This window comes from Schistocerca gregaria, chromosome 3, assembly GCF_023897955.1.
Source record: "Schistocerca gregaria isolate iqSchGreg1 chromosome 3, iqSchGreg1.2, whole genome shotgun sequence".
NCBI classification, from domain to species: Eukaryota; Metazoa; Arthropoda; class Insecta; order Orthoptera; family Acrididae; genus Schistocerca; species Schistocerca gregaria.
Window position 1 is genome coordinate 111,340,338 of NC_064922.1, and position 70,638 is coordinate 111,410,975.

A 70,638-nucleotide genomic window follows, 5' to 3' on the forward strand; every position below is an offset into this window, starting at 1 on the left:
TGCTGTTTTCCTTTCCTTGATTTCAGGCGACAGAATTCACTTGGGGTTTAGTCCCTCTACTCCACAAATCAACCACACAACCAACCAATCAAAAGATGCTATTCATGAACAGAGTCTTCAAATATTAATTTATTCTACATTACATATAATATCAAATAGTAATAATGATACATAACTTTGTAGTAGTCGTAGCAGCGTCAATTTCTAACAGTAGCTATGTATTTTGAAACATGTAAACATATCGCAGATTTACAAGTCAGTGAGCTTCAGTACAATAACTGCTCTGTCGATCATGAGCCCTGGCCACTATGAAAGTCTGTAAAAGTTATGAAGCTGGCAAACACACAAAACGAACTTTGTGTGTGAATGTTCGAACTTCAGTACACCAGTGGCTGGAGCATGGGAGACGGGATGCTTGCATGTCACTGGCAGCGGCATAATGGTCGGTGGTAGAGCCGTCGTGCCACGGTGGCGGCTGTAGGAAACACAGCGGCGGAACAGGCGGCGCGCCGATATGATAGTGCGGCCGTCCGGATAGCGGTCAGTGCCACAACGGGGAACGGATTATTAGCTGTGGGAGTACGGGCGCGAACATCTCTAGCCCATCTTTCACTCACGCCACAGTATCGACGTGCAAGGCTCCACTGTTGGCCTCAGAGGATGGAATAGCGATGAAAGCAGATCCTGTCTGTACGAAATTGATGGTCGTTTGTGCATAAGACATAGAGCTAGTGACGGCTGTCTCGTAGAGTGCATTCGTGCGAGACACACTGGTCCCAGCGCAATCGTTCAGGTTTGGTGTTTCTGGAAGGGTTGCTAACCAGTACTCGGAATGTGCAGATCAGTTCCTGCAACAAAAGGGTAATATCTCATTCCAACAGGATAACGCTCACCCTCATACTGCCTGTAAAACTCAACGTGCTCTAGAAGATGTGCAACAACTTCCCTGGCCAGCACAATCTCCAGACTTGCGTCCAATCGTGTGGGATATGATGGGGAGAGAAGTTAGCCGTGCGACTCTTCTACCAACAATTACTACAGAACTACGTGAATAGGTCGAGCACCTGTGGCGTAACGTATTGCAGGACAGTATTGGCCATCTGTGCGATCGACTGGGTGCCAGAGTCAGCGCCTGCTTTTGCTGTCCGTGGAGGCTAAAGAACGTCCTGACATGGAGTATTCAGCATGAGTCGATACCCGATATCGCAAACCGCTTGTGCTATTAATCTGTTACTGTAATCATTTCATATACTCCATATGCAGTTTTGCGATAGTAAGTCTTGATTGAATTGGTAACCTGTAAAATTATCTACTAATTTTTTCTAGTGGCATATACAGGCTGTTTCATTGATCGTGACTGGGCCAAATATCTCACGAAATAAGCATCAAACGAAAAAACTACAAAGAACTAAACTCGTCTAGCTTGAAGGGGTAAACCAGATGGCGCTATGGTTGGCCCGCTAGATGGCGCTGCCATACGTCAAGTGGATATCAACTGCGTTTTTAAAAATAGTAATCCCCATTTTTATTTCATTTTCGTATAGTACATAAATAAATATGAATGTTTTAGTTGGACCACTTTTTTCGCTTCGTGTTAGATGGCGCTGTAATAGTCACAAACAATGGCTCACAATTTTAGACGAACAGTTGGTAACAGGTAGGTTCTTTAAATTAAAATACAGAACCTAGGTACGTCTGAACATTTTATTTCGGTTGTTCCAATGTCATACATGTACCTTTGTGAACTTATCATTTCTAAGAACGCATGCTGTTACAACGTGATTACCTGTAAATACCAAGTTAATGCAATAAATGCTGAAAATGACGTCCGTCAACCTCAATGCATTTGCCAATACGTGTAACTACATTCCTCTCAACAGCGAGTAGTTCGCCTTCCGTAATGTTCGCACATGTGTTGACAATGCGCTGACACATGTTGTCAGGCGTTGTCGCTGGATCACGGTAGCATATATCCTTCAACTTTCCCCACAGAAAGCAATCCGGGATTAGCCGCGACAGCAGCTGAAACACCTACTTCGGCATCATCATTTGTTGCGGGTCGTTGTTGACGTTTCACATGTAGCTGAACACTTCCTTAAATGACGTAACTATCCGACGAACGGTCCGGACACGTGGATGATGTTGTCCAGGATACCGAGCAGCATACATAGCACACGCCCGTTGGGCATTTTGATCACAATAGCCATACATCAGCACGATATCGACCATTCCCGCAACTGGTAAACGGTCCATTTTAACACGGGTAATGTATCACGAAGCAAATACCGTCCGCACTGGCAGAATGTTACGTGATACCACGTACTTATACGTTTGTGGCTATTACAGCGCCATCTATCACAAAGCGAAAAAAGTGGTCCAAGTAAAAAATTCATATTTATTTACGTACTATACGAATATGTAATAAAGAATGTATGCGGTAAGTAAGTATTTGCGGGTTCATTCTTTCCAGATGACCAAAAACATCATTCTCAACTTCCTCATGCTGGTAACAGTGTCTTCTGTATACTCGTACAATTCACAGTTGTGTCTTCGGCGGAATCTCCGTTTTCTTTGATAGCGCCAAGGATTTTCCTCAAAATATTCCTGTCTTTTATTTCAAGTTTTCGTCGTGGTCCTTTCTTCGTCATGTTTAAACATTCTGATGTACACAATGCTGACGGTCTAATTACGGTGTTAGAATGACAAAGTTTTAGGTTTAAAGACAGGCTTTTGCTTTTGTATAAGTCTTTGCACAGGTGAAAAGCGCCTTCTAGTTTAGAGCACCTACTTTCTACAGCTGCATTTTCTGAACCATCATGTGTAATTATTTAATTATTTCTCAGAGATATTTAAGTTTCTTCGACTGCTTGATTTTCTCTTGTTGTATTTCAATATGAGGAGGAGCGTGTTTGATATTTGTGACGAATTCAGTTTCGTTAAGTGCTATTTTTAGGCCAGTCTTAGCAGCAATTGATTGTATGCTGGACACTTGAACCTTAGCTTCGTCAGTGTTATTTGCAATGAGTGCCAGATCATCATGTATTTCCACATTTCAGCCAAGATACAATCCTCACCTCCAGATTTATTATTTTCCTAGCCTTGTACAGGTTTCATGATTTCATCTAATGCGGGAGGGAGACTATCTGCAGGAGGAACAGTAGGATAGAAATCAAGCTTCTCATTTAGATTTTCAGCATTCAGTAGGAATGAAAAGTAATTTTCAAAAGCTGCACCACATGATTTGTCATTCAAATTTAGTTTTCCATCTAGTCCTCTTATAGGTAACGTAGGATGTTTAAACTTCGATAGTTGTGGTTTAAAGGCTTTATAAAATTCCCGCATGTGACCTCTTCTGAAATTTGCTTCTATTTCATCGATCTGGTTTTTGTTGAAGAGTTTCTTAGTTGTTCTCAATACTTTCGATGAGTATTTGCTAACCTTCAAGACGTTTTCGTGATTTCCGGAGGTTTTCTTGCTATTCCATTTTATCCAAGCCTGTCTTCGGTTTTCAATTGCTTCATTACAATCTTCGTTTCGCCATGGGTGTCTATATTTTTTATTGGTCAGTATAGTTTCAGTGGCTGATTGTACCATGGCTTCTTTAATTCTGATCCAGTCGGTTTTATTTGGTTTCCTGTGTAGAGTTCCTGTAAATTTATTGTTGACATCTTTCAGTTTACTTACATCAAATTTTGGAGGTCTGTTTTTTCTTGAAATATTGGAAAGGTTCTTTCGGCTATCTGGGATGATATTCATTTTTACCAGAGACAAGTAATGATCGGAATTAATGTTATTCAGTTATCTAACGTTAATCTGAAGTTTGATCACAACTCTGTGCAGTGGGCCATAAATAAAATCAACACTAATCCAGACAAGTAGCTGGCTGTGGGTGTGAGTGCTATGTGTGTATAAAGCAAGCGCTGGTCGCTAGTTCTATCATCTTTTCGAGTTTCATTCAAAAACGCATTATAACCTTTTATAAACATCCGTTATATAATAATAAACACCCACTGACATTTGACTGCAGTCCTGAAGATGAAGCTATGCTTCGAAATGTACATTGACGAATAAGAAACACTACTGGAAGTCAGAAGGCTGATCGTACTATCATGCCTTCCATTGAGATCACAGCACCGGTTCTGCGGACAATAACTAACACAGCGACCGTGAATGGTAGTTGGTGTAGCCAGGGATTCAGATAGTGGATTTATGTAATCGTTCCCACAACAAGGGACGCCACATACCCGCAGCGGGTTGCGAGAACACAGCAACGGCCTAGAGACAGGTCCCTACCTCGCCACATCACGACACGTGGCTGGATTCTGTGAGACTGGAGGAATAAAGCTGCCAATGTGAGGAGTATAACTCAGTACACCCCTGGTTGCTTACCAGACGTGCGCCGGTAATCGTTTAATTTACCACATATGCTGTGAACTTGGACTTTGGTGTCTGAGTCTGGCAGGACTTCTCACAGCATCACGGCGGACTTGGGCCTTCACAAGGACTTAACAGTATTTCATTCTGTTCATCATTTGTGTAACGGCAGGCAGCCACCAGCTTTTGGTACGCACTTCACTCTTAGATTATACAAAACTTGTGTCTAGTGAGAATGGAAGCACCATAACAGCTACAGTATTTATGTAGGACTGGTACCAGCACATTCAGTTAATGATTACGGGAGGGTAGTTACCATTTCCGTACTGGATTTTATACCTATGTTTCTTAATGCATTCATCCTGCAGTAAATTAGTAATCTTGAAATATTTATCTAGATTTAAACGTCATATTGACAGCAGCATCAAAAAGTTCGTAGAAACTTTTTCGCTATAGCGTCACTTCCCAGGATGTTCTGCAGAACGAAGCGTTCGAATTGTCCGTACTTTTATTAACAGAACTTGCATAAAACTTTACCAATTAAAGATTTTGCATTTATCTTTTTAAAAGATCTATTAAAATAGCAACTAGGTTTACTCTAGCGATCGTGTGGCCATTTAGACTTCTTTAAGGAACCTCAGGGCGAGTTTTCGATGCATACAAAAGCGTTCCCCTTAGAAAGTACAAGTAATTTGCACGCGATTTTCTTTTCGACGACATACTCAATAATAATTGCTTATGTAGGGACTTAATCGAAAAACGTACATTTAAAAAGCTTTTGTTCTTACCAGGTCCGTATTCCGCCATGAGGTCAGCGGCGGCATGTAACCACGTATTTGCATTTATCTCTCAAACGGCTTGGTAGCGGATCCGGGTTTAGAGGAACGTTTTCGCTTTTACTACCATATACTTTCAGCCATATCAATTGTTGGTATTAGTTATGTTGCACATTTTAATGTGTAAACAAATTCTATCACAAAAATAACTAGCTGGCTACACGAGCAAAAGGTCGTTAACATTTGAAAATTCAATACTTCACGGAATAATGCAGGTAGAGAGACAACAATTGACACATGCTTGAAATGACATGTGGTTTCATTGAAACCAAAGGAAAGTGCTCCAAATGACCAAAAGCGGACGTTTCGTATAGTACAAGAGCAATAATTAGCATAACAAGTGACTTCGAGCAAGGCTACGTTTCTTATAACAATTCATCAACAATACCTGTAGTCGAGGGATAATATTGTGAACAGCACTGTAGTGCTGAGCCGTATTTGTGTCCGGCTATTCGAAAAGCGTGACAGGCGGAATGCTTTCGCATCGCGTCTAGTGTTTGCGGTAGCGCTTTCGGTTTGGCGCGCTGTTTGGATCGCTACCGCCCTCTGGCGGGAGGTGGAGCAAGTGCACGGTCGCGTGACGATCGAGGAGTACGTAGTGGGCGGTGACCGAGGGAGGTGGTGGCGCGAGCGGGGCCCTACTGTTGGGTGTCGTCAACTTCTCGCCACGTGCTTTGGCCGACCTGTAGGCTGTCAGGGGCTGAGTCTGCCTTATCCGCATGTACGTGGCTTATGAAGCTTCGAAGCCGTGGTGCAGTAGATCAGCGAATCGGACCGTATGTCTTCTTATCGGACTTTGAAACCACTGGCAACAGTTGGCTCTGACAATAAGTGCGACGTGTTCCCGGCGTTGGGGAGTAGTGTGAGAAGTTGAGTACTGTTTTTATGTAACACTACTGGCCATTAAAATTGCTACACCACGAAGATGACGTGCTACGGACGCGACATTTAACCGACATGAAGAAGATGCTGTGATATGCAAATGATTAACTTTTCAGAGCATTCACACAAGGTTGGCGCCGGTAGCGACAGCTACAACGCGCTGACATGAGGAAAGTTTCCAACCGATTTCTCATACACAAACAGCAGTTGACCAGCGTTGCCTGGTAAAACGTTGTTGTGATGTCTCGTGTAAGGAGGAGAAATCCGTACCATCAGGTTTTCGACTTTCATAAAGCTCGGATTGTAGCCTATCGAATGGCGGTTTATCGTATCGCGACATTGCTGCTCGCGTTGGTCGAGATTCAATGACTGTTAGCAGAATATGGAATCGGTGGGGTCAGGAGGGTAATACGGAACGCCGTGCTGGATCGCAAAGGCCTCGTATCACTAGCAGTCGAGATGACTGGCATCTTATCCGCATGGCTGTAACGGATCGTGCAGCCACGTCTCGATCCCTTAGTCAACAGTTTGGGACGTTTGCAAGACATCAACCATGTGCACGAACAGTTTGACGACGTTTGCAGCAGCATAAGCTCGAAGACCATGGCTGCGGTTACCGTTGACGCTGCATCACAGACTGGAGCGCCTGCGATGGTGTACTCAAAGACGAACCAGGGTGCACGAATGGCAAAACGCCATTTTTCGGATAAATCCAGGTTCTGTTTACAGAAGCATGATGGTCGCATCCCTGTTTGGCGACATCGCGTTGGACACACATTAGAAGCGTGTTTTCGTCATCACCATACTGGCGTATCACCCGGCGTGATGGTATGGGGTGCCATTGTTTACACGTCTCGGTCACATCTTGTTCACGTTGACGGCGCTTTGAACAGTGGACATTACATTTCAGATGTTTTACGACCAGTGGCTCTACCCTTCATTCGATCCCTGCGAAACCCTACATTTCAGTTGGATAATGCACGACCGCATGTTGCAGGTCCTGTACGGGCATTTCTGGATACAGAAAATGTTCGACTGCTGCCCTGGCCAGCACATTCTCCAGATCTCTCACCAATTGAAAACGTCCGGTCAATGGTGGCCGAGCAACTAGCTCGTGACAAGACGCCAGTCACTACTCTTGATGAACTGTGGTATCGTGTTGAAGCTGCATGGGCAGCTGTACCTGTACGCGCCATCCAAGCTCTATTTGACTCAATGCCCATGCGTATCAAAGCCGTTATTACAGCCAGAGGTGATTGTTCTGGGTACTGATTTCTCAGGATCTATGCACCCAAATTGCTTGAAAATGTAATCACATGTCAGTTCTAGTATAATATATTTGTCCAATGAATACCCGTTTATCATCTGCGTTCCTTCTTGGTGTAGCAATTTTAATGGCCAGTAGTGTATGTATGAGAAGGTTTACAAGTTTTAGTGAAATGTATGAGTTTCTTCACCAGTGGTTTTGTTGGGGTCGTCACACCACAGTTTTCGTTCGCCTGTCGGTTCGGAGTCAGTGGAGGAACCGTCCTTGCTACATCTTCTGGTTTTGAGTAACTCGGTGAGGTGGCGGCTTGGAATGGAAGTTAGGGGGCTGATCTGCTATGGTCCTGTATATCACCAATAACTATTTCGCCCATTGTGATTTGGGTCCCTTTACACGTGTGACTCCCTCACCGAGCTAAAGAAAAAATTTTTTTGGGACATGCCTTTAATGTGAAGGTTTGTGTGCTGCATTATTCACAATTATCTTGTAACAAATATAAGCTGTGTAACTGGCGAGAGACAACTATTTTTGCTTCGTACAAGTTAGCTACATAAGTTTTCTTTGGAATTGTTCCCTTATTGATATAACAAGTTTTAAATCTTCTTATTGTTAACGCCAAACCTTGCAATATCCTTTACATAGAGCTATTTTTAAAAGAGTTTTTTTCTGTTGTCTTTGTGTGTGTGTGTGTGTGTGTGTGTGTGTGTGTGTGTGTGTGTGTCAATTTAAAATCTCATAATTGGCAAGTTGTTATTGTCATACCTGGTAATCTCCTTTCCATAATGAAAATTGTCAAGCTACTTGAAATTGTTTTGAAAATATTTTTTAAAGAAATGCCAGACTTAAAAATTTATTACTGAGAAAGCCTTTTAAAATGAAAGAAAACCTTATCAATGCGTGTTTTTTCACCAGCACCTCGTTTTTGTAATAACATGTGTACTTAAGTTGTTGTTTGTGAATCGCCCTAAATGACGGTTCACAGCATATTAGTAACTACGGAGAGAAACTGACGTCAGATGTTGTCTTTCAGCATCCATAATGAAGTCGTACGCCAGGTAACCCCACAACCAACAATCACTACGTCTGCATGCGACACATTTTCCGGAAGACGAAAACCGAATTTCGGAAACCGTTTTTCGCTGTCGCGTTTACATGTTAACGTCTGAAGCAGATTTGCTAGCGTAGTTAAATATGGCGTCTGGAAAACAGCTGATACAGTCAACAGAATCGTTATTTCTCTTCAAATTCAGTGTAATATTTCCACTTCTCCTTCAGTGCACAGTAAGTCAATATTGGGCAGTTCGATGTGAACAGAGCGTAGCGTTGCGCAGTTGGATGTGAGCCGCCAGCAGTGGTGGATGTGGGCAGAGAGATGGCTGAGTTTTGAGAGCGGACGATCTGGACGTGTGTCTGTCAGAAAAACGAAATTTGTAATACTGGATGTCATGAACTGATACTATTAAGGTAAATACATTGTTTGTTGTGCATCAAAATCATTCATTTGCTAACTATGCCTATCAGTAGTTAGTGCCTTCAGTAGTTAGAATGTTTTATTTAGCTGGCAGTATTGGCGCTCGCTGTGTTGCAGTAGTTCGAGAAACGAAGACTTTTGTAAGGTAAGTGATTCATGAAAGGTAAAGGTTATTGTCAGTCAGGGCCATTCTTTTGTAGGGATTATTGGAAGTCAGATTGCGTTGCGCTAAAAACATTGTGTGTCAGTTTAGTGATGATTAGAATAAGTAAAGAGATAAATGTCTGAGTACGTTCAGTTTTGCTCAGCTGTTTGAAAATCAAATAATGTAAGAGGTTTACCAGCATTCCTAAATTTTCTAAGGGGATGTTTCACATTTGATAATTTTACTTAACTGAAACTGGTAGCAATGAAGGCCTGCCTGTTTTCTATTTGGCTGGCCGGGGAGGCCGAGCGGTTCTAGGCGCTACAGTCAGGAGCCGCGCGACCGCTACGGTCTCAGGTTCGAATCCTGCCTCGGGGTTGTATGCATGTGATGCCCTTAGGTTAGTTAGGTTTAAGTAGTTCTAAGTTACAGGGGACTTTGACCTCAGATGTTAAGTCCCATAGTGCTCAGAGCAATTTTTGTTTTGTTTTTTATTTGGCTAATTCATTTAAGTAGAGCTGTTATTAAAGAAGGCTGGCCTGGTTTCTATTTGGTAATTTACCTTAATTGAAGCTGTAATTATTGAAGGCCTGCCTGTTTTCTGTTTGGTGATTTCATTTAACTGAAGCTGCTGTTACTGAAGGCCTGTTTCGTATTTGGTAATTTTATGTAACTGAAGCTGTTATTATGGAAGTCCTGGAATTTTTCTGTTTGGCAATTTTACTTAACTGTAGCTGTTACTATTGAACTCCTGCCTCTTCCCTTTTAATTAAATTAAAGGTCTATTTCATTATTTGGGTTAGTTGAAATTTTATTATTCAATGCTTACATGTTTTAATTGTCCTATTATTGAGATCTGATGTCTTACTGAGTCTGTGTTGTAATTCACTGAAATTGTGATAGCCGAAGGCCTACCTGTTTTGGAGGCATTTATATCAATAAGGTAATAACAGGAAATGACAAATGATGGTATGTGAGCCCTGATCTTTCGCCTTTCATCCCCTTATCCATACCTGTAGCTTTCACAAATGTTAAAGGACTTGTACATTTAAATTCGAGCTGTGTCGGTGCATACTTTTGGTGACGTGGTTTGCAACAATTAAATTAAGGAGCTATTTCATAACTTGGGTTAGTTGAAACTTTTATTAATCTAAGCTTACATGTTTTAATTGCCCTGTTATTGAGATCTGATATCTTACTGAGTCTGTGTTGTAATTAACTGAAATTGTGATTGCCGAAGCTCTATGTGTTTCGGAGATATCTTGTCAGTAAGGCAGTAACAGGAAATGACGCATGATGGTATATGGCCCCCGACCTTCCGCTTTACATCCCCTTATCCATAATTGTAGCTTTCACAAATGTTAACGGACTTGTACATTTAAATTCGATATATGTCGGTGTATGCTTTTGATGACGTGGATTGCAACGAATAGCCGCATTTTAGGCAGGTGACAACGTCCCACAAAGCATCCAAACGTCACAACACACACGCACAAAAGCGCAGGCCACGCCTGACGCACGCAGCCACTCCTGCGTGCACGCGTGGAGGCGCCGGCCACCAGACACAACTCCCAGAGTGGCCAGCAGTTCCCCAGAACCCCGGCCTGTTTGAACTCAAGCACCGCCAACTCTGCAGGGCCCTCCCGTTCTTATTTGCGCACAAAGTTTGCGAGCGGTCTTCGCAGATATCCGTCCCACGGACATCTTTTTTTTTTCTCTCTCTGTCTGCTTTTTGTTCTTTCATACTTTCTGCGTCTGCATGTTTTCCAGAATTGGTCGCCCGAGTTGCACTGCGTAGTGTGTGACTTACCGAAAACTACCGCAGTGCCGTATTTCCCAATATACAGACATACACACAAAACAAAATAAAGTAACAACAAGTTGGATCTGTTAAAGCGCTAAGGAACGGATGATTAAATCTGCTCTGGAAATTTGCGCTACAGCTTAAAAGTTGAGCGTTACCATAAAATATGGCAGGTCATTTATATTCGAAGAGAGACTGTGGGGTGTGTTAGGATGTCCTGATAACATTGAGCCTGTTTGTCAGAGATTTTAATATAATTAAAGCTGAAATGTTTCGCCTTACGTTCTACACCTACCATCAAGTTCATATGGGGTGGATACTATCTACAAGAGGACACCAAAAAGTTGTGCTCCCACAATTTGTAATATTCTTAGTTACTTAGGAATGTACAATTAATTCGGAGTGTTTTCAGTGACAGATTAAAATATACCATAATTATGCCTCTCTATAAGGTGGGTGACTTCACAGATGTCAATAACTACCGCCCATTCACACTGCTGATACGTTTTCCTATTTGTTTTTGAAAGTAATATACGCAAGTGTCGTCACCCACTTAAGTGCTAATAGAATACTTAGTCAACCACACTTTGGATTTAGAAAGGGACAGTCTACGGAGACAACTATTTATATATCTACTGACCACATAGTAAAATCTTTAAATGATAAAATATCTCTAGTTACGATCGTTTGTGACTTATCGAAAGCAGTTTAGTCATGTCGATCATAAAATTCTATTAGGATAGTTATGTTATTACAGAATTAGTGCTTCAGCACTTTTCTGGTTTAGTTCTCTTTTAAGGAACAGAATGCATGAAGTTACACTAGGCTATTCGAGAAACGCGAATACAGACATAACACCGAATGAAAGGTCAGAAATTACAGTGGGAGTCCCACAGGGTTCGATCATTGGCCTATACTGTTCTTGCTTTTTGATATTAATTTTCAGTATTATTTGAACAGGCAGAATTAGTCCTGTTTGCAGATTATGCTATCAATGTTTTGAAGCCAAGAAAAGAAGCCTGAATATAGAAAGGGTTAAATTACGTTTTTGAAAAATTATTGACTGCTTTTGCGTAAATGAACTAGCTTCAAACATCAGAAAACAAATAAGCACAGCTCTCCACTTCTGTATTGTCAGAGATATCCAATTTCCTATAAGCGCAGTATACTTACAAGATATATATAAACATGGTAGAACGTTCTAGGTTCTTGGGCAGTAGATTCATCAAAAATAAACTGGAGAGACTGAATTACAGAGTTTGCTAAAACGTTTAGGTTCGATTATTTTTAACAAAAGAATAATGGAGAAATTTTGGGGGTATAGGGGTGAGTAAGTTAACACATTTTGGATACTGTAATTCATCGATGTCAAATGAGATATTATTCAGGGGGAAATCCTCAGTTAAGTAAAAAGCATTCATTGCACAAAAGAAAGTATTTTGAATTATGTATGAGGCTGATACACATATATCTTCCAGGGATCTCTTTAAGCGGGTGAGCACGTTAGCCACTGTTTCACAATACATTTGTTCACAAACTACCTATACTTGAAAGTAAAAGATATGATCGCATTAACCTGTAATAAATATAACTTTGACACAAGAAGGAGGCATTACTACACAGCGACAATAAAGCGAAAAATAATTTTAGATCAGTGGAGACTTTAAGAGGATATAGAGGAAGTTAATCGATATAGACTGTTCGACTAAAATCTGCCTCTTCCACTCCTCCCCACCCCAGCCTGCCCCGAACCCTCCACCCTCACACGCACACACAAACACACACACACACACACACACACACACACACACACACACACACACATCGTCACTCAGTCAACACCCTATACTATCAAGTTAACTATTCCTTGAGCCATGATGCCTCAAAGTGCGTACTGTCAGTCTAACCTGCCTTTTCGTTGTGCCCATAAATTTTTACCCTCTCCAACTCAGTTCAACACCTCTTATCTAGTCATCCAATCTATCCCTCTGATTTTTAGCATTCTTCTGTAGCACTACATTTCAGAAGTCCCAATCCTTTCTTGTCCATACTGTTGTCCACGTTTCACTTCCGTACGAGTGTACATCCCGTACAAATAACCTCAGAAACGATTTTCTAACAGTTCAGTTTACATTCTGTGTTAATAAATTTCTCTTTTCTAGAAATACTTTCCTAGCTATTGTCTCTCGGCATTGTACGCCATCTTTACTTTCATCTTCGTCAGTTATTTTGCTGTCCGAATACCAAAGATACTTTTAGAACATCATTTCTTAATCTAATTGCATCAGCACTGCCTGACCTAATTCGAGCGCACTCCATTATCTTTGTTTTACTTGCATTTATTCTCGTCTTACAATTTGTTTTCCAGACATCATCTATTCTGTTCATATCATCTTCCAAGTGCTCCCCCAACTCTTACAGAATTAGATTACAGTGCCATTAGGAAACCTTAAAGTTATCATCTGTAATAATTATTTAACATTCCAGCAATTTTATATTAAACTTAATGTTCTTATATATTGTGTATGGACTCTTTTATAGCTTGTTTATTGGTCAGACTGAATAACGTCGCGGATAAGTTATAACAAAACTCTGTTCCACTCCTTTCCTAACTACTGCCCTCCATTCATGTCCTTCGACGCTTGTGACTGCAGTACAGTTTCGGGGAAACCTCACCTGTAAATATCTATTTAACTTTATAATTGTACATAATATTTAGAATAAGAAACTGTTGACACCTTAAGTTGCTCCTTCTGTTCAAACCACATTTTATGACCTTATTTTCCAGTTTTAAGCCTGCGTCGGTGGCCGAACGGTCCTAGGTGTTACAGTCTGGAACCGCACGACTGCTACGGTCGCAGGTTCGAATCCTGCCTCGGGCAGGAAGTCCTTAGGTTAGTTAGGTTTAAGTAGTTCTACGTTCTAGGGGACTGATGACCTCAGATGTTAAGTCCCATAGTTCTCAGAGCCATTTGAACCATTGCAGTTTTAAACAGTTTCGTATCGCTCCTGCAGATACCATGAAGCACTGAGTGAGTTGAGCGATGCTGCAGAACGTTAAGTCGGGAGTACAGTTGCAGTTCCCACGTCGGCTGCAGGAGCCTGTGGACCATAGGGCGTTGCCAGTGGACAGTGGTGTGAGGCGCTATGGCTAAACATTTTAACGACCGTTACGACAACAGTGAGGTACGAAGCACCGTTACTCTGGTGCGAAGCAAGTAATCTTGCTTGATAAATATTTTCCACTAAAAGTCGCTTTTCCAATACAGATATTACGAGAAGCCTACGTGTCATAAGTATTTTTTTACAACTATATTACAAAGTCACAAATCCATTATCTTATTAAATAAAGGAAGCTAACGAAAATTTAGGAACGGCTGCCAAATACACTAAAGGAAAACAAAGTTGCAGCACCAAGAAGGAGTCGTGCGACGTAAACGAAAATTGGTAGGCGTGTTCTTGTATCTCAAAGATTATGTCCACTCAAATTTCGTGTCAGTCGTTTAGGAGTGGAGCTAGTAGCGCAATTGTGAGGATGCATATCAGCTTTCCTTTAAATACACTCTGTAACGATTGTGTTATTTAGCTGTGAGAGTGGACGTGGTGATTTGATGTTCGTCAAGAATGCCTTAAAGGTGCCAAAGGCGCCATTATCAGCACTTCACTGAGTTTTAACGAGATCGTGTAAGAGGGCTACGAGAAGCTGGATATTCCTTCTGCGACACTGCAGAAAGACTGAGCAGGAATGTAGCCACTGCACATGATTGCTGGGCAGCGGTGGTGGTGACGATAATCTACGGTCACAAGAAGACCGGGCTCCGGACGGCCACGTGGGACTACCGAGAGGGAAAACCATAGTGTCGGCGTAAGGTTCTGGCGCATCAAGACTAGTGACAGGCGTATTGTGACGCGACAGTTGGTCGGCCACCATTCACCAGAAGTTTTCAGTTGGTGAGAGATCTGCAGAATGTGCTGGCCAGGGCAGCAGTCTAACATTTTCTGTATCCAGAAATGCCCGTACAGGACCTGCAACATACGGTCGTGCATTATCCTGCTGAAATGTAGCGTTTCAGTGGGATCGAATGAAGGGTAGAGCGACGGGTGGAAACACATATGATGTAGTAACGTCTAATGTTCAAAGTGCCGTCATAGCGAGCAAGAGGTGACCGATACGTGTAATCAATGGCACCCCATACCATCACTCCAGGTAATACGCCAGTATGACGGTGACGAATACACGCTTCCACTGTGCTTCCACTGCGATGTCGCCAAACACGGATGCGACCATCATGATGCTGTAAACAGAAGCTGAATACGTCCGAGAAAATGACGTTTTGCCATTCGTGCACCCAGGTTCCTCGGTGAGTACACCATCGCAGGCGCTATTGTCTGTGATGCAGCGTCAAGGGTAATCGCAGCCATGGTCTCCGAGCTGCTAGTCCATGCTACTGCAAAACGTCGTCGAACTGTTCGTGCAGATGGTTGTTGTCTTGCAAACGTCCCCATCTGTTGACTCAGGGATCGAGACGTGGAAGGTAGGAGACGGATACTGGCAGAAGTAAAGCTGTGAGTACCGGACGTGGGTCGTGCTTCGGTAGCTCAGTTGGTAGAGCACTTGCCCGCGAAAGGCAAAGGTCCCGAGTTCGAGTCTCGGTCGGGCACACAGTTTTAATCTGCCAGGAAGTTTCATATCAGCGCACACTCCGCTGCAGAGTGAAAATCTCATTCTGGAAACATCCCCCAGGCTGTGGCTAAGCCATGTCTCCGCAATATCCTTTCTTTCAGGAGTGCTAGTTCTGCAAGGTTCGCAGAAGAGCTTCTGTAAAGTTTGGAAGGTAGGAGACGGATACTGGCAGAAGTAAAGCTGTGAGTACCGGACGTGGGTCGTGCTTCGGTAGCTCAGTTGGTAGAGCACTTGCCCGCGAAAGGCAAAGGTCCCGAGTTCGAGTCTCGGTCGGGCACACAGTTTTAATCTGCCAGGAAGTTTCATATCAGCGCACACTCCGCTGCAGAGTGAAAATCTCATTCTGGAAACATCCCCCAGGCTGTGGCTAAGCCATGTCTCCGCAATATCCTTTCTTTCAGGAGTGCTAGTTCTGCAAGGTTCGCAGAAGAGCTTCTGTAAAGTTTGGAAGGTAGGAGACGGATACTGGCAGAAGTAAAGCTGTGAGTACCGGACGTGGGTCGTGCTTCGGTAGCTCAGTTGGTAGAGCACTTGCCCGCGAAAGGCAAAGGTCCCGAGTTCGAGTCTCGGTCGGGCACACAGTTTTAATCTGCCAGGAAGTTTCATATCAGCGCACACTCCGCTGCAGAGTGAAAATCTCATTCTGGAAACATCCCCCAGGCTGTGGCTAAGCCATGTCTCCGCAATATCCTTTCTTTCAGGAGTGCTAGTTCTGCAAGGTTCGCAGAAGAGCTTCTGTAAAGTTTGGAAGGTAGGAGACGGATACTGGCAGAAGTAAAGCTGTGAGTACCGGACGTGGGTCGTGCTTCGGTAGCTCAGTTGGTAGAGCACTTGCCCGCAAAAGGCAAAGGTCCCGAGTTCGAGTCTCGGTCGGGCACACAGTTTTAATCTGCCAGGAAGTTTCATATCAGCGCACACTCCGCTGCAGAGTGAAAATCTCATTCTGGAAACATCCCCCAGGCTGTGGCTAAGCCATGTCTCCGCAATATCCTTTCTTTCAGGAGTGCTAGTTCTGCAAGGTTCGCAGAAGAGCTTCTGTAAAGTTTGGAAGGTAGGAGACGGATACTGGCAGAAGTAAAGCTGTGAGTACCGGACGTGGGTCGTGCTTCGGTAGCTCAGTTGGTAGAGCACTTGCCCGCAAAAGGCAAAGGTCCCGAGTTCGAGTCTCGGTCGGGCACACAGTTTTAATCTGCCAGGAAGTTTCATATCAGCGCACACTCCGCTGCAGAGTGAAAATCTCATTCTGGAAACATCCCCCAGGCTGTGGCTAAGCCATGTCTCCGCAATATCCTTTCTTTCAGGAGTGCTAGTTCTGCAAGGTTCGCAGATGAGCTTCTGTAAAGTTTGGAAGGTAGGAGACGGATACTGGCAGAAGTAAAGCTGTGAGTACCGGACGTGGGTCGTGCTTCGGTAGCTCAGTTGGTAGAGCACTTGCCCGCGAAAGGCAAAGGTCCCGAGTTCGAGTCTCGGTCGGGCACACAGTTTTAATCTGCCAGGAAGTTTCATATCAGCGCACACTCCGCTGCAGAGTGAAAATCTCATTCTGGAAACATCCCCCAGGCTGTGGCTAAGCCATGTCTCCGCAATATCCTTTCTTTCAGGAGTGCTAGTTCTGCAAGGTTCGCAGAAGAGCTTCTGTAAAGTTTGGAAGGTAGGAGACGGATACTGGCAGAAGTAAAGCTGTGAGTACCGGACGTGGGTCGTGCTTCGGTAGCTCAGTTGGTAGAGCACTTGCCCGCGAAAGGCAAAGGTCCCGAGTTCGAGTCTCGGTCGGGCACACAGTTTTAATCTGCCAGGAAGTTTCATATCAGCGCACACTCCGCTGCAGAGTGAAAATCTCATTCTGGAAACATCCCCCAGGCTGTGGCTAAGCCATGTCTCCGCAATATCCTTTCTTTCAGGAGTGCTAGTTCTGCAAGGTTCGCAGAAGAGCTTCTGTAAAGTTTGGAAGGTAGGAGACGGATACTGGCAGAAGTAAAGCTGTGAGTACCGGACGTGGGTCGTGCTTCGGTAGCTCAGTTGGTAGAGCACTTGCCCGCGAAAGGCAAAGGTCCCGAGTTCGAGTCTCGGTCGGGCACACAGTTTTAATCTGCCAGGAAGTTTCATATCAGCGCACACTCCGCTGCAGAGTGAAAATCTCATTCTGAAAACATCCCCCAGGCTGTGGCTAAGCCATGTCTCCGCAATATCCTTTCTTTCAGGAGTGCTAGTTCTGCAAGGTTCGCAGAAGAGCTTCTGTAAAGTTTGGAAGGTAGGAGACGGATACTGGCAGAAGTAAAGCTGTGAGTACCGGACGTGGGTCGTGCTTCGGTAGCTCAGTTGGTAGAGCACTTGCCCGCGAAAGGCAAAGGTCCCGAGTTCGAGTCTCGGTCGGGCACACAGTTTTAATCTGCCAGGAAGTTTCATATCAGCGCACACTCCGCTGCAGAGTGAAAATCTCATTCTGGAAACATCCCCCAGGCTGTGGCTAAGCCATGTCTCCGCAATATCCTTTCTTTCAGGAGTGCTAGTTCTGCAAGGTTCGCAGAAGAGCTTCTGTAAAGTTTGGAAGGTAGGAGACGGATACTGGCAGAAGTAAAGCTGTGAGTACCGGACGTGGGTCGTGCTTCGGTAGCTCAGTTGGTAGAGCACTTGCCCACAAAAGGCAAAGGTCCCGAGTTCGAGTCTCGGTAGGGCACACAGTTTTAATCTGCCAGGAAGTTTCATATCAGCGCACACTCCGCTGCAGAGTGAAAATCTCATTCTGGAAACATCCCCCAGGCTGTGGCTAAGCCATGTCTCTGCAATATCCTTTCTTTCAGGAGTGCTAGTTCTGCAAGGTTCGCAGAAGAGCTTCTGTAAAGTTTGGAAGGTAGGAGACGGATACTGGCAGAAGTAAAGCTGTGAGTACCGGACGTGGGTCGTGCTTCGGTAGCTCAGTTGGTAGAGCACTTGCCCGCGAAAGGCAAAGGTCCCGAGTTCGAGTCTCGGTCGGGCACACAGTTTTAATCTGCCAGGAAGTTTCATATCAGCGCACACTCCGCTGCAGAGTGAAAACCTCATTCTGGAAACATCGCCCAGGCTGTGGTTAAGCCATGTCTCCACAATATCCTTTCTTTCAGGAGTGCTAGTTCTGCAAGGTTCGCAGAAGAGCTTCTGTAAAGTTTGGAAGGTAGGAGACGGATACTGGCAGAAGTAAAGCTGTGAGTACCGGACGTGGGTCGTGCTTCGGTAGCTCAGTTGGTAGAGCACTTGCCCGCGAAAGGCAAAGGTCCCGAGTTCGAGTCTCGGTCGGGCACACAGTTTTAATCTGCCAGGAAGTTTCATATCAGCGCACACTCCGCTGCAGAGTGAAAATCTCATTCTGGAAACATCCCCCAGGCTGTGGCTAAGCCATGTCTCCGCAATATCCTTTCTTTCAGGAGTGCTAGTTCTGCAAGGTTCGCAGAAGAGCTTCTGTAAAGTTTGGAAGGTAGGAGACGGATACTGGCAGAAGTAAAGCTGTGGGTACCGGACGTGGGTCGTGCTTCGGTAGCTCAGTTGGTAGAGCACTTGCCCGCGAAAGGCAAAGGTCCCGAGTTCGAGTCTCGGTCGGGCACACAGTTTTAATCTGCCAGGAAGTTTCATATCAGCGCACACTCCGCTGCAGAGTGAAAATCTCATTCTGGAAACATCCCCCAGGCTGTGGCTAAGCCATGTCTCCGCAATATCCTTTCTTTCAGGAGTGCTAGTTCTGCAAGGTTCGCAGAAGAGCTTCTGTAAAGTTTGGAAGGTAGGAGACGGATACTGGCAGAAGTAAAGCTGTGAGTACCGGACGTGGGTCGTGCTTCGGTAGCTCAGTTGGTAGAGCACTTGCCCGCGAAAGGCAAAGGTCCCGAGTTCGAGTCTCGGTCGGGCACACAGTTTTAATCTGCCAGGAAGTTTCATATCAGCGCACACTCCGCTGCAGAGTGAAAATCTCATTCTGGAAACATCCCCCAGGCTGTGGCTAAGCCATGTCTCCGCAATATCCTTTCTTTCAGGAGTGCTAGTTCTGCAAGGTTCGCAGAAGAGCTTCTGTAAAGTTTGGAAGGTAGGAGACGGATACTGGCAGAAGTAAAGCTGTGAGTACCGGACGTGGGTCGTGCTTCGGTAGCTCAGTTGGTAGAGCACTTGCCCGCAAAAGGCAAAGGTCCCGAGTTCGAGTCTCGGTCGGGCACACAGTTTTAATCTGCCAGGAAGTTTCATATCAGCGCACACTCCGCTGCAGAGTGAAAATCTCATTCTGGAAACATCCCCCAGGCTGTGGCTAAGCCATGTCTCCGCAATATCCTTTCTTTCAGGAGTGCTAGTTCTGCAAGGTTCGCAGAAGAGCTTCTGTAAAGTTTGGAAGGTAGGAGACGGATACTGGCAGAAGTAAAGCTGTGAGTACCGGACGTGGGTCGTGCTTCGGTAGCTCAGTTGGTAGAGCACTTGCCCGCAAAAGGCAAAGGTCCCGAGTTCGAGTCTCGGTCGGGCACACAGTTTTAATCTGCCAGGAAGTTTCATATCAGCGCACACTCCGCTGCAGAGTGAAAATCTCATTCTGGAAACATCCCCCAGGCTGTGGCTAAGCCATGTCTCCGCAATATCCTTTCTTTCAGGAGTGCTAGTTCTGCAAGGTTCGCAGAAGAGCTTCTGTAAAGTTTGGAAGGTAGGAGACGGATACTGGCAGAAGTAAAGCTGTGAGTACCGGACGTGGGTCGTGCTTCGGTAGCTCAGTTGGTAGAGCACTTGCCCGCAAAAGGCAAAGGTCCCGAGTTCGAGTCTCGGTCGGGCACACAGTTTTAATCTGCCAGGAAGTTTCATATCAGCGCACACTCCGCTGCAGAGTGAAAATCTCATTCTGGAAACATCCCCCAGGCTGTGGCTAAGCCATGTCTCCGCAATATCCTTTCTTTCAGGAGTGCTAGTTCTGCAAGGTTCGCAGAAGAGCTTCTGTAAAGTTTGGAAGGTAGGAGACGGATACTGGCAGAAGTAAAGCTGTGAGTACCGGACGTGGGTCGTGCTTCGGTAGCTCAGTTGGTAGAGCACTTGCCCGCGAAAGGCAAAGGTCCCGAGTTCGAGTCTCGGTCGGGCACACAGTTTTAATCTGCCAGGAAGTTTCATATCAGCGCACACTCCGCTGCAGAGTGAAAATCTCATTCTGGAAACATCCCCCAGGCTGTGGCTAAGCCATGTCTCCGCAATATCCTCTCTTTCAGGAGTGCTAGTTCTGCAAGGTTCGCAGATGAGCTTCTGTAAAGTTTGGAAGGTAGGAGACGGATACTGGCAGAAGTAAAGCTGTGAGTACCGGACGTGGGTCGTGCTTCGGTAGCTCAGTTGGTAGAGCACTTGCCCGCGAAAGGTAAAGGTCCCGAGTTCGAGTCTCGGTCGGGCACACCGTTTTAATCTGCCAGGAAGTTTCATATCAGCGCACACTCCGCTGCAGAGTGAAAATCTCATTCTGGAAACATCCCCCAGGCTGTGGCTAAGCCATGTCTCCGCAATATCCTTTCTTTCAGGAGTGCTAGTTCTGCAAGGTTCGCAGAAGAGCTTCTGTAAAGTTTGGAAGGTAGGAGACGGATACTGGCAGAAGTAAAGCTGTGAGTACCGGACGTGGGTCGTGCTTCGGTAGCTCAGTTGGTAGAGCACTTGCCCGCGAAAGGCAAAGGTCCCGAGTTCGAGTCTCGGTCGGGCACACAGTTTTAATCTGCCAGGAAGTTTCATATCAGCGCACACTCCGCTGCAGAGTGAAAATCTCATTCTGGAAACATCCCCCAGGCTGTGGCTAAGCCATGTCTCCGCAATATCCTTTCTTTCAGGAGTGCTAGTTCTGCAAGGTTCGCAGAAGAGCTTCTGTAAAGTTTGGAAGGTAGGAGACGGATACTGGCAGAAGTAAAGCTGTGGGTACCGGACGTGGGTCGTGCTTCGGTAGCTCAGTTGGTAGAGCACTTGCCCGCGAAAGGCAAAGGTCCCGAGTTCGAGTCTCGGTCGGGCACACAGTTTTAATCTGCCAGGAAGTTTCATATCAGCGCACACTCCGCTGCAGAGTGAAAATCTTATTCTGGAAACATCCCCCAGGCTGTGGCTAAGCCATGTCTCCGCAATATCCTTTCTTTCAGGAGTGCTAGTTCTGCAAGGTTCGCAGAAGAGCTTCTGTAAAGTTTGGAAGGTAGGAGACGGATACTGGCAGAAGTAAAGCTGTGAGTACCGGACGTGGGTCGTGCTTCGGTAGCTCAGTTGGTAGAGCACTTGCCCGCGAAAGGCAAAGGTCCCGAGTTCGAGTCTCGGTCGGGCACACAGTTTTAATCTGCCAGGAAGTTTCATATCAGCGCACACTCCGCTGCAGAGTGAAAATCTCATTCTGGAAACATCCCCCAGGCTGTGGCTAAGCCATGTCTCCGCAATATCCTTTCTTTCAGGAGTGCTAGTTCTGCAAGGTTCGCAGAAGAGCTTCTGTAAAGTTTGGAAGGTAGGAGACGGATACTGGCAGAAGTAAAGCTGTGAGTACCGGACGTGGGTCGTGCTTCGGTAGCTCAGTTGGTAGAGCACTTGCCCGCAACAGGCAAAGGTCCCGAGTTCGAGTCTCGGTAGGGCACACAGTTTTAATCTGCCAGGAAGTTTCATATCAGCGCACACTCCGCTGCAGAGTGAAAATCTCATTCTGGAAACATCCCCCAGGCTGTGGCTAAGCCATGTCTCCGCAATATCCTTTCTTTCAGGAGTGCTAGTTCTGCAAGGTTCGCAGAAGAGCTTCTGTAAAGTTTGGAAGGTAGGAGACGGATACTGGCAGAAGTAAAGCTGTGAGTACCGGACGTGGGTCGTGCTTCGGTAGCTCAGTTGGTAGAGCACTTGCCCGCGAAAGGCAAAGGTCCCGAGTTCGAGTCTCGGTCGGGCACACAGTTTTAATCTGCCAGGAAGTTTCATATCAGCGCACACTCCGCTGCAGAGTGAAAATCTCATTCTGGAAACATCCCCCAGGCTGTGGCTAAGCCATGTCTCCGCAATATCCTTTCTTTCAGGAGTGCTAGTTCTGCAAGGTTCGCAGAAGAGCTTCTGTAAAGTTTGGAAGGTAGGAGACGGATACTGGCAGAAGTAAAGCTGTGAGTACCGGACGTGGGTCGTGCTTCGGTAGCTCAGTTGGTAGAGCACTTGCCCGCGAAAGGCAAAGGTCCCGAGTTCGAGTCTCGGTCGGGCACACAGTTTTAATCTGCCAGGAAGTTTCATATCAGCGCACACTCCGCTGCAGAGTGAAAATCTCATTCTGGAAACATCCCCCAGGCTGTGGCTAAGCCATGTCTCCGCAATATCCTTTCTTTCAGGAGTGCTAGTTCTGCAAGGTTCGCAGAAGAGCTTCTGTAAAGTTTGGAAGGTAGGAGACGGATACTGGCAGAAGTAAAGCTGTGAGTACCGGACGTGGGTCGTGCTTCGGTAGCTCAGTTGGTAGAGCACTTGCCCGCAAAAAGCAAAGGTCCCGAGTTCGAGTCTCGGTCGGGCACACAGTTTTAATCTGCCAGGAAGTTTCATATCAGCGCACACTCCGCTGCAGAGTGAAAATCTCATTCTGGAAACATCCCCCAGGCTGTGGCTAAGCCATGTCTCCGCAATATCCTTTCTTTCAGGAGTGCTAGTTCTGCAAGGTTCGCAGAAGAGCTTCTGTAAAGTTTGGAAGGTAGGAGACGGATACTGGCAGAAGTAAAGCTGTGAGTACCGGACGTGGGTCGTGCTTCGGTAGCTCAGTTGGTAGAGCACTTGCCCGCGAAAGGCAAAGGTCCCGAGTTCGAGTCTCGGTCGGGCACACAGTTTTAATCTGCCAGGAAGTTTCATATCAGCGCACACTCCGCTGCAGAGTGAAAACCTCATTCTGGAAACATCGCCCAGGCTGTGGTTAAGCCATGTCTCCACAATATCCTTTCTTTCAGGAGTGCTAGTTCTGCAAGGTTCGCAGAAGAGCTTCTGTAAAGTTTGGAAGGTAGGAGACGGATACTGGCAGAAGTAAAGCTGTGAGTACCGGACGTGGGTCGTGCTTCGGTAGCTCAGTTGGTAGAGCACTTGCCCGCGAAAGGCAAAGGTCCCGAGTTCGAGTCTCGGTCGGGCACACAGTTTTAATCTGCCAGGAAGTTTCATATCAGCGCACACTCCGCTGCAGAGTGAAAACCTCATTCTGGAAACATCGCCCAGGCTGTGGTTAAGCCATGTCTCCACAATATCCTTTCTTTCAGGAGTGCTAGTTCTGCAAGGTTCGCAGAAGAGCTTCTGTAAAGTTTGGAAGGTAGGAGACGGATACTGGCAGAAGTAAAGCTGTGAGTACCGGACGTGGGTCGTGCTTCGGTAGCTCAGTTGGTAGAGCACTTGCCCGCGAAAGGCAAAGGTCCCGAGTTCGAGTCTCGGTCGGGCACACAGTTTTAATCTGCCAGGAAGTTTCATATCAGCGCACACTCCGCTGCAGAGTGAAAATCTCATTCTGGAAACATCCCCCAGGCTGTGGCTAAGCCATGTCTCCGCAATATCCTTTCTTTCAGGAGTGCTAGTTCTGCAAGGTTCGCAGAAGAGCTTCTGTAAAGTTTGGAAGGTAGGAGACGGATACTGGCAGAAGTAAAGCTGTGAGTACCGGACGTGGGTCGTGCTTCGGTAGCTCAGTTGGTAGAGCACTTGCCCGCGAAAGGCAAAGGTCCCGAGTTCGAGTCTCGGTCGGGCACACAGTTTTAATCTGCCAGGAAGTTTCATATCAGCGCACACTCCGCTGCAGAGTGAAAATCTCATTCTGGAAACATCCCCCAGGCTGTGGCTAAGCCATGTCTCCGCAATATCCTTTCTTTCAGGAGTGCTAGTTCTGCAAGGTTCGCAGAAGAGCTTCTGTAAAGTTTGGAAGGTAGGAGACGGATACTGGCAGAAGTAAAGCTGTGAGTACCGGACGTGGGTCGTGCTTCGGTAGCTCAGTTGGTAGAGCACTTGCCCGCAAAAGGCAAAGGTCCCGAGTTCGAGTCTCGGTCGGGCACACAGTTTTAATCTGCCAGGAAGTTTCATATCAGCGCACACTCCGCTGCAGAGTGAAAATCTCATTCTGGAAACATCCCCCAGGCTGTGGCTAAGCCATGTCTCCGCAATATCCTTTCTTTCAGGAGTGCTAGTTCTGCAAGGTTCGCAGAAGAGCTTCTGTAAAGTTTGGAAGGTAGGAGACGGATACTGGCAGAAGTAAAGCTGTGAGTACCGGACGTGGGTCGTGCTTCGGTAGCTCAGTTGGTAGAGCACTTGCCCGCAAAAGGCAAAGGTCCCGAGTTCGAGTCTCGGTCGGGCACACAGTTTTAATCTGCCAGGAAGTTTCATATCAGCGCACACTCCGCTGCAGAGTGAAAATCTCATTCTGGAAACATCCCCCAGGCTGTGGCTAAGCCATGTCTCCGCAATATCCTTTCTTTCAGGAGTGCTAGTTCTGCAAGGTTCGCAGAAGAGCTTCTGTAAAGTTTGGAAGGTAGGAGACGGATACTGGCAGAAGTAAAGCTGTGAGTACCGGACGTGGGTCGTGCTTCGGTAGCTCAGTTGGTAGAGCACTTGCCCGCGAAACTCAAAGGTCCCGAGTTCGAGTCTCGGTCGGGCACACAGTTTTAATCTGCCAGGAAGTTTCATATCAGCGCACACTCCGCTGCAGAGTGAAAATCTCATTCAGGAAACATCCCCCAGGCTGTGGCTAAGCCATGTCTCCACAATATCCTTTCTTTCAGGAGTGCTAGTTCTGCAAGGTTCGCAGAAGAGCTTCTGTAAAGTTTGGAAGGTAGGAGACGGATACTGGCAGAAGTAAAGCTGTGAGTACCGGACGTGGGTCGTGCTTCGGTAGCTCAGTTGGTAGAGCACTTGCCCGCGAAAGGCGAAGGTCCCGAGTTCGAGTCTCGGTCGGGCACACAGTTTTAATCTGCCAGGAAGTCTCATATCAGCGCACACTCCGCTGCAGAGTGAAAATCTCATTCTGGAAACATCCCCCAGGCTGTGGCTAAGCCATGTCTCCGCAATATCCTTTCTTTCAGGAGTGCTAGTTCTGCAAGGTTCGCAGATGAGCTTCTGTAAAGTTTGGAAGGTAGGAGACGGATACTGGCAGAAGTAAAGCTGTGAGTACCGGACGTGGGTCGTGCTTCGGTAGCTCAGTTGGTAGAGCACTTGCCCGCGAAAGGCAAAGGTCCCGAGTTCGAGTCTCGGTCGGGCACACCGTTTTAATCTGCCAGGAAGTTTCATATCAGCGCACACTCCGCTGCAGAGTGAAAATCTCATTCTGGAAACATCCCCCAGGCTGTGGCTAAGCCATGTCTCCGCAATATCCTTTCTTTCAGGAGTGCTAGTTCTGCAAGGTTCGCAGAAGAGCTTCTGTAAAGTTTGGAAGGTAGGAGACGGATACTGGCAGAAGTAAAGCTGTGAGTACCGGACGTGGGTCGTGCTTCGGTAGCTCAGTTGGTAGAGCACTTGCCCGCAAAAGGCAAAGGTCCCGAGTTCGAGTCTCGGTCGGGCACACAGTTTTAATCTGCCAGGAAGTTTCATATCAGCGCACACTCCGCTGCAGAGTGAAAATCTTATTCTGGAAACATCCCCCAGGCTGTGGCTAAGCCATGTCTCCGCAATATTCTTTCTTTCAGGAGTGCTAGTTCTGCAAGGTTCGCAGAAGAGCTTCTGTAAAGTTTGGAAGGTAGGAGACGGATACTGGCAGAAGTAAAGCTGTGAGTACCGGACGTGGGTCGTGCTTCGGTAGCTCAGTTGGTAGAGCACTTGCCCGCAAAAGGCAAAGGTCCCGAGTTCGAGTCTCGGTCGGGCACACAGTTTTAATCTGCTAGGAAGTTTCATATCAGCGCACACGCCGCTGCAGAGTGAAAATCTCATTCTGGAAACATCCCCCAGGCTGTGGCTAAGCCATGTCTCCGCAATATCCTTTCTTTCAGGAGTGCTAGTTCTGCAAGGTTCGCAGAAGAGCTTCTGTAAAGTTTGGAAGGTAGGAGACGGATACTGGCAGAAGTAAAGCTGTGAGTACCGGACGTGGGTCGTGCTTCGGTAGCTCAGTTGGTAGAGCACTTGCCCGCGAAAGGCAAAGGTCCCGAGTTCGAGTCTCGGTCGGGCACACCGTTTTAATCTGCCAGGAAGTTTCATATCAGCGCACACTCCGCTGCAGAGTGAAAATCTCATTCTGGAAACATCCCCCAGGCTGTGGCTAAGCCATGTCTCCGCAATATCCTTTCTTTCAGGAGTGCTAGTTCTGCAAGGTTCGCAGAAGAGCTTCTGTAAAGTTTGGAAGGTAGGAGACGGATACTGGCAGAAGTAAAGCTGTGAGTACCGGACGTGGGTCGTGCTTCGGTAGCTCAGTTGGTAGAGCACTTGCCCGCAAAAGGCAAAGGTCCCGAGTTCGAGTCTCGGTCGGGCACACAGTTTTAATCTGCCAGGAAGTTTCATATCAGCGCACACTCCGCTGCAGAGTGAAAATCTCATTCTGGAAACATCCCCCAGGCTGTGGCTAAGCCATGTCTCCGCAATATCCTTTCTTTCAGGAGTGCTAGTTCTGCAAGGTTCGCAGAAGAGCTTCTGTAAAGTTTGGAAGGTAGGAGACGGATACTGGCAGAAGTAAAGCTGTGAGTACCGGACGTGGGTCGTGCTTCGGTAGCTCAGTTGGTAGAGCACTTGCCCGCAAAAGGCAAAGGTCCCGAGTTCGAGTCTTGGTCGGGCACACAGTTTTAATCTGCCAGGAAGTTTCATATCAGCGCACACTCCGCTGCAGAGTGAAAATCTCATTCTGGAAACATCCCCCAGGCTGTGGCTAAGCCATGTCTCCGCAATATCCTTTCTTTCAGGAGTGCTAGTTCTGCAAGGTTCGCAGAAGAGCTTCTGTAAAGTTTGGAAGGTAGGAGACGGATACTGGCAGAAGTAAAGCTGTGAGTACCGGACGTGGGTCGTGCTTCGGTAGCTCAGTTGGTAGAGCACTTGCCCGCGAAAGGCAAAGGTCCCGAGTTCGAGTCTCGGTCGGGCACACAGTTTTAATCTGCCAGGAAGTTTCATATCAGCGCACACTCCGCTGCAGAGTGAAAATCTCATTCTGGAAACATCCCCCAGGCTGTGGCTAAGCCATGTCTCCGCAATATCCTTTCTTTCAGGAGTGCTAGTTCTGCAAGGTTCGCAGAAGAGCTTCTGTAAAGTTTGGAAGGTAGGAGACGGATACTGGCAGAAGTAAAGCTGTGAGTACCGGACGTGGGTCGTGCTTCGGTAGCTCAGTTGGTAGAGCACTTGCCCGCAAAAGGCAAAGGTCCCGAGTTCGAGTCTCGGTCGGGCACACAGTTTTAATCTGCCAGGAAGTTTCATATCAGCGCACACTCCGCTGCAGAGTGAAAATCTCATTCTGGAAACATCCCCCAGGCTGTGGCTAAGCCATGTCTCCGCAATATCCTTTCTTTCAGGAGTGCTAGTTCTGCAAGGTTCGCAGAAGAGCTTCTGTAAAGTTTGGAAGGTAGGAGACGGATACTGGCAGAAGTAAAGCTGTGAGTACCGGACGTGGGTCGTGCTTCGGTAGCTCAGTTGGTAGAGCACTTGCCCGCGAAAGGCAAAGGTCCCGAGTTCGAGTCTCGGTCGGGCACACAGTTTTAATCTGCCAGGAAGTTTCATATCAGCGCACACTCCGCTGCAGAGTGAAAATCTCATTCTGGAAACATCCCCCAGGCTGTGGCTAAGCCATGTCTCCGCAATATCCTTTCTTTCAGGAGTGCTAGTTCTGCAAGGTTCGCAGAAGAGCTTCTGTAAAGTTTGGAAGGTAGGAGACGGATACTGGCAGAAGTAAAGCTGTGAGTACCGGACGTGGGTCGTGCTTCGGTAGCTCAGTTGGTAGAGCACTTGCCCGCGAAAGGCAAAGGTCCCGAGTTCGAGTCTCGGTTGGGCACACAGTTTTAATCTGCCAGGAAGTTTCATATCAGCGCACACTCCGCTGCAGAGTGAAAATCTCATTCTGGAAACATCCCTCAGGCTGTGGCTAAGCCATGTCTCCGCAATATCCTTTCTTTCAGGAGTGCTAGTTCTGCAAGGTTCGCAGAAGAGCTTCTGTAAAGTTTGGAAGGTAGGAGACGGATACTGGCAGAAGTAAAGCTGTGAGTACCGGACGTGGGTCGTGCTTCGGTAGCTCAGTTGGTAGAGCACTTGCCCGCAAAAGGCAAAGGTCCCGAGTTCGAGTCTCGGTCGGGCACACAGTTTTAATCTGCCAGGAAGTTTCATATCAGCGCACACTCCGCTGCAGAGTGAAAATCTCATTCTGGAAACATCCCCCAGGCTGTGGCTAAGCCATGTCTCTGCAATATCCTTTCTTTCAGGAGTGCTAGTTCTGCAAGGTTCGCAGAAGAGCTTCTGTAAAGTTTGGAAGGTAGGAGACGGATACTGGCAGAAGTAAAGCTGTGAGAACCGGACGTGGGTCGTGCTTCGGTAGCTCAGTTGGTAGAGCACTTGCCCGCAAAAGGCAAAGGTCCCGAGTTCGAGTCTCGGTCGGGCACACAGTTTTAATCTGCCAGGAAGTTTCATATCAGCGCACACTCCGCTGCAGAGTGAAAATCTCATTCTGGAAACATCCCCCAGGCTGTGGCTAAGCCATGTCTCCGCAATATCCTTTCTTTCAGGAGTGCTAGTTCTGCAAGGTTCGCAGAAGAGCTTCTGTAAAGTTTGGAAGGTAGGAAACGGATACTGGCAGAAGTAAAGCTGTGAGTACCGGACGTGGGTCGTGCTTCGGTAGCTCAGTTGGTAGAGCACTTGCCCGCGAAAGGCAAAGGTCCCGAGTTCGAGTCTCGGTTGGGCACACAGTTTTAATCTGCCAGGAAGTTTCATATCAGCGCACACTCCGCTGCAGAGTGAAAATCTCATTCTGGAAACATCCCCCAGGCTGTGGCTAAGCCATGTCTCCGCAATATCCTTTCTTTCAGGAGTGCTAGTTCTGCAAGGTTCGCAGAAGAGCTTCTGTAAAGTTTGGAAGGTAGGAGACGGATACTGGCAGAAGTAAAGCTGTGAGTACCGGACGTGGGTCGTGCTTCGGTAGCTCAGTTGGTAGAGCACTTGCCCGCAAAAGGCAAAGGTCCCGAGTTCGAGTCTCGGTCGGGCACACAGTTTTAATCTGCCAGGAAGTTTCATATCAGCGCACACTCCGCTGCAGAGTGAAAATCTCATTCTGGAAACATCCCCCAGGCTGTGGCTAAGCCATGTCTCCGCAATATCCTTTCTTTCAGGAGTGCTAGTTCTGCAAGGTTCGCAGAAGAGCTTCTGTAAAGTTTGGAAGGTAGGAGACGGATACTGGCAGAAGTAAAGCTGTGAGAACCGGACGTGGGTCGTGCTTCGGTAGCTCAGTTGGTAGAGCACTTGCCCGCAAAAGGCAAAGGTCCCGAGTTCGAGTCTCGGTCGGGCACACAGTTTTAATCTGCCAGGAAGTTTCATATCAGCGCACACTCCGCTGCAGAGTGAAAATCTCATTCTGGAAACATCCCCCAGGCTGTGGCTAAGCCATGTCTCCGCAATATCCTTTCTTTCAGGAGTGCTAGTTCTGCAAGGTTCGCAGAAGAGCTTCTGTAAAGTTTGGAAGGTAGGAGACGGATACTGGCAGAAGTAAAGCTGTGAGTACCGGACGTGGGTCGTGCTTCGGTAGCTCAGTTGGTAGAGCACTTGCCCGCAAAAGGCAAAGGTCCCGAGTTCGAGTCTCGGTCGGGCACACAGTTTTAATCTGCCAGGAAGTTTCATATCAGCGCACACTCCGCTGCAGAGTGAAAATCTCATTCTGGAAACATCCCCCAGGCTGTGGCTAAGCCATGTCTCCGCAATATCCTTTCTTTCAGGAGTGCTAGTTCTGCAAGGTTCGCAGAAGAGCTTCTGTAAAGTTTGGAAGGTAGGAGACGGATACTGGCAGAAGTAAAGCTGTGAGTACCGGACGTGGGTCGTGCTTCGGTAGCTCAGTTGGTAGAGCACTTGCCCGCGAAAGGCAAAGGTCCCGAGTTCGAGTCTCGGTCGGGCACACAGTTTTAATCTGCCAGGAAGTTTCATATCAGCGCACACTCCGCTGCAGAGTGAAAATCTCATTCTGGAAACATCCCCCAGGCTGTGGCTAAGCCATGTCTCCGCAATATCCTTTCTTTCAGGAGTGCTAGTTCTGCAAGGTTCGCAGAAGAGCTTCTGTAAAGTTTGGAAGGTAGGAGACGGATACTGGCAGAAGTAAAGCTGTGAGTACCGGACGTGGGTCGTGCTTCGGTAGCTCAGTTGGTAGAGCACTTGCCCGCGAAAGGCAAAGGTCCCGAGTTCGAGTCTCGGTCGGGCACACAGTTTTAATCTGCCAGGAAGTTTCATATCAGCGCACACTCCGCTGCAGAGTGAAAATCTCATTCTGGAAACATCCCCCAGGCTGTGGCTAAGCCATGTCTCCGCAATATCCTTTCTTTCAGGAGTGCTAGTTCTGCAAGGTTCGCAGAAGAGCTTCTGTAAAGTTTGGAAGGTAGGAGACGGATACTGGCAGAAGTAAAGCTGTGAGTACCGGACGTGGGTCGTGCTTCGGTAGCTCAGTTGGTAGAGCACTTGCCCGCAAAAGGCAAAGGTCCCGAGTTCGAGTCTCGGTCGGGCACACAGTTTTAATCTGCCAGGAAGTTTCATATCAGCGCACACTCCGCTGCAGAGTGAAAATCTCATTCTGGAAACATCCCCCAGGCTGTGGCTAAGCCATGTCTCCGCAATATCCTTTCTTTCAGGAGTGCTAGTTCTGCAAGGTTCGCAGAAGAGCTTCTGTAAAGTTTGGAAGGTAGGAGACGGATACTGGCAGAAGTAAAGCTGTGAGTACCGGACGTGGGTCGTGCTTCGGTAGCTCAGTTGGTAGAGCACTTGCCCGCGAAAGGCAAAGGTCCCGAGTTCGAGTCTCGGTCGGGCACACAGTTTTAATCTGCCAGGAAGTTTCATATCAGCGCACACTCCGCTGCAGAGTGAAAATCTCATTCTGGAAACATCCCCCAGGCTGTGGCTAAGCCATGTCTCCGCAATATCCTTTCTTTCAGGAGTGCTAGTTCTGCAAGGTTTGCAGAAGAGCTTCTGTAAAGTTTGGAAGGTAGGAGACGGATACTGGCAGAAGTAAAGCTGTGAGTACCGGACGTGGGTCGTGCTTCGGTAGCTCAGTTGGTAGAGCACTTGCCCGCGAAAGGCAAAGGTCCCGAGTTCGAGTCTCGGTCGGGCACACAGTTTTAATCTGCCAGGAAGTTTCATATCAGCGCACACTCCGCTGCAGAGTGAAAATCTCATTCTGGAAACATCCCCCAGGCTGTGGCTAAGCCATGTCTCCGCAATATCCTTTCTTTCAGGAGTGCTAGTTCTGCAAGGTTCGCAGAAGAGCTTCTGTAAAGTTTGGAAGGTAGGAGACGGATACTGGCAGAAGTAAAGCTGTGGGTACCGGACGTGGGTCGTGCTTCGGTATCTCAGTTGGTAGAGCACTTGCCCGCGAAAGGCAAAGGTCCCGAGTTCGAGTCTCGGTCGGGCACACAGTTTTAATCTGCCAGGAAGTTTCATATCAGCGCACACTCCGCTGCAGAGTGAAAATCTCATTCTGGAAACATCCCCCAGGCTGTGGCTAAGCCATGTCTCCGCAATATCCTTTCTTTCAGGAGTGCTAGTTCTGCAAGGTTCGCAGAAGAGCTTCTGTAAAGTTTGGAAGGTAGGAGACGGATACTGGCAGAAGTAAAGCTGTGAGTACCGGACGTGGGTCGTGCTTCGGTAGCTCAGTTGGTAGAGAACTTGCCCGCGAAAGGCAAAGGTCCCGAGTTCGAGTCTCGGTCGGGCACACTGTTTTAATCTGCCAGGAAGTTTCATATCAGCGCACACTCCGCTGCAGAGTGAAAATCTCATTCTGGAAACATCCCCCAGGCTGTGGCTAAGCCATGTCTCCGCAATATCCTTTCTTTCAGGAGTGCTAGTTCTGCAAGGTTCGCAGAAGAGCTTCTGTAAAGTTTGGAAGGTAGGAGACGGATACTGGCAGAAGTAAAGCTGTGAGTACCGGACGTGGGTCGTGCTTCGGTAGCTCAGTTGGTAGAGCACTTGCCCGCAAAAGGCAAAGGTCCCGAGTTCGAGTCTCGGTCGGGCACACAGTTTTAATCTGCCAGGAAGTTTCATATCAGCGCACACTCCGCTGCAGAGTGAAAATCTCATTCTGGAAACATCCCCCAGGCTGTGGCTAAGCCATGTCTCCGCAATATCCTTTCTTTCAGGAGTGCTAGTTCTGCAAGGTTCGCAGAAGAGCTTCTGTAAAGTTTGGAAGGTAGGAGACGGATACTGGCAGAAGTAAAGCTGTGGGTACCGGACGTGGGTCGTGCTTCGGTATCTCAGTTGGTAGAGCACTTGCCCGCGAAAGGCAAAGGTCCCGAGTTCGAGTCTCGGTCGGGCACACAGTTTTAATCTGCCAGGAAGTTTCATATCAGCGCACACTCCGCTGCAGAGTGAAAATCTCATTCTGGAAACATCCCCCAGGCTGTGGCTAAGCCATGTCTCCGCAATATCCTTTCTTTCAGGAGTGCTAGTTCTGCAAGGTTCGCAGAAGAGCTTCTGTAAAGTTTGGAAGGTAGGAGACGGATACTGGCAGAAGTAAAGCTGTGAGTACCGGACGTGGGTCGTGCTTCGGTAGCTCAGTTGGTAGAGCACTTGCCCGCGAAAGGCAAAGGTCCCGAGTTCGAGTCTCGGTCGGGCACACAGTTTTAATCTGCCAGGAAGTTTCATATCAGCGCACACTCCGCTGCAGAGTGAAAATCTCATTCTTGTGTGAATGCCCTGAAAAGCTAATCATTCGCATATCACAGCATCTTCTTCCTGTCGGTTAAGTTTCGCATCTGTAGCACGTCATCTTCGTGGTGTAGCAATTTTAATGGCCAGTAGTGTATTTGGCACCACAGTGACACAACGAACTGTTACAAATCGGTTACTTCAAGAACAGCTCCGAGACAGATGCCCTCCAGCGTGCATTCCACAGACTCCAAGCCACCGCTGTTCATTGCAAGGGTTCAGTGGAGGGGAAGGTGGAGGTCTTTTGTGTTTTCTACATCTACATCTACATCCATACTCCACAAGCCACCTGTTGGTGTGTGGCGGAGTGTACCTTGAGTACCTCTATCGGTTCTGCTTTCTATTTTTGTCTCGTATTGTTCGCGGAAAAAAAGACTGTCGGTATGCCTGTGTGTTGGCTCTAATCTCTCTGATTTTATCGTCAGGGTCTCGTCGAGAGATATACGTAGGAGGGAGCAATATACTGCTTGACTCTTCGGTGAAGGTATGTTCCCTAAACTTTAACAAAAGCCCGTACCGAGCTACTGAGCGTCTCTTTTGCAGAGTCTTCCATCTCCGTAAAGCTTTCGCTATTACTAAATGATCCTGAAATGAAACGCGCTGCTCTCCGTTGGATCTTCGCTATCGCTTCTATCAACCCTATCTGGTACGGATCCCACACCAGTGAGCAGTATCAAACAGTGGCCGAACAAGTGTACTATATCCTACTTCCTTTGTTTTCGGACTGCATTTTCTTAGGATTCTCCCAATGAATCTCAGTGTGGTATCTGCTTTACCGATGATTAATTTTATAGGTTCATTCCATTTTAAATCACTCCTAATGCCTACTCCCAGATAATTTATGGAATTAACTGCTTCCAGTTGCTGACCTGCTATATTGTAGCTAAATGATAAAGGATCTTCCTTTCTATGTATTCGCAACACATTACACCTGTCTACATTGAGATTAAATTGCCATTCCGTGCACCATGCGACAATTCGTTGCAGATCCTCTTGCACTTCAGTACAATTTTTGATTGTTACAACCTCTCGATATACTACAGCATCATCCGCAAAGAGCCTCAGTCAACTTCCGATATTATTCACAAGGTCATTTATTTATATTGAGAATAGCAACGGTCCTACGACACTCCCCTGCGGCACACCTGAAATCACTGTTACTTCGGAAGACTTCTCTCCATTGAGAATGACATGCTGCGTTCTATTATCCAGGAACTCTTTAATCCAATCACACAATTGGTCTGATATGTCACATGCACTTGTTTTGTTAATTAAACGAACTGTATCAAGCGTCTTGCGGAAGTCAAGAAACACGGCATCTACCTGGGGATCCTTTTCTATGGCCCTCTGAGTCTGGTGTTATGGTGAAAGCTCGTTCTGCGACGGTGGCAGTGATAGTTATGTGTTCATTAGTAGGTACTTGCAACCAACCATCCTGCGTGATAGACACACTGGACCTACATCAGGAGTTGTGGCCCGGGGCGCGACTTCGAATGACAGCGAGACCATCTTCGTGGTTACCCGACTGGCTATGACTGCAAATTTGTTCTTCTATTCATAAACAGTATTCCAGGGTGTGTGTTCCCACAGGATAACGCCTGTCCACATACGGCTGTTGTAACTCAACATGCTCTACAGTGCGTCAACATGTTGCCTTGGAATGCTCGACCAACGGATCTGTCTCCAAGCGAGCACTTGTGTGATATCATCGGATGACAAATCCAACGTCATCCACAAACAGCCTTAGCCATTCCAGTAGTGACCAACTAAGTGCAAAAGGCGTGGAACCACAAAGTTATATGCAGCACGTGCACAACACAGTGCATGCTTGCACTCAGCATTCTGTGGTTTACGCAGACTGTTAGTGCACCAGAATTTCACATTTGCAATGGCTTATCTCACGGTTACCTTAACCTGTGATCTTACAATGTGATCCACTTCCGTTTGACATAAAAGTTTTCTGGGCATGGTACCGCGTCGTAATGTAAAAAAACTACTGTTGCTGGAGAAATACCAACGCTTCAGCCACTGTTGCATCGGCTTTCTTCTGTGTCTAATGCTGCGTTCTATCTAAGCAGTGTCCTTTATATTTTGTTGTTACTGTTCACTGCGCATGCCATTACGTCATAATTTTAAAAATGTTGTTAAGTTCATTGGTCACTTAAAGAGGAAGGAGAGGGAACTTCATTTTAAGAGGTTATTGTGGTGGAGGGAGAACGTGACCTCTGATGTCTATTGGCTCTTGTGTTATGTACCGTGATTGGCTTGCCCCATCTTGGCTGCCAGCAATCAGAGCCCAACAGACCGCACTGCCGACACGAGGCACGAGCACTACAGGCGAGTAGCTGCGACGTCCAGCAGCTGGTAAACAGCAGCAGACTTCTCATTCGACGGTGACTCTGGCCGCGGAAGCCTACGTAACCGCTTACATTTGTTACCTACACAATGTATTCCCGAAATTTCATTACTTTACAGTAACTATTCTTTGGTGTTGTGATTTTACGTGTCAGTGTATCATGAGTAAGTACGAGGTACAGGCTGTGCGCCACTGTCGCCATTTGCCGACAATATGCCTGCCGGTCTAGTACTGTCGTAAGACCATGCTCTCAGGAAGTTGTTAGTTTTCAGTTAATCATTACTAGTTGAGTAGATATTAGCAGTTTGTGGTGTTCAGTAAATGAATACATCATAATGGCAACTCTTTTCAACGTTATTCGGAATATTGTAACATCCCGCTTCATCACTAAGAATCACAGGTGGTAGAATTGCACTTTACAGAGAACCCGACGGCGCGGATACTGCTTCTGCGAGGGACATAAACTTCTAGGGCTTCTGGCCAAAACAGGTAGAAAGAATCCTACATGACGACTCACTAAGACAGTCCAAGGGCATATTGTCTTCTAATGAACGTAAAATTCGGTTGGAAAAGGAAGTGCAGTCGCACTGTGTGCCTTTTATGTCATCCTCTACCCCCTACAGACTCGCTGGCCAATCTGAGAGATTCTGGAAGTGTAGTACAAGAGGAAGAGTTCTTGATTTTGGCATCCTTTGCGTGTCATGAATGGGTTGCGTTTGGATAAACTGCAGTAATTGTATGAGGCATCTTTTGAGAATGGAATATGATCGCAGTTAGATAACTTGCGACGGAAGAAGCTATTTATTACAAATTTGTGTGAGGAACAGGAAGTACAGTTCGACGGCAAGTGCAACGGAAAAAGGAAACGGGAAGTCAACAATAACTGTAAAAACTGACTGAAATTTGTAATTTTCGGACAGCACCATTAAAAACTGATTTGATTGGAAACAGGATACAGGGGCTGCTGGAGTGGAGGGCTGAGCAACAAATTGAGGATAGAATATAAAATGTAATTTATTACGCAAGAAAATTCATGCAAGGTACTGGTAACAACATACTGACATATAACCCTTTCAATTTAAATGTACGTCAGCTGATTTAACATGAATCATCAACAAGTTATCTAACATCAGTCTGTAAATATGAGATTTAAACCTTTCCCAAAATTTTAATGTTTGTGAAATGTTATTAGGAAACACAGAAAATTACCAAACTGGTCACTGTATTTAAGCCTTACATAACCTAATGGGCACAATAGCTTACAGGAAATAATATTACAGACGTATAGCAATATCTGCCCAGTATAGCACTGTCTTACGTGACCTTGTGTGCTACAATGATTGACAGAACCAACTCGTATAGTTAAATGGTAAATATTCTCCACAATGGCGCTTGCACACCGAATTACCAAGTACAGTCTGGTCCAGAATAACGAGTGCCCTACCACTGATTAAACTACTGAGAATCAGTAATGAACTGTTTTACAAGGCAAGCATATTCAGTTCAGACAAGTTAATAAGACAGCGCATCCATTTGAATTTTACCACAGAAATCCACCAATAGTCGTAAGCCGGACGGTGATTCGAAAAGGATTGATAACAAGTTATCGAAATGTTGGCGGTTGGCACTAAACCCATGGCGTGCGATAGATGTTTGGCCAGAAACACCGTTGCAACAGCAGCCGTTAACAACAGTACCCACACAACTCTTTCTAAAACCACACCGTGAAATAACGTCAAAGGGGTTTCCTAAACGGTTTAACACTCAACAGTAGTAAGAGAAAGAAACCAATAAACATACACACGGCACTTATAATTAGCTTTGAATTATTCCTAGCTGTGGTTAAGATTGAATTAATTTTAATCCAACAGGTAAACAGTGATATCACAGTAGACTTAAACTTTATTTGACTAGCGTGACAATTTGGCCGTCATCTTCAGTAACAAACTGAAATGCAATTTAAAGACAGTGAAGTAAGGATATTGTGAAACACTTAAACAATTTAAACAAACACGCCCACGTAGACACTCCAGCTCATACGTAAATCAAAGAGGGCACAAGTCAGTATTTCGGCACGCGACGTGGGAACACTCACTTCTCAGCAGCGCAAGCCAAATACGACACAAAGAAGTCTCGCTGTAACTCCACCAGACGAAGATGCACCAAACTAACAGCTCACCTTTAACAATATTAATCCAAATGCCGCTAATGGCCAGTCCGTAGCCACAGCGCGAGGAAGGTTGAAGTCGTAAACAGAACGAACGACAGCGAGTCCCTGCAGCACCTCCAGTTCCGCTGCTCTGCCGGCCCCAATGCAGCTGCCACACCCACACCACTTGCCGAAGCGACCTCCGAGGTCTTCCGGCGTCGCTGCGCCCAGGCCCGCTCGTCTCTCTCTGCCCGAGACTCCCTTTTGGCTTCCCGTACGGAATCCCAGAGGGCGCACCAACCCGCGCACCGCAAAGAGGATCGAAAGAGGTAGAACACACTACACCGGAACAATCAAATCGCAGGGGCACACGGCACAAAAGCTCCGCGAGTTTCATAATATGGAAAGAGTGTCGCCTATCGTAATACTAGATCTGTTCAAAAAATTCCGGAAATCTGTCCACAAAATTTTTCTACGCTTACCTTTTACTTAATATGCATAGTCTCCTAAGAAATATTCTCCTGTTCAATTGATACATCACTCCCAAAGCCGTTTCCACTTTCGGAAGCGGTCTTGGGACGCCTACTGATGGATCGTGCGAAAAGCCGTGTGCAAATTTCCTTTTATCTCGGCTATCGTTGCAAATCTTCGTCCTTTCAACGGGGTTTTCAACTTTAGAAATAAAAAGAAATCCGCAGGGGCCAGGTCTGGAGAGTATGGAGGATGAGGCGGTACAGCATTTCGTTTTTTGTGTGATAGGGGCTGAATGTGAGGGTGCGTTATCGTGATGAAAGAGCCATGAGTTACCTCGCCACATTTCACGGCCGTTTTCTTCTCTCACATTCTCTCGCAGGCGTCGCAACACGTCCCGATAGTACCATCGATTAACAGTTTGTCCCTGTGGCTCAAATTCATGATGAGCTAATCTTTCAAAATCGAAGAAAACGGATTTGACATTTGGCATGACCTGAAAAACTGTTTTTGGTCTTTCCCGATCCAATGTTATGACTGAAGCTTAGTCTCAAAATCATAACCAGCTACGATTCTCCTAAGGAACATCTTGTTCTCTTTTGCGCGATCCAAAAGAACTTCACATATTGCGAGTCGAAGGTCTTTCTGGTCTTGACTCATGAGCCCAGGGGCGAACTTGGCGGCGATACGATGCATTCCAAAATACTTCGTCAGGATTTCGGGGCATGATCCAACTGAAATGTTACATTCTTCTGCAATCTCTTGGAGTCGGTCTTCAATTGGCATAAAAATTTATTGACCTTCCTGACATGATCGTCGTCAGCAGACGTCTCGAAGGGCCTCTTGAACGATGGATATCTTTAACTTCCGCCCAGCCGTTTTTAAGCCTTGTGAACTATTCGTGACACAGAGCACGGTATAAGTACTCATCACCCGAGGCTCCCTACATTATTTGGTGTGTCTCTGTAAAGGTTTTATTGAGTTTCACGCAAGATGTAATACAGTCACTTTGCTACTCTAACTCTGCCATCTCGAAATTCGCATTCTGTGCGACATAACGTTCCACGCAATACAACACTAAACATTAACTAACGCAGTTTCGTCACTGCAGCAGCTGCAACTTGTGCTGAAAACCAAAAGAAGATTATTAAACGACAGCTAATGATATTGTCATTTGTATCATCCTTGCCTATTAAAGTCTCCAACATAGATGGCAGGGTCAGTAAAAGGTGTAAATGAGGGTGTGAGCCAGATAATTATTGCATATTTGTAGATGTTGATCATAGTAGTCCCACATGTCATCACTACCAAAATAAAAATGTTATCTGTATAGTCCTTGGAACCACTCTGAAGTCAACTATGTCCATCCTAACGTATGTTGCTAATTCGTATACATGTTGTCCCTCATGAAGAGCGTCTACCAATCTGTATCTTAGGGTCGTGCTTTGGATATCGTGTCGTCTTTTGTGTGCATTTCTTGTGGAGTAATTATGTCCACATTGTTCTCACAGCACAGACGTAAGACATGTACACATTTTCTTTTAGAGATTCCTTCCATACTGAGGTCACAGATCTTCAAGGTTGTACCCATTGTCAGAATTTTGGTGTCTTCAGGAAGGCCATTTAAGTGTAATGCGGTAGTCGCCATTTTTGATGTGTTGGAGCACTGATTGGAGGGATTAGCCAGTGAACCACTATTGCCTGTGATACGCCTGTGTGTGTTAATGATGTTTAGCACATACTTTGGCGAGGCTCCTTCCTTGTCCTCCAACAGTAGTATTGACAACACAACTACACCGAGCTACCTAATATATTGACAAGGGGAAGCAACAGAAGACAGCAAAACTTACAGCTACATAGAGTAACTCAATACACCTTGTACTTGGATACCAAAAGTCACCATGCAATAAAACTCTCACTTATGCACTATTGCCACGTTGTGTCACACAGACTTCACAACATGTACGTCCACACTGTGTTTGAAAAGACAACAACCACTGACTGACTTCACTATCTTTGGTATCCAGCGCAAACTAACTTCAGTCTGACAAAACCTGTAACCAGTCCCCAACCCCATCAATCCCCCTTCCCCCCCCCCCCTCCCCTCCCCTGCAGCAGAGTATATTTGGGTCTTAAAACGGACAACACTTGGCGCGCTGCACACTTCGCAATAACTAAACTCTTTATGGTTCCTCGTCTGTGGCTCAGGTCAGGGCACCTATCAAACGGAGTAGTGTTTGCCTTGTTGTCCTACATCCACAGTCGCTGTGCACATAGTAACAGACGGCGCATTATGGCACAGAGGACACGCCTACCCGACACGCTGCTGTGGAGGGCCATAGCAAGAATGCAAGCAGGACAGTCGCAGAGTCATGTGGTCCGATCACTTAACTGAGACACCCTGGTAAACCTGCAGGACAGGTAGTTTAAATTGTGGGAATTGGCCAAAATAAGCGGCTGTCAGTTACATTCGAACATACAACTTTATTTATTTGACCAAACATTACAAGAGCCAAGAAAATTAAAAAAGAACACAACATTAAATTTTGGAACTTAATAATTGGCTGGCTACGCCATACAATCTCATGTCTTAAGGGCAAGACCACTTTAATTTAAACATTTGCTGAACGAAATTAAATAAAGAGCCCAAAGCCTTACCTTAAGACAGTTCTTTAAATTAGGATGAAGGCAAAACAATCTTCGCCCTTAAGGGCAAAACAACCTTAATTTAAAAGTCTCCATACAAATACCAACAACTTTAACAAATAGGAAAAGAGAGTACAAACAACGGCTCTCAGATGTTTCTGAGGGTCGGACTGGAATTCAAACACTAACGCTCGCTTAGTTGAGACAGGCTGTCGGCTCAACCATCCTCTATCCGACGAAAACCCAACCGACAGACAGTCAACAGACCCACCGACAAGATAACTTCTGCTCCACCCTACCAGCACACAACAGGGAGTTCAATGGAACAACGTAGAAGTTACTGGCGCCCACTACCAATCATACATTGAGCCGTCAAACTATGCACTGTGCTGGACAGCGACAATTCGATGAGGAAAATAAACTGCATGAATTTACGTCAATGGCCAGGGCAGGTAACCGGTACGTTATCGGCCACAAGGCAAAAGATTCCACTAGTACACTTAGATTCAAAATAACCCAGTTAAACTCCGCCGGAGGGTGGCTAAAATTTGCCAACTTTAAAACAAATGTTGTTGCTCACGGGTATGTCCCAACAGCCGACAACGAAATCTAGACGACACAATGTGAACAGTCGTGACTTGCTGGTACATTAAGTCAAAACTCAACTTTCGTGTCCAGGATCGGTTAGCCACGGACCTCGTAGCAATGGGAAGAGCACGACACACTCCAGCCGCGCGTAGACGCCGCCAGCGGCCTCGGCCAAATTATGCGCCGAAGAGATTCCCTCGCTGCTCCACGCCAACCGACCAGCTGGTTGCATACAGGACAGCCGGAAACTAAAAGTGCCAAGCAAAAGGTAATTACAATTAAATCAATAGCATTAGCAACTCACGGACGTTGATATACACCAACGGGGACAGTTGAAAATCTGTGCCCCAACTGGGACAGTTGAAAATCTGTGCCCCGACTGGGACTTGAACCCGGGATCTCCTGTTTACATGGCAGATGCTCTGTCCATCTGAACCACCGACGGCACAGGGGATAGTGCGACTGCAGGGATTTATCTCTGGTACGCTCCCTATGAGACCTAAATTCTCAACTTATAGTCCACACACATTTGTAGTGCCCCTGCCATTAGGGTGGAGGAGGAGGAGGAGATCAATGTTCAACGTCCCGTCGACAACGAGGTCATTAGAGACGGAGCACAAGCTCGGGTTAGGGAAGGCTGGGGAATCGGCCGTGCCCTTTCAAAGGAACCATCCCGGCATTTGCCTGAAGTGATGTAGGGAAATCACGGAAAACCCCTGCCATTATACCCATTACTCACGGCAGACAATCCACCGAGTCCCGTAAGAGTTCAGGAAATTCGTGTGCATCCGCAATGAAGAAGGTCATCAGCCGGTTAGCCTTACGATATGAAGAACGCATATGTTCTTTCGGACAGATGCCATCTTCATAAGGCAAAAGACAGTACAAGGTGCGAATATCGATACATACCGCTGCTGCCAATCGCAGAGAGACAGAGAGAGAGAGATTAACAGCATAATCGCGATAACAGCGGGTGACTAAACACAGAGTAGCAACCAAGGTTTAATCCAATACATAACATGAGCAGGCCACGGCTCATTAACGTTAATCGTTCTGTTGTTTCTCGGATGTGGTGACAGTTTGTAGATAAACTGTATCCCGAAGACGAGGGCAGGGCCGACCACGTGTGACATCAGAAAGAGAGTACAGTTATTTGGCTGTAAAGGCACGACGGTACCTGGCAGCATCGACTGGGCGTGTTGTATCGAGTCAAACGGTGTTGAGGAGGTTTCAACAGAGTGGTCTTTACTGTCGGAGACCTACTGTATTTGTGCCTCTGACGTGTCTTCACAGAAAGGAATGTCTGAAGGGGAGTCGGCAACTTGCCACCTGGACATTCGAAGACTGGGCCAATATTCGTTTCAAAGATGAATCCCGATTTGCTATGGAGAGTGATTCTTGACGGATTATCATCTGGAGGGAATGTGGAACTCGATTTCGAGACCCAAATATTGTTGAAAGAGACCGATATCGAGGTGAATCGCTCATGGTGTTAGCAGTGATTATGTTGAACACGCGAACGCCTCTTCATGAAATTGTACAGGTGAATCGGCAAGGTTTATCTGCTGTCAGGTGCATGTACGGTGCGCCCAGCCCTCGTATTAACGAACGATAATGCTCGACCTCATAGAGCACGAGGAGTTATTGTTTTCTTGCAAACGGAAGATACTGCACGCATGGCGTGAACTGCTCGCTCTCCCGATTTGAATCCCATAGAGCATGTCTGGGATGCACTAGGGAGACGGGTTACATCACGTGAGCATCCACCATCACTCACCAAGACTTGGGAGCACCTCTGCCGGAATAATTGCCTCAACATGACATTGACGACATTATTCCCAGCATGCTCTGTCGTTGTCAGGCCTGTATTGCTGACAGATGTGGTCGCACCCCATAGTGAGCAGATTAACCAGTTCTCGGAATGTGTGTGTGCAAATCTATAAAGCTGGAAAAAAACGAAGAATATTTTCATCTACTGTCCTGCATGTTTCAGTTGTTTCATTCTGTATTCTTTATATTGTTTCTACTTTCCTACTGACTGTACCGTTTTGTGGTAAAATAAACTCAACCTTGCGAAATTTTCGTTTGTTGCTATAATTTTAGACACCAGCGTATAAGATTGGATGTTTTTGACTTATTGATGCGTTTAGTTTCCTGTGACCACATTCTAAAGCATTCGTGGTCCTGTCATCTGGTTGAAAACATACCATATTTCAAGTGAAATTTCTTTTTACTAGGATTTTCCATACGTTGATTGGCCCGCGTCAGTTACACGATTTGTTAATATTTCGAAAACTTCGCTTACATTCACATGAAAACACTACCCGCAGGCAGTTATGGTACACAACTTCGTCCCGGTTAGTGATGTGGTGGTGGCAGGAAGGTCGTCTGGAGACCAGTTAAACTAACTATGCCAATCAGTAAATGACCATGCTGATCCAGCGCCGATGCAGGACTAACTAGCAATGCTGAATCGCAAATTTCATGAGACAATGTGAGTGGTGCCATATGGGGTGTGTATGTGTGATGGTTGTCCTGTGTCCACAATTCAGTGGTGACGCCTGAAACATCAAATTACCCCCTACCACTGACAAAGTGCAACATGGAATGATATATTAACTACAATGAAATTTTTACTCTGCAGAAGGGTGAGCGCGGATATGAAACTTCCTGGCAGATTATAAGTGTGTGCCGGACCGAGACACGAACTTGCCTTTCACAGGCAAGTGCTCTACCATGTGAGCTACCCAAGCACGACTTACGACACGTCCTCACAGCCCTACATCTGCCAGTACCTCGTGTCGTACCTTCCAAACTTTACAGAAGCTCTCCTGCGAACCTTGCAGAACTAGCACTCCTGAAAGAAAGGATACTGCGGAGACATGGCTTAGCCACAGCCTGGGGCATGCTTCCATAATGAAATTTTCGCTCTGCACCGAAGTCTGCGCTGATATGTAGCTTAGACAACAAAGCAGCACCGGCAACAGTAGTTCAAGCATACAACGTCGCAAACAGTAGTTCGAGAGACAGAGAAAGATACGTGGATATTGCACAGGCACTACAGAAAGAGAGATTAAAGTCTAATAGTCATGGGAGACGGGAAAGCGGTTGTAGGTGAAGGAGCAGAAGAAAGGGTTATAGGAGAATATGGGCTTGGTAGTAGGAATAAGAGAGGAAAATGACTAATGGAGTTCTGCAACAAATTTCAGCTAGTAATTGTGAATACTTTGTTCTGTATACTTGGAAAAGGCCAGTTAGGTTACATGTGATAAGGGAGAGATACCGAAATCAGATATCGAGTAATAAGTCGTACCCAGTAGCGGATAAAGACACAGATCTCACCTTAGTAATGAGGAAGAGTGGACTGAAGTGTTGGAAACTAATCAGGAAGGATCAATGTGCTAAGAAGTGGGATACCGAAGTCCTAAGGAATGAAGACATACGCTTGAAGTTCTCTGAGGCTGTAGATACTGCGATAGTGAATATCTCGGCAGGCAGTTCAGTGGAAGAGATATGGACATCTATTAAAACGGGGAATTACAGAAGTGGGAAAGAAAAGGTACGAGGAAGTTAATAGCGAAGAAACTTTGGATAACAGGAGAAATACTTCAACTGACCACAAAAAAATAAAAAAATAAAAGAGAGGTTCAAATGTCTCTTAGCACTATGGGACTTAACTTCTGAGGTCATCATTCCCCTAGAACTTAGAACTACTTAAACCTAACTAACCTAAGGACATCACACACATTCATGCCCGAGGCAGGATTCGAACCTACGACAGTAGCGGTCGTGCGGTTCCAGACTGTAGCGCCTCGAATCGCTCGGCCAACTCGGCCGGCGATCACCGAAAGGAGGAAGCACAAAAAAATGTTCAGGGAAAGATAGGAGCACAGCAATATAAGTCTATTAAGAATGAAGTAAATATTAAGTGGAGGGCAACCAAGTTGAAACAGCTGCAGAAAAAATGTGAACAAATCTAAAAATTAATCACCATCGGAATTAGTGACTCAGAACATAGAAAAGTCAAAACAACCTTTGGTGAAATTAAAAGCAAGGGTGATAACACTAAACAGTGCAGTGGAAGTTCCGCAGCTAAATACAGAGGAGAGAATGGAGAGGCAGAAAAAGTACAAAGAAGGCCTCGATGATGATGTGATAGAAAAAGTAACACCAGTCGACTGAGAAGAGACAGGAGGGTCTAGAGTAAGAGAGTCAGAACTTGAAAGGGCTTTGGAAGACGTAAGATCAAAGACGACAGAAGGTATGCAAAATATTCCATCAGAATTTCTAAAATCGCTGGTGGAAATGACAGCAAAACGACTATTCACGTTGTGTAAAATGTATGACACTGGCGATGTACCATCAGACTTCCGTAAAACATCATCCACATAATTACGAAAAGTGTGACAATTATCGCACACTCATCTTAACAGCTAATGCAACCAAATGGCTGGTAAGAATAATGGGAAAAAGTCTGAGGATCTGTTAGATGGCAATCAGTTTGGCTTTAGGGAAGGTAAAGGCACCAGTGATGCAGTTCTCACACTGCTATTGATAATGGAACCTGGACTGAAGAAAAACCAAGACACGTTCATAGAGTTTGTCGACCAGGAAAAAGCATTCGACAATGTCAAATGGTGCAAGGCGTTCGAAAATCAGAGAAAAATTAGGATGAGATATAGGGAAAGACGGGTGATATATAATATAGAGTATACAAGGACCAACAGGGAAGTCTGGAAGGCCAAGAAAAAATCTGCGGATTAAAAAGTGTGTAGACCAGGGATGTAGTCTTTCGCCCCTACTGTTTAAGCTACACATCGAAGAAGCATTGACACAAATAAAACTGAAAATAAAGAGCAGCATCAAAATTCAAGGTGAATGGATATCAGTGATAAGATTTGCTGTTAACATTGCTATCCTCAGCGAAAGTGAAGGAGAATGACAGGATATGTCGAATGGAATATAGAATGGGTACAGAATATGGATTGAGAGTAAATCGAAGAAAGACGAAAATTATGAGAAATAGTTCTAGAAATAACACTTAGAAACATAACCTCAGATATGAGGGTCACAAAAGTAGGTGAATTTAATGAACTGCTCTACCTAGGCAGCAAAATAGCTCATAATGGACGGAGCAAGGATATAAAAGTGGTGTAGTTCTGGCGATCCTGGACAAAAGATTTCTGCTAGTGTGAAACATAGGCGTTAGTCTGAGGAGGACATTTCAGAGGATGTACGTTTGGAACACAGCATTGTATGGCAGTGAGGCATAGAAAGGGAATAGAACCATTTGAGTTGTAGTGCTACAAAAAAGTGTTAGAAGGTAAAAAATGAGACAAGGAAAGCAATATGTGGGGAACACTGACAAGAAGAAGGCACAAGATGATAGGACATCTGCCAAGATATCAGGAAATAATTTCCTTGGTTCTAGAGGGTGATGATGATGATGATGAAGCTCCATACTCCTTGACAGAGGACAGGGGAACGACGAGGGAAACCCGCGTCGCAGTAGGCAAGGTCCTAATGGAGGTGGTTTTCCACAGCCTTACTCAGACCGTAATGGGGATGAATAATGATGATAAAGACGACACAATTACACCCACTCATCGTCGAGGCACGTGAAAATCCCTGACCTCGCCGGGAATCGAACCCGAGACCCCGTACTTGGGAAGCGAGAACGCTGCCGCTGGACCACAAGCTGCGAACTATAGAGGGTAAAACCCATAAAAGATACAGACTGATTACATCCAGCAAATAATTGAGGATGTAGGTTGCAAGTGCTACTCTGTGACGGAAAGGTGGGCACAGGAGAGGAATTCATGGCAGGCTGTACTAATCCGGTGAGAAGATTGGTGACGCAATCAAAAATAAAAAAATAAGAAAATATAAATAAATGAAAAGGTACCATACAATTATCACCTCTAATGGTGGGGAGCGGCAGGGAGAAGCAGTGACATTTAAAAATACACGTTAATGGTCTATGTGAGAGCCCAAATGACGTTTCTCACGAAGGGGTGTGGGAAGGGTGGGGGAGGGAGTTGTGAGGTGCAAAGACAATGACATAGCAGCATCTTCATAACGCCTGTTGTCTGGAGAAAATTACTATGTCAGTAAGACATAAGTGTTCCGAGGCTGTTACCTGAAATGCTCCTCCATGATATTGACAAGAGGGAGATTGAGTTAATAATAAAATCACTAAAGACCAAGAACTCTCATGGATATGACGGGGTATCTAGCAGAATACTGAAGTGTTGTTCTGTATATGTTAGCCCAGTACTTAGCCATACCTGTAATTTTTCCTTTACGAGTGGTCGGTTTCCTGACCGATTAAAGTACTCGGTAGTGATGCCACTTTATAAAAACGGAGACAGGGATAATGTTGACAATTATAGACCTATTTCTATGCCATCGGTGTTCGTTAAAGTTATCGAGAGGGTTGTATATACAAGGTTACTGGATCATTTAAATTCGTATAGTTTGCTGTCAAATGTACAATTTGGTTTTAGAAATGGTTTAACAACTATATTCCCTTTTATCTGTGAGGTTTTGGACGGATTGAGTAAAAGGTTACGAACGCTAGGTGTTTTCTTTGATTTAATGAAGGCTTTTGACTGTGTTGACCACAAAATATTACTGCAGAAGTTGGACCATTATGGAGTAAGGGGAGTAGCATACTATTGATATAAATGATATGTCTTCTAGTATTACAGGTGATTCAAAAATATTTCTGTTTGCTGATGACACCAGCTTGGTAGTAAAGGATCTTGTGTGTAATATTGAAAAAGTATCAAATAATGTAGTTCATGAAATAAGTTCGTGGCTTGTGGAAAATAATTTGATGCTAAATCACATTAAGACTCAGTTTTTACAGTTTCTAACTCACAATTAAACAAGAACCGATACTTTTATCAGACAGAATGGGTATATTATAAGCGAGACGGAACAGTTCATGTTCCTAGGCGTTCGGATAGATAGTAAGCTGTTGTGGAAAGCCCATGTTCAGGATCTTGTTCAGAAACTAAATGCTGCTTTATTTACCATTAGAACAGTATCTGAAATAAGTGACAGTTCAACACGAAAAGTAGTTACTTCGCATATTTTAATACGCTTATGTCATACGGTATTATTTTTTGGGGTAATTCTTCTGATTCAAAAAGGGTATTTTTGGCTCAAAAACGGGCTGTTCGAGCTATGTATGGTGTTAGGTTCGAGAACCTCTTGTCGACCCCTATTCGGTAGTTTGGGAATTCTGACATTGCCCTCACAGTATATATTTTCTTTAATGTCATTTGTTGTTAGCAACATTAGCTTATTCCCAATAGTTAGCAGCTTTCACTCAGTTAATACTAGGCAGAAATCCAAGCTACATGTGGAATGCACTTCCTTGACTCTTGTGCAGAAAGGAGTGCAGTATTCTACTGCATCCATTTTCAATAAGCTACCACAAGAACTCAAAATCTTAGCAGTAGCCCAAACACTTTTAAATCCAAACTGAAGAGTTTCCTCATGGCTCACTCCTATTCTGTCGAGGAATTCCTGGAAGAGCTGAAAAATTAAGCAAATTCCAGTGTTACATTGTTGATTTTCTTTATGTAAACTTATGAATTGTCGCCTGAATATGTTACTTATATTTCATTTTATCTGTTTCTACTATCGTGTTACAATTTCATGTATTGACTCGTTCCATGACCATGGAGACTTCTCCTTAATTTGGTCCCACGGAAAAATAAATAAAATAAATAAATAAAAGAACCCTACCATATTTATGGTTGAGGTTGGGGTTGAAATAGGATGACACAAAAACACGATTTTATAATGCCTGGAGGAATATCAATAAAATGTGGTACAAATGAATCTCGTCATTTGTGTAAAAGTAATTTACGTATCATATTCACTACTGCGAACAGGGGTGATGGATGGGGATGAGAGCATTATTGTTTGTCAGTTCAAATAATTGTTGCTTTCCAAACATCTTGACTTTTATTTAAACTCAACCCCTTGCTATAAACAATATTAAAAATAATAATGTCAGTGAATGTGAAGAATTGTTATGAGACACACTATTCGAAATGTGAAAAGTATTTGTTCCATTTCCACACCTAAAATTTGAACAAAGCCCACGAGTATCTGCATACTTTGTTCCCAGTTAGAATTACAAATTCCCTCGGTATGAAACTGAAAGGCGAAATTCGATACAGATGAAATATGTTTAATATACATAACATATGTTAGGTTAGGTTACTGTTGTTTGACGTCTCTTCGACGACGAGGTCATTAGAGACGGAGCGCAAGCTCGGGTTAGGAAAGGATGGGGAAGGAAATCTGCCGTGCCCTTTCAAAAGAACCATCCCGGCATTTGCCTGAAACGATTTAGGGAAATCACGGAAAACATAAATCAAGATGGCTGGAGACGCATGACATATGTATATGCGGATGAAACTACGGGCAGAACATAAGTGACCCTGTGGTTTTATTTCATCATATCCTGCGAGAGAGTCTCCACTATCAGTCTTTGAAAATCATAGGTGGAGACATCTGTGACAAAGGAAATCTGGTCTGTGCTAGAGACCTGGTGAGATAACCTTACGACTTACGTGAGTGCCTGAGAAGGGAAGAAAATCTGAATCTGAGTTCAAACTTTAATTAGTTATGGCATATTGATGATAAGCTTTATGTATCACGTATGAAACCGGAATATGTTGCTGAGAGTTGGAAAAGTGGCGTTATGCCACAGCTGCTTCAAATAGGGGTCAAAAAGATTTGTGTAATGGTGATCGGAAGGTGTTCAAAAATGGTTCAAATGGCTCTGAGCACAATGGGACTTAACGTCTAAGGTCATAAGTCCCCTAGAAATTAGAACTACTTAAACCTAACTAACCTAAGGACATCACACACATCCATGACAGAGGCAGGATTCGAACCTGCGACCGTAGCGGTCGCGCGATTCCAGACTGTAGCGCCTAGAACCGTTCGGCCACTCCGGCCGACTGAGCGTAAGGTGTCAATACCAGTGAGCTGTGTCCTAGTATCTGACAGTATAAGGCCACGTTTGCCTTCAGGGATTAAGTAATCGCGAATGCGGTTGATAATTGCTGTCCTGCTAGTTTTCTTCTGCGCATACAGCTGGACGTATTTGGTTATAATACTGAAGAACTCATGTCCTTCACGTTTGCTCTTGCTCTAGGTAAAAGTCCACAAACGTCACTTTGCACAAGTCTGGAGGCTGAAGCCTTGACATGGTTGCAAAATTCTCGTGACACTTGTTGCTGGGGACTGTGGATGTCTATTCTGTACGAAGGCAATCGGACTTGAAAGTTTTACTGCTGGTCTCATTGCTATCACTTTCTTCTCGGCGAGAAATTATCTCACCAGGCTCTGCTCTCTGCCTGTATTCAGACTTCGTAACCAGAAAAATTCATTTACTGCTGGTGTCTCGTATTTGTCAGAACTTTTTCATTAAGTTACCTTGTCTACCTAAAGATCAATAACTACTTTTATAGAATACCAATATCTTGCCTAGCAGTAGAGCATCATCGTTTGTACAGGAAATAGGTGAGAAAGTTTTAAATATATACACTTGTGTCCAAAATTAAAGAAACAAATGGAAATTTTGCAAGGTTGCGTTTATTTTTCCACAAAAGTATAAACAGGTGATACAGAACGTAATCCACTTTAACATGCATAGCGGTAGACAAAAATGTCACTCTGACACCTGGTTATGGGGAGGTATACTATCTTTTGGTTCAAAAAATAGATTTTTTTAAAATTTCATTTTTAGACCCAAAAACTGTTTAGAATCCACCCCTGAAGCGGTTTTTCGAAATACAGAACAGAAATGTTTGTTATTCGCGGTTGAACAAAAAAATGCACCTGCCTGAAATTGGCCTTTTTCACGCACCAGTTTTTTTCTTTCGGAGGACGAATTATTGCACCGGTGCTTGGGAGGAAAAACACAAAATTCAAATGAGAGTTTGAACGCGTGTGTTTAGAAGTTAGCCCCCAATCAATTGCATTCTTGTGCGAAGACTATGGAGATTGTGACTTTCGTGGCAGTGAGCAGCTTCAACGAAGGGTGTTCAGCAATTCTGAAGACCATGACAACGACGGACGTCACCCTGGGAATGTATTCGGCGCCGTTCGCCAAGCATTCGGACGACCACCGGATTCAAGCGGGCGAAAACCTCTTGTCACTGGCCGAAGGAGCGGCTCTGGAGCAGCGGAGGATGGGCCACATCGAGCAGTACGCCCTCTACGAGGAAGAGGAGGGACTAGTTAATGGACCCGGGATACCAGATTGAACGTAAGTTGTGTAATATTGCATTTATATGTAGTCAAAACTTCAAACGCGTTTTTCTCGTAATGACTTTTTTTATTGCACGGTATGGTAGCTTCAAATCTACTGAAACGATTGGCATGATTCTTTGTTTTCGTCGAAGGTAACTAAATTGTCTAGGAGTTTTACCAATTTTATTCCCATCCATCAACAATAAATATTTTTACTTGGCCGACGAAGTCGAAATATCGATGAAAAAACCCTATTTTTTCAAATAGTCGCCATTTTGTTTCCTATGGTCCAAATAACTTAAGCGAGGTACAACTCCTAAAGAGTCTTATATAATTCACCAATGTCAACTCAATTTTGATTTTAGACGAGCCGGCTGACCTGTGACATACCACGTGTGAAGGTCTACGTGAAATTTTGTTTCGTTCCGACAGCACTTCCGCCTTTGCTCATGGACATTTCCAGTAGAAAAAATTCCAGTTTGTAGAGGAAATATCAATAAATATTTTGACCAAATTTGTCATTGATGTCTATAACACATCGCAAGAAAAAAATTCTCAAAAAATATGCCTTTTTCGGGCCAAAGATAGTGAACCTCCCCTTAATGTGCTCAATATGGGGTGTGTCCACCTCTGGCACCAATACAAGCCTGGAAACGACCGGGGGTGCTGTGATGATGTCATCAATCTCGTGTTGAGGCAGTAACTTCCATTCTTACAAGTTTTGGAGAGTGGCTGTTGGATGCTGGTGTGATGCAAGCCGTTTCTGTAGTGCATCTCATTATCGTCCGTGAATACGAAGTCTGGACCCACAGCAGCACGCAACAACCGCTCACGAGAGCTCAAGATCTCCTCACTTTACGTGGCAGCAGTTAAATCTTGAAGATTCACCCGTACAATTTGATGAAGAGGTGTTCAAGTGGTCGATATAGTCCCTGCCCAGACCACTAGGGATCCTTCTCGATATAGGTTACCACAATGGGCGGGTACTGAAATCGTGTTCCATGTGCCTTCCATATGCCAATCCATCGAGAATCACTTTCCAGATCAAATCGGGACTCATGTGTGGAAAGAACATTGACCCACCTTTCGAGCGTCCAGATGGCATATTGTCGGCTCCACTCTAGATGTTACCTTCTGTGAAGACACGCCACAGGTAAACAGACAGCAGGCCTGTAACAATAAAGACCACTCTGTACAACGTTTGCCTCACTACAACACGTCCAGGTGATGCTGCGAGGTTTGCCTCACTACAACACGTCCAGGTGATGCTGCGACGTTAGATACCAGTTGCCGTGCAGTACTAAGGCGGTACTGTCCTGCTCTTAGTGCCCTTACAGCTAAATAACCGTCTAATCTTTCTGATGTCACGCGTGTATGCTGATGCATTAGCTCCATACTTAACAACCATATACAACCGTTCACTCGACGAAAGATCCGTACCCAAAGACTGGAAAGCTGCAAAGGTCACATCAATATTCAAGAAAGGTAGTATCAGAAATCCACTACATTACAGGCCCATATCGTTAACGTCGACGTGTAGCAGGATTTTAGAACATATATTGTGTTCTAACATTATGAATTACCTCGACGAAAACTGTCTATTGACACACAGTCAAAATGGGTTTAGAAAACATCGTTCCTGTGAAACACAACTAGCTCTTTATTTACATGAAGTGTTGAGTGCTATTGATAAAGGATTTCAGATCTATTCCGTATTTCTGGTTTTCCGGAAGGCTATTGACACTGTACCACACAAGCGGCTCGTACTGAAATTACATGCTTATGAAGTATCGTCTCAGTTATGTGACTAGATTTGTGATTTCCTGTCAGAGAGGTCACAGTTCGTAGTAATTGATGGAAAATCATCGAGTAAGAGAGGTGATTTCTGGCGTTTCCCAAGATAGTGTTATAGGCGCTTTCCTTGTCTATATAAACGATTTGGAAGACAATATAAGTAGCCGTCTTCGGTTGTTTGCAGATGACGCTGTCGTTTATCGACTAATAAAGTCATCAGAAGACCAAAACAAACTGCAAAACGATTTAGAAAAAAATATCTGAATGGTACGAAAAGTGTCAGTTGATCCTGAATAACGAAAAGTGTGAGGTCATCCACATGAGTGCTAAAAGGAACTCGTTAAACTTCGCTTCATAAATCAGTCTAATCTAACAGCCGTAAATTCAATTAAATACCTAGGTATTACAATTACGAACAATTTGAACTGGAAGGAACACGTAGAAAATGTTATGGGGAAGGCTAACCAAAACTGCGTTTCATTGGCAGGACACTTAGAAAATGTAACAGACCTACTATAGAGACTGCCTACACTGCGCTTGTCCGTCCTCTTTTAGAATACTTCTGCGCAGTATGGGATCCTTACCAGATGTTCAAAGAAAGACAGCACGTTTTGTGTTATCGCGAAATATGGGAGAGAGTGCCACAGAAATGATACAGGATTTTGGATGGAAATCGCTAAAAGAAAGGAGTTTTTCGTTGCGACGGAATCTTCTCACGAAATTCCAATCACCAATTTTACTCCTCCGAATGCGAGAATATTTTGTTGACACCGACCTACATAGGGAGGAACGATCACCGCAATAAAGTAAGGGACAGCTCCCACGGAAAGATATAGGTTTCCATTCTTTCCGCGCGCTATACGAGATTGCCGGCCGCTAGTGGGCGAGCGGTTCTGGCGCTACAGTCTGGAATCGCGCGACCGCTACGGTCGCAGGTTCTAATCCTGCCTCGGGCATTGATGTGTGTGTTAACCTTAGGTTAGTTAGGTTTAAGTAGTTCTAAGTTCTAGGGGACTTATGACCCCAGCAGTTGAGTCCCATAGTGCTCAGAGCCATTTGAACCATTTTTTGCTATACGAGATTGGAATAATAGAGAACTGCGAAGATTGTGAGCGTGGGGTTGACCTATTATTCTGCGCAACGGATTAATCTGAGATGTACCCTTTACCCTGTGGCTCCTGCAAGATTCAATTTCCACCCCCACACTACTACAGAAGTCAGACAGATGCTCCTAACGTTCTAAAGAGAAATGCATGAAAAACTTTCAGCAATAAATATCTTGTGGAGTCGTCCGGTGTAAGGAAATGACACAAAAATTCACAAAATTTCTTACTGGAGTAGTGCTAGTTAGTGTAAGAAAAACATGAAACTAACGAAGGTCATTATTTATTTTGCAAAAATTCTGAGAAAACACAATGACACTTTCAGTTATGAATTAAACAAGTTATATCCTGATTGTTTTCGGAGTGTGAGGTTACCTTTCAAGGATAGTATTTGCTAATGAAATTTCTACACAAAGTTTAAGATGGTTTTTAACTTGGTAGAATGGCTGAGAGGCACGCCTACTCAACTTGAATAATTGTCCTTTAGAATGTTGCTAGGTAAGGTCGAGGCTGTCACGTGTGAAATGCAGTTAAGTGTACTGTTGTGGAGGAAATATGGGGCTCGCAATGCTGTAGCGCACAAAACTGTAAGCTGCGATGACTGCTGTCTGCGCCGCTCGCTGCTGACAAATAAGATAATTCTCGTTGTATCTGGATTGACCTTCGCCAATCAAACTCTCCCTATGCCTTTATGAAGTCAAGAATTCCTATTCGCCCCTAGTCTAACTATTGGCGTGGTACACCGGTCAGATAACCAGTCCACCGTGATGCCACTGAAAATTCGCTCGCAGGCGTTTAACTATAACTCTGCCCATTGACACTGCACAATAAGTGTGTCAGCCAACACAGTTGAGTTGGTTGGTTGTTTTGGAGAAGGAGACCAGACAGCGAGGTCATCGGTCGCATCGGATTAGGGAAGGATGGGGAAGGAAGTCGGCCGTGCCCTTTGAAAGGAACCATCCCGGCATTTGCCTGGAGCGATTTAGGGAAATCACGGAAAACCTAAATCACGATGTTAGGACGCGGGATTGAACCGTCGTCCTCCCAAATGCAAGTCCAGTGTCTAACCACTGCGCCACCTCGCTTGGTCAGCAACACAGTGAACAACGCTTAATCGCAAGGACTCGATATACAGTCGCCATTTGATTCTCTCTCGACAGAGGTGCTCTCCCAGTGAAGTACTGAGGAGAGACTTGTTCCTCGCTCTTTCGAGTACACGTACGAGCGCGCACGCTCTCGTTATGTGTTCTCGCTCCAAGAGCTACAACGGAACTGCGCCTCTCCACACCAGACGTTAAGGGATATGTCTTTCGGTCTCTTCCAGTATTCCTTCAGCTCAAGGCGTCAGAAATATCGTCTGCCAATCAGCATTGCTGTTCTAAAACGGGAGAATGACGTTTCGTTTAAGGTGACCAATCCAGAAACCACCAGCTTTGGCGTTTGGCGTTTGCTCTTCCCCTGTGAAAATCTCTAAAACTGTGTGCTATGTGTAAAGATTGCGTAGGCTGGCCGCTCCCACACAATGTAGCGGAATTTGCTTTTAAACTGAACACGGGGTCGTTCCCCCTTTTCACTCGGGCCCACGCTGTCCGCTACGAGCGGTCACTGGCCGACATGGGCTGGGTCGTCCTCTGAAGGGCCTGGCGTCCCGTTGTGCGGCCTCTCTCCCGAACTAAAAGCCTCTGTGACCGTCGTGTCTGGAATGTATGTGTGCACACCATCCTCGAGTATTTCAACCACGGTGCGCTCACTTGTCAATTGCATATCGTTTACATGAAATCATACAACACTGACTTTGTCTTATCGAGTTTGATGTGCGGAATATGATTGTGAGGGTGGAACATGTAAGCAATGAAGGTCAGAAGACGGCGACGTCTTACAAGGTGGTTCGATAAACTCTCTGCCAGGCACTTAAATGTGATTTGCAGAGTATCCATGTAGATGTAGATGGTCTGCCCTGTCCTGGTATATGGGATAAAATTTTGGTCTCCATAAATTGTCGCCTCATCTGAGAAACAACAGAACGATTCACAGTAAGCCATCGGTCCATGTCAGTTTGCGACTCTCCTGCTTCCGCTCTTCCCATGTCCCTCCACCGCAGTGAGTCTTTAGACGTCTTCTCTGTGCGGTACTGCACCGTCCGTGACACTGTACACGGCGATTGTGGATGTGGGACTAGCAGGCAAACACTGCTTGGCATCATAGGTGCCCTGTTATCATTGCTGGCGTGGTTGTCCGTTGATCGGAATGCCATCTTCAGTGTAGAACACGATCGTAACGACATATGGCTGACAGTTTGTATGTTTATATCGTCAATTATACACAGGACGGGGAAATGAGGATGCTGAGGTGGATGTGTGGGGTAACAAGGAAGGACAGGATTAGAAATGAATTTGTTAGAGGAGCTGTGAAACTGGGACCCATAGGGAAAAAGATACAAGAGAGCAGACTAAGGTGGTACGGACACTTACAGAGAAAAGGGGAAGAGTATATCGGAAACTAGAAGATATAAAGGAACGAGAAGGAGAAGAAGACCGAAGATGAGGTTGAAGGAGAAGATATCCGTGGACCTAACGGAGAAAGGACAGAAGAAGGAAGAGGCAATGGTAAGAGAACAATGGAGAAGGATCCAGAAAAGCAACGCCGACCCTACGAGACGTGGGACAAGGTGACGATGAAGAAGGAGAAGAAGACACAGGACAGGGAAACAGCGGGTTGTTGCTTTAATTTTGGGCACCAGTGTAGTATTAATATTGCATCTGACTGCTACTCCGCCCGAATAGTTACTTCGTTAATTGAAAAAAGTTTCATTACACTTATAAGTTGCGACAAACGATGTCACTTGATAACAATTAAGGTACGCAGTCATGTTCATCTATCCGACAGGAGGTGACTTTGCTTTCTTCGCCGACGTTTGCGGCCCTGCCTGACAGCAATCCACGGGCATCTCGCCTCCGAATCGGAATACAGTGGCAAGTAGGCGCGCCGAGGGAGCGCGGGACATGTTTCGGAGTCTGGCGCGTCCTCAGGGGCCGATTTATTGCCGCCTACGCCACGGGCCCTGGGAAGGAGGGGCCGGGATATCGACGAGTGACGCCGCCGACTCGCCGTTCCCGCAGCCTCCCACACTCCCTCTTCCCCTTTGTCTCCGGCGTGGCTCGCCTGTCGCCAGCATCCAAAAAGGCTTAGCCGGCAGCTGGATATTTCTGCATTAACGTTCCGCTCCGAGCTCCAGAGCCGTGCCGTGGCAACGCGACGAGTTTAGCTGCCTGTGGAATGGAAACAGGGCCTTCCTCCAGCCCTCTCTGTTCAGTCTCCCCCTGCTTTTGTGTCTGTTTCTAAATAGTGCTTTAAAAGCACATTTTGCATAAACAGGGTGACAATTATTGAGGTATATGAGAAAAGGTAAATTAGTTACAAAGTACGGCCAGCACATTCTTTGTTCAACATGTAAAGTATTGAGATTTAGGTTATGATATGTCAGATATGCCTGCCGTTATAGCCGTACACTTTGTCTTTAATATAGCCCCAAAAAGAGAAGCCGAACATGGCCGCCAACCAAGGACCATGCCAATGGCCTACAGGTACCCCAGGACCAGAATACGGTCCCCAAAGTGCTCCTCCAGAGCACACCAAATACTCTTCTGCTTCGATAGGGTCGAACTCCGTCTTGCATAAATCACATCTTGCTGAAATCAGGCTCGCTTTGAAAAATGGGGATCAAATTATCTTCCAAAATCTTCAAGTACCATTCGGTAGTCACCGTGCCATCAAGGAATATCGCACTAGTTATTCCGTGACTGGACACGGCACACTACACAGTCACCTCTTGAGGGTGAAGAGACTTCCCGATCGAGAAATGGATTCTCAGTCCCTCAAATGGGCCCCAATTTTGCTTACTGACAAATCCATCCAAATGAAAATGGGCTTCGTCTTTAATCTAAACCACAATCGCATCAAAGTCCTGTTCGTCAATTCTGTGGGCAAAAGTGTCGGTGAAACACAACCGCTGTTCCATCAGCGTAATGGCTGATGGGTTTCAATTTTGTATGGCAAGAGATGCAGGTCTTCAATAACAATTTATCGCAGTGTTTTCCAGTTGATTCCCACCTGCTGTCCGGCTCGCCTGATCGATTTTCCGGGGCTGGTTTGAGACACAGCACATGTCTTATAGATGTTTCAGGTATTTTCACCCTTTGTAGGAAATTTGTGGTAAGGTCTTACGGGACCAAACTGCTGAGGTCATCTGTGCCTAAGCTTACACACTACTTAATCCAACTTAAACTTACGCTATGGAGGGAGCCGCGCGGACCGTGACAAGACGCCCAAGACCGCACGGCTACCCCGCGGGGCTCACCCTTTTTGGACGACTGATATGCGAATCAAATTCTTGATTGTTAGCACACTTGGACCGATTCTCTCCGGCTTGACCACGGTCGAAAACATTCTTTGAGCTGCAGTTGAGCTGTTGTTCCTAGCATCGTAGGCACGCTGTACCGTGACATTTGTACATCCGAATGGCCGACAAGAAGAGGTGTACGCAAGTGCATATTAATTTCCATCATGCCTCGCGGCCAACCGTGGAATTTGAAGGCCCTAACGCAAACCGTTTAAAAATTATCATGATTTTATTTCATAGAGATCAATAATTGTCACCCTATATTTGTGGCAGGAGATCTTGCAGTTTGTTACTGCAAGCTACACTTCATGAAAGCTGTAAAATTATCAAAGTAGTTCATCTTCGTTTTGTCATTCTTGGTACTTCTGGAACAGGGATAATTTTTTTTTCATAGCTTTGGTCCACAGTCTGTGTCGTCGTTGACCTCCAGCGAGCCAGGGAAACAGGAATTCGTGAAGAGCTAGGCCCCAGGTTATGATATCATTTATTATTTGCCTAGTGATCTACATTTATTAACATTGTTTTAAAAACCAACAGTAGTAAAACACAATGATCGCAACATGATACCAGCCTAACAATAGTGTTGCATTACAGCTCCAACGTTTAACATGGTCCTTTAAACATACGAAAAATGTAAAGGAAAAATGTCGAACGTCAGATGCAACAACGACTAGCTCAAATTTAGTAGAAGTAAAATGTTGAAACCAATTTCAATGTCCCAAGCTAACAGAGTGCTTTTCATTACAGATCGGAATTTTTCAAGATCAAATGTAACGACGACTAGCGCAATTTTGGTAACAGTTAAAGTGCTTAAGAGCAGATGTAGAGCAAATCTGCGAACACATTCGATTATTTAATTGCATAATTTTCTAGTTTTATTCTTTAAGAATAATATCTCAAAGTTTCATAATAGAATTCTGGCTAGAAATGTGGAGAAAGTTTTGTTGGTCTTCTGCGCCTGGCACCTCCTTTCTTTAATGCTATGGTCCACACCTTCTGTAGGCTAGGAATTGTTAGTGCCTTAATTTATCGTTGACACAATCGGAACGAACTGCAGATGATTCCAGTGTGACGGATGCTGCCCCTAAGTGCGAAAAACAACTTTCATCGAAGTCACTCAGTCCGTCCACGAAGCAAATTAGTGGAGGAATTGATGACAATGTGTACAGTGCCAAAGACGAGTTTTCCAGAGGGAAATACATATGCATATGTATAATGTTTCATGTGCATGTGCTAATTGTGAGTCAAAGGGCTTTAGTGACAAAACTGGCATTATAAGTAATATACATATTCCGTGCAAAGTTTGTAAATATGATGTTCATTTTAAGACTCCTGCTCTATGGGGAGATGTATGAGGCGAATACAAGATTGTGTTAAACCATGAGATGTTTAGGTGTAAGCAGAAATGTCAAAAATTTGCTTTGTGGCTTGATGAACATGCCAGACCAGTGACTACATTCAGTGATTACAACACAACCCCTCTCAGTGCTCTTGAAGTTGAGTGCAAGGAAAACAGCTATCAAGGAAGCCGTAGATTTTAACAATGAATGGGAAGAAGGGCAATGTGTAGTGAAGGCAGATCTGTGTGTCCCTCGTAATGGAACGTGGTCGAAGGGGGGCCACATATCACTTCAAGGTGTGTCATCTGACGTTAGTGGATACAGGGAAAATCTTAGACTTACTAGTAATGAGCAAATATTGCTCTCAATGTGACACAAGAAAGAACAGAGATGGAGGTGAAGAAGAAAGGAAGCAGCAGGAAGATAAGAAAGTGTCTAGAAAGAAATACCAGGAGTCAAGTGGTGGGACGGAAGCAGCCAGGATGAAACTAATATTGCAAAGGTCAGTTGAACAATATGGTATAAGGTATGTGAAGTGTGGAGGTGACGGTGAAGGTGATTCCAATGCTTTTAAGACTGTTTGAGAGAGAGATCCTTATGGCTCACGAACTAAAGTTGAAAAACTGTTATGTGTGGGACATATTCAAAAGCGAATGGGAGTAGAGTTCTCGGATTGAAGGAAAAATGTAAGGCAAGAAACTAGAAGATGGACAGCCACTGGGAGGTGTCAACAGACAGACAGACAAGGAAATTCACACTCTACAAATATATTATGGAAAAGCTATCAGGGATAACTTACGTAGTGTGAAAAAAATGCAGCTAGCCGTTTGGGTAATATTATTTCACAAACTTTCCACAGATGATAATCCTGAACATTCCCTTTGTGATGTACAGTGGTGCAAATATCCTCCGGTAGAAGCTAGTGGAAAGCCATACACCTTCAATTATGGTTTGCCACTTGTTGTTTAAGAGGTTACAAAACGAACTTTCAGGTACCTAGCCAATCGTGAAGTGCTGAAAAAATGTGTACATGGTGAAATGCAGGATACAAATGAGAGCTACAATCATGATATATGGATGTGTTGTCCAAAGACGGTATTTGTGTCCTCAATTGTTGTAAAGACAGCTGCATGTCATACTTCTTTAGTTAAACTTCTTGGGAGATTAAAACTGTGTGCCGGATCGAGACTCGAACCCTGGACCTATGCCTTTCGCGAGCAAGTGCTCTACCATCTGAGCTACCCAAGCACGACTCACGCCCCGTACACAGCTTTACTTCCGCCAGTACCTCGTCTCATATCTTCCAAACTTTACAGAAGCTCTTCGGCGAACCTAGGTTACGCTGTCAGCTTGAAACGCATGCATCAAGTGAAAAGATTCAACATCCTGGGTGCAGCCCATTCTACACCCCTGGAGCAGCCACGAGGCACAACTCAGCTGAATGGCTGTCGAATTCTCTGACACGTAAATGTTTAATGTTTAATGTCACGAATAACGTTATGAATAAAGTAAAGTAAAGTAAATGCATAACCATTTTGAGGCTAATGTATGTGCAGCGATTATGATGGCTAAACTTCTTGAACATTATTTTATGCATGATGGTTTGAGAACAACCACCGCTGTTCCCGCAATTATCACTGATGAGAAAAAGTTGATGAGCGACACTTTTTATTAAACAAGAAAGTCACGAATGTTGTGTTGTACGACCAATGTATGATCGAGCAATAATGTGAAGCCCGTGGAAGAAAGTCTCGCTGCACCCAGATGATGCGCCCAGGACCGAGACTAACTACGGTACAGTAAATCACCCGTTCAAATAGTTTCGTAGGTTATAGTTTATTCTTCAGTGATGCAATCTTCTTGAACGTCTGAATTTGTAATGATTAGTTACGCTCTATCAAAGGTATGAATCCTGCCTCAGGCGTGGATGTGTGTGATGTCCTTAGGTTAGTTAGGTTTAGGTAGTTCTAAGTTCTATGGGACTGATGACCTCTGATATTATGTCCCATAGTGTTCAGAGCCATTTGAACCATTTTAGAACGCTCTATCATGCTACAGTCTAAAAGTATTTGGTGTAGTTAACAAATACTGTTTTAATCCGATGAATTTTTCCTAGACAGGATTTCCAATTGATCTCCCAAAGGTCATAATCAATAACCAAATACGCTGCGTCTAGCAAGAGGTTTTGTAGCAGATCTGATCCGACTGAAACGTGAGCGGATCGTCTGCTTTTTAATCAGTTCCTGTTGTTCACACACACTGGATTAGTGTTTCACACAGTGACTCAGAGACTATTAGCCGATATGGCTGCTACAGTGGGTACTATATGGGTACCTTACGATAATACAACATGAGGTGCACAACGGCATAAAAAAACTGACAGTTTTTTTGAAGGAGAGAACCGCTTTCCTATTTGATGGTTTAAGGAGAACAGAGATAAGGTAACCAGGGATTTTAATTCTTGGAAGGATCCTGCAGAACAAAGGAGTAGACAGCACTACAGGAGTATTGATAACGGACACAACAGAACGGCGGACAAAAAGAGTAAGATTCATAAAAACACTATACGAAGATTTTGTGATCAACACGGGTATTAAATAGGGAGATGGACATGCGACAGTTTTATTCAACACAGTTCTGGACGAAATTGTGAGACAGTAGATAGCAATAAACTATGAATGAGAATACAAAAACGATGTAGGAGGCTTTCCTATTTGATGGTTTAAGGAGAACAGAGATAAGGTAACCAGGGATTTTAATTCTTGGAAGGATCCTGAAGAACAAAGGAGTAGACAGCACTGCAGGAGTATTGATAACGGACACAACAGAACGGCGGACAAAAAGAAAGAGTAAGATTCATAAAAACACTATACGAAGATTTTGTGATCAACACGGGTATTAAAGAGGGAGATGGACATGCGACAGTTTTATTCAACACAGTTCTGGACGAAATTGTGAGACAGTAGATAGCAATAAACTATGAATGAGAATACAAAAATGATGTAGGAGGCAATAGTGCCAATTAGACAGCCTTGTCTTTGTGCAAGATATAACGATAACATGAGAGACGCAATAAGATACAAAGAAACAACTCGACAGCCTAAGCAAGACAACTATACGGATCGGATTGACGATCATCTTCACCGAGAGAGGCATACTGAATATTACTGTGGATCCGGGAACACTAGAAGGTAGTGTGAAACATATGGAAACGAGGACAGATTTCAATACTTGGGGAGTGTAAGTAACGGACATAAACAGCGAAGTAATGCTAAAGTACAATAAAAATAAACTAACTGTGGCCGCAAAGCTCAGAGCCAACAAGGCAACAGCGAGGAATGCTGTACTACGTGCGGCTGAGAGGATAACAATGGGGTGCCATGGTGCTGTACAATTAGAGAAAGAAGAGGGAAAGAAACTAATGGAAATACTGGGTCCCAAAGATGATTATTAAAGATAAATGCGATAGCCTGTGGAGCGGCTATGCTGGAACATGAGGCAAAAATCATTCGAAATCAGTTTGAAAAGGGCAAGTTTTGCGTAACGTATGATGATGCTGAATATGAACAGACGAACCAAAGGATAAGGACGACATAGCTAGGACAACAGAAGAGAAAAAAACTAAATAGACTGCTCGATTCAGGGGCAGTTTTTTTCCCTTATTGACAGCAGCTGACAGCAGCTTAATACGCTGCTGTACAGCCGAGAGAAAAGTTAAACAAACAATGGTGAGAGAACAAACAATATATAAAAAGACGTCAAACGGTGACTCCGTTAAAAATAGTAAACTGATGGAAAGTGGTGCAACTTAAAATACAAAAACCTGGCGTTGACGATGCAGATGAAGCCACACAGGAAGGAGACATGCTCAGTTAAAGCACATGGCGACAGTCTGGTTTCTGTACACATGAGAGAAAAACACAACTAGCGACAGTATGGTGGCTGTTAACAACACTGAAATGGGATGCACAACATTGAACACTCACTTAACCCAGCGCTGTAGAGGCGACATGGCAGCAGATGGTAGGGGGGGGGGGGGGGGGGAGGACACCGACCGATGAAGGGGAAAAAGGGGGGAGGAGAGGGAAGGAAAAAAAGTGGGAGCTGATGGAGGGAGAGGACATACAAAAAACGTGGGGCTGGGCGGACGGGAGAAGGAGTTGGAAAAGCAAAGGAGGGGAAAGCTAAAGGACTCGGGGGACGAGGGAGGCAGAGTTAGGGTAGATGGGGAAAAAAAAGGATGGAAGGGGAGGGACAGGGAGCCCAGGAAAAGGACAGAGGAGGAGAGATGTAGATGAGAATCAGATTTATTAGGAGGGATAAATGGAGGGAGAGGAGGAAGCAAGCGCGTCATCCGGGAGGAGGAGTCAACGGAAGCCACCTTGGGAAAGAGGTGAAGGATAGGGGGGACACAATTGTGTGATAGAGGGTGGGGGTTGGAGAGGAGCAACTAGGGGATGAGGGGGATCAAGGCAGTGGGAGGTGTAGAGGACGAAGATATGTTCAAGGAATAGCAGCAGATGGGGGAAAGGTCGTAAAGGATCTGCATGGGGAGGCGAGGCAGAGTGCATGGTGCTCGAGGATCTAGAGGGACATATAGAATTGCGGGTGTGGGGGGGGGGGGGGGACTGATTTCCAGGCAAGACTGGCATAACAGAGGATGGGTGGATTAAGGATTTGTAGGTGTAGAGAATGGTAGAGGGGTTCAACCCCCATGTCTGGCCAGAGAGGAGTTTGAGGAGTCAGAGGCGGTTGTTGGCTTTGGATTGGGTAGAGCGGAGATGAAGGATCCAGGTGAGATGACGGTCAATGGTGAGGTCGAGGCAGGTGACGTTGGGGGACAGGTAGACAGGTGCAGATGGTAAGGGAGAAATCAAGGAACTGGAAGGAGCGAGTGGTACGACCTACGATGATTGCCTGGGTCTTGAAAGGATTGATTTTCAGGAGCCACTGGTTACACCATGTGGCAAAAAGGTGATTCTGGAGAAGGGTTAGGACCGTTGATGGGGAGGAGCGAGGGCAAGGAAGGCAGTATCATCGGCATATTGCAGGAGGTGTACTGGACGGGGGAGGGGGGCTTGAGGCATATCTGCCATGCACAGGAGGTAGAGGAGAGGGGAGAGGACAGAGCCTTGGGGCACAACTGTGGACGGGTAGAAGGTGCAAGTAATCGTCATTATGGAAGGTAACATAGAAGGGGCGGCGGTAGAGGAAGGAGGGATTCAGACATAGTTGACAAGAAGGGCGAAGGTCTGGAGTTGAAACAGGAGACTGGGATGCCAGACACAGTCGTAGGCCTTTCCGAGGTCAAGGAAGACGAAAATGGCAGAGTGACGGTAGTTAAGCTAGAGGGAGAGGTGGTGAGTAAGGCATAGGAGTTGGTCTTTGGGAGAGAAGGAAAGTCGAAAGACACATTGGGGAGGAGGTGTCGTCTGTGGAGGTGGTGATGGATGTGCTGGGTTAGGATGGATTCCAAGAGCTTGCAGAACACTGAGGTTCGACATTCGACATATAGGGCGATTTGAAGAGGCATCAGAAGGGGGCTTGTTGGGTTTTCAGAACATCGGGATACGGGCGGTTCTACACAGGTTGGGGTACAAGCCGGTGGCAAGGAATACGTTGTAGGGGGTGACAAGGACTGAAAGGAAGGAGGGCGGGCAGTGTTTGAGGTGGCGGTAGGTAACGCGGGCGTGGCCGGGAGCAGTGTAGCGTTTAGTGTGGTTCAGGAGAGTTGTCGATGCGGACCAATGTGGAAGGGAAAGGAAATTGGATATACACACCGATCAAAACGCCAGGTACCAATGAGACAGAGAAATTGTAACACGACAGACTATTATTAAGGGAAGAGAGACTTTATTCAATCACAACAGGGCGGCCGCGGACTCACAGGCGGCGGCTAAGATCGGGTCATATTCGTGGTGACAGCTGAAATCAACATGACAGGGGCTGCACATGTGGCCACTGTCCGAGTACATTGCAAAAATGAAGCTTACCCCAGAATTAATAAATATCGAACCTTAAGTTTCACTGAAGAGACAGCGGGCTCATCTGAAATGAAAAAGATGAAAGATTACGGGTGTGAAGACGCACCTTCGATGTCCGCATTAGTTTATAAGTTCTTGTAAGTTAAATGTTACAAATAATTTGTGGACTGTAAATGTCAATACCTCGAAAACGTATTATGCGACTACAACAAACGAGGTGTCTATGGATACATCCCGTAGAACTGCATCATACTCTTAACAGTCGATTCACTGAAATTATTCACAAATTTAAATGAGAGGCCGAGAAGTGGATTTCCTGACGTTAAAAACAGATAGTCTTATTAAATACACTCCTGGAAATTGAAATAAGAACACCGTGAATTCATTGTCGCAGGAAGTGGAAACTTTATTGACACATTCCTGGGGTCAGATACATCAAATGATCACACTGACAGAACCACAGGCACATAGACACAGGCAACAGAGCATGCACAATGTCGGCACTAGTACAGTGTATATCCACCTTTCGCAGCAATGCAGGCTGCTATTCTCCCATGGAGACGATCGTAGAGATGCTGGATGTAGTCCTGTGGAACGGCTTGCCATGCCATTTCCAACTGGCGCCTCAGTTGGACCAGCGTTCGTGCTGGACGTGCAGACCGCGTGAGACGACGCTTCATTCAGTCCCAAACATGCTCAATGGGGGACAGATCCGGAGATCTTGCTGGCCAGGGTAGTTGACTTACACCTTCTAGAGCACGTTGGGTGGCACGGGATACATGCGGACGTGCATTGTCCTGTTGGAACAGCAAGTTCCCTTGCCGGTCTAGGAATGGTAGAACGATGGGTTCGATGACGGTTTGGATGTACCGTGCACTATTCAGTGTCCCATCGACGATCACCAGAGGTGTACGGCCAGTGTAGGAGATCGCTCCCCACACCATGATGCCAGGTGTTGGCCCTGTGTGCCTCGGTCGAATGCAGTCCTGATTGTGGCGCTCACCTGCACGGCGCCAAACACGCATACGACCATCATTGGCACCAAGGCAGAAGCGACTCTCATCGATGAAGACGACACGTCTCCATTCGTCCCTCCATTCACGCCTGTCGCGACATCACTGGAGGCGGGCTGCACGATGTTGGGGCGTGAGCGGAAGACGGTCTAACGGTGTGCGGGACCATAGCCCAGCTTCATGGAGATGGTTGCGAATGGTCCTCGCCGATACCCCAGGAGCAACAGTGTCCCTAATTTGCTGGGAAGTGGCGGTGCGGTGCCCTACGGCACTGCGTAGGATCCTACGGTCTTGGCGTGCATCCGTGCGTCGCTGCGGTCCGGTCCCAGGTCGACGGGCACGTGCACCTTCTGCCGACCACTGGCGACAACATCGATGTACTGTGGAGACCTCACACCCCACGTGTTGAGCAATTCGGCGGTACGTCCACCCGGCCTCCCGCATGCCCACTATACGCCCTCGCTCAAAGTCTGTCAACTGCACATACGGTTCACGTCCACGCTGTCGCGGCATGCTACCAGTGTTAAAGACTGCAATGGAGCTCCGTATGCCACGGCAAACTGGCTGACACTGACGGCGGCGGTGCACAAATGCTGCGCAGCTAGCGCCATTCGACGGCCAACACCGCAATTCCTGGTGTGTCCGCTGTGCCGTGCGTGTGATCATTGCTTGTACAGCCCTCTCGCAGTGTCCGGAGCAAGTATGGTGGGTCTGACACACCGGTGTCAATGTGTTCTTTTTTCCATTTCCAGGAGTGTAAGTGGAGAAACATTAAAAGTAGCGGCAGCACTGTAAAATTTAGATATATAGCTAATTTTGGGATGTATAATTTTAAATTTTTGTAATTTGCGCTTATAAATACTGAAATGGAGTAAATCCATAGAAATTATTGTTTATAAATAATGGTAAAGGAAAGAAAACCGATAAGAGTAGAATATATCTCCGAAAATTGCGGTATGATTTGATGTATCATGTGTACAATAGGTAAAATCAAGAGTTTGAGCCGTTTTCACGGTAAGTAGTGCTATTGACTTCAGTGGTGCTTGGCCGCGGTTTCCTGGGTGAGCAGCGGCAATTTGGAGTGGAGTTCGGACGCCGTTAGAGGTTGGTCAGACTGTGTTGGTGATTGGAGTTTGTGTGTGTGAATTATTCACATTCCCCATTTTCGGACACAGATATTTTTCGACATCTTTCAACTTTTTACTTCTTGGGTTGCGTGTGGTAGAAACTGCAATTATACGGTTTCAGTGTGTAGCCATTGCGGAATTTATAGTTTGATGTACTGTGTAACTTCAACGGTTTTCTAAAAGTAACTCACGCAAGTAATCGTTGTTTACTCAACTGCCTCAGATATCTTAAGAAACTCCGTCAGGCTCTAAAATTAATTTATTGTGATCTGTGATTATCCATTTTTCTATGTTCTTATTGGAAGTAACATCGAATTTGTAGAACTTTAAAAAATACGTACGTGATTGTTGCATAGCAAATCCTGCCTGTATTTATATTAAATACTTTTGTGGAACGTTGGGTATATTGCGACGGATGTGAGTTGGCGCCCCGTAGACGAAATGTAGGCAAACTCGTAAGATTTGATTAGAGATTAGATTAGCACTTGTTCCATAGATCATAAATACGACACTTCGTAATGATGTGGAACGTGTCAGGTTGATAAAAGGTGTCTACTCAAGATATTCCATGACACTTAATTTGTTTGTTTTTGTTTTCTTTTGGGTTGAGGGGGGGGGAATACCCACTTACTATATCCAAAAAATCACCTAATGAGTAGAAAGAGTTGCCATTCAGAAATTCTTTTAATTTCCCTTTAAATGCTATATGTCTATGTGTCAAACTTTTGATGCTATTAGGTAAGTGACCAAAGACTTTTGTGGCACATAATTTACCCCCTTCTGAGCCAAAGTTAGATTTAGCTTCGGGTAGTGAGGTTCATCCTTTCTCATAGTGTTGTAGCCATGTACACTGCTATAACTTTTGAATTCATTCGAATTGTTAATAACAAATTTCATAAGTGATTATATATATTGTGAGGCTACAGTGAAGATCCCTAGCTCCTTAAATAAGTGTCTGCAGGATGATCTTGGATGAGCTCCAGCAATTTTTCTGAATACACGCTTTTTTGCAATGAACACTCTTTTACTCGATGATGAGTTACCCCAGAATATGATGCCATGCGAAAGCAGAGAATGAAAATAGGTGTGGTAAGCTAATTTACTGAGATGTATAACGCCAAAATTTGCAATGACCCTAATAGCATAAGTAGCTGAAGTCAAACGTTGCAGAAGATCTTCAGTGTGTTTTTTCCAATACAAACCCTCAACAATGCATACACCTAGAAATTTTGAATATTCAACCACAACCCACTGAAGTTGTTGTGCCGTGTAATGTGTGGGTAAATCTTTTCGTGCAGAAGCACAAGGAGGCTCCGAGCTGATACAGAACTTGTGAACAGTCTAGCACTTTGACTTTCAGCGACTTGATGAGAGAGATTTTATTTCATTTCGTCATCCACATCACATGCACATTGTCGTAAAACCCCGTACGGTCGATAGATTCATTGAAAGGATACTCTAAAATGGAGCGAAGATGAGAAAGGATTAATTAAGATTATTGAACACATTCGCGAATTGCGAAACGGTTATGCAACGGCTACGCTATTTATTATTAACATATAAAAATTTGCGCCGGACCGGGAGTCGAAAGCGTATTTCCCGCTTCACGCGAGTGGTCTCCTTAACCACCTTGACCTCCAGAAACTCTACAGACACTGCGAAATACAGGCATTGCTCTGCTGTATTCCATGCGAAAGCAAGGCAACCTGACGAGCAAAACAGTGTCTCTCCCAGTGCAGTAATCATACGATTTGTATACGAGCGTCATGGGACGTGGACACACAAGGACATATGGAAGTCTTGGTCAGCCGTGGAGGGGTGCTCTGAGGTCCGATGAGGTTAACGCGTTCGCCGTGTTGAATCTCGGTCTGGCACATATTTTCATATAATGCTAGCAAATCGTACAGCCGTTTCATACTCAGATTCGGAATTTGCGAATGCATTTCACAATTTAATACATCTGTCAATCGTCAGCAGAGTCTCTCCCTTGAGACATGCATGCAGGTCAGAAGGAACCTTGCATTGAGCTGTATACACACTGTAAAATGCAGGCACTGCCCTACTGGATAACATAGGTCTCAATAGAGGAAGGTGACGATGAATAGGGTATCGGATAAGAAGAGCAAATCTCAGTTCATGAAGGGGCACACGT

General features: G+C 45.4%; 18 non-coding genes across 18 annotated transcripts; all 18 read left to right on the forward strand.

The window, feature by feature from the left end:
• Positions 1–16,266: 16,266 nt before the first annotated feature.
• Trnal-caa (transfer RNA leucine (anticodon CAA)) lies at positions 16,267–16,341 on the forward strand. Its single transcript has one exon. It is a non-coding gene; the product is annotated as a tRNA-Leu (tRNA).
• A 225-nt stretch (positions 16,342–16,566) lies between these two features.
• Positions 16,567–16,641, forward strand: Trnal-caa (transfer RNA leucine (anticodon CAA)). Its single transcript has one exon. It is a non-coding gene; the product is annotated as a tRNA-Leu (tRNA).
• A 2,925-nt stretch (positions 16,642–19,566) lies between these two features.
• On the forward strand, positions 19,567–19,641 carry Trnal-caa (transfer RNA leucine (anticodon CAA)). The gene has a single exon. It is a non-coding gene; the product is annotated as a tRNA-Leu (tRNA).
• Positions 19,642–19,866: 225 nt separating this feature from the next.
• Trnal-caa (transfer RNA leucine (anticodon CAA)) lies at positions 19,867–19,941 on the forward strand. The gene has a single exon. It is a non-coding gene; the product is annotated as a tRNA-Leu (tRNA).
• A 225-nt stretch (positions 19,942–20,166) lies between these two features.
• Positions 20,167–20,241, forward strand: Trnal-caa (transfer RNA leucine (anticodon CAA)). The gene has a single exon. It is a non-coding gene; the product is annotated as a tRNA-Leu (tRNA).
• Positions 20,242–24,366: 4,125 nt separating this feature from the next.
• Trnal-caa (transfer RNA leucine (anticodon CAA)) lies at positions 24,367–24,441 on the forward strand. Its single transcript has one exon. It is a non-coding gene; the product is annotated as a tRNA-Leu (tRNA).
• A 225-nt stretch (positions 24,442–24,666) lies between these two features.
• Trnal-caa (transfer RNA leucine (anticodon CAA)) lies at positions 24,667–24,741 on the forward strand. Its single transcript has one exon. It is a non-coding gene; the product is annotated as a tRNA-Leu (tRNA).
• A 1,125-nt stretch (positions 24,742–25,866) lies between these two features.
• Positions 25,867–25,941, forward strand: Trnal-caa (transfer RNA leucine (anticodon CAA)). Its single transcript has one exon. It is a non-coding gene; the product is annotated as a tRNA-Leu (tRNA).
• Positions 25,942–26,166: 225 nt separating this feature from the next.
• Trnal-caa (transfer RNA leucine (anticodon CAA)) lies at positions 26,167–26,241 on the forward strand. Its single transcript has one exon. It is a non-coding gene; the product is annotated as a tRNA-Leu (tRNA).
• A 525-nt stretch (positions 26,242–26,766) lies between these two features.
• Positions 26,767–26,841, forward strand: Trnal-caa (transfer RNA leucine (anticodon CAA)). The gene has a single exon. It is a non-coding gene; the product is annotated as a tRNA-Leu (tRNA).
• Positions 26,842–27,666: 825 nt separating this feature from the next.
• Positions 27,667–27,741, forward strand: Trnal-caa (transfer RNA leucine (anticodon CAA)). The gene has a single exon. It is a non-coding gene; the product is annotated as a tRNA-Leu (tRNA).
• Positions 27,742–28,566: 825 nt separating this feature from the next.
• Positions 28,567–28,641, forward strand: Trnal-caa (transfer RNA leucine (anticodon CAA)). Its single transcript has one exon. It is a non-coding gene; the product is annotated as a tRNA-Leu (tRNA).
• Positions 28,642–28,866: 225 nt separating this feature from the next.
• Trnal-caa (transfer RNA leucine (anticodon CAA)) lies at positions 28,867–28,941 on the forward strand. The gene has a single exon. It is a non-coding gene; the product is annotated as a tRNA-Leu (tRNA).
• Positions 28,942–29,466: 525 nt separating this feature from the next.
• On the forward strand, positions 29,467–29,541 carry Trnal-caa (transfer RNA leucine (anticodon CAA)). Its single transcript has one exon. It is a non-coding gene; the product is annotated as a tRNA-Leu (tRNA).
• A 225-nt stretch (positions 29,542–29,766) lies between these two features.
• Positions 29,767–29,841, forward strand: Trnal-caa (transfer RNA leucine (anticodon CAA)). The gene has a single exon. It is a non-coding gene; the product is annotated as a tRNA-Leu (tRNA).
• A 225-nt stretch (positions 29,842–30,066) lies between these two features.
• Positions 30,067–30,141, forward strand: Trnal-caa (transfer RNA leucine (anticodon CAA)). Its single transcript has one exon. It is a non-coding gene; the product is annotated as a tRNA-Leu (tRNA).
• Positions 30,142–30,966: 825 nt separating this feature from the next.
• On the forward strand, positions 30,967–31,041 carry Trnal-caa (transfer RNA leucine (anticodon CAA)). The gene has a single exon. It is a non-coding gene; the product is annotated as a tRNA-Leu (tRNA).
• A 1,425-nt stretch (positions 31,042–32,466) lies between these two features.
• Positions 32,467–32,541, forward strand: Trnal-caa (transfer RNA leucine (anticodon CAA)). Its single transcript has one exon. It is a non-coding gene; the product is annotated as a tRNA-Leu (tRNA).
• The last annotated feature ends 38,097 nt before the right edge of the window (positions 32,542–70,638 follow it).